General features: G+C 46.4%; 1 protein-coding gene and 1 pseudogene across 6 annotated transcripts; one reads left to right on the top strand and one right to left on the bottom strand.

Moving 5' to 3' along the window:
- The window catches only part of LOC119961691, a 23,362-nt pseudogene extending 615 nt beyond the window's left edge, over positions 1-22,747 (top strand).
- A 25,537-nt stretch (positions 22,748-48,284) lies between these two features.
- LOC119961692 (zinc finger protein 239-like) lies at positions 48,285-54,347 on the bottom strand. 6 transcript variants are annotated; one of them, XM_038788979.1, is made up of 3 exons: positions 54,270-54,330; positions 52,940-52,992; positions 48,285-48,489 (listed from the first exon to the last, which is right to left on the bottom strand). In XM_038788979.1, exons 1-3 carry the CDS (start codon positions 54,327-54,329, stop codon positions 48,351-48,353), a joined length of 252 nt encoding a protein of 83 aa, XP_038644907.1. In that variant the 5' UTR covers position 54,330; the 3' UTR covers positions 48,285-48,350. The 6 variants fall into 6 exon arrangements, with proteins under 6 accessions (XP_038644907.1, XP_038644908.1, XP_038644903.1 ...); XM_038788980.1 differs by lacking the exon at positions 48,285-48,489 and adding an exon at positions 48,734-48,962 and having other exon boundaries at positions 52,940-53,050; positions 54,270-54,347; XM_038788975.1 differs by lacking the exon at positions 48,285-48,489 and adding an exon at positions 49,515-50,984 and having other exon boundaries at positions 54,270-54,309.
- Between the last annotated feature and the right edge of the window lie 17,742 nt (positions 54,348-72,089).

Genomic DNA, 72,089 nt, shown 5'->3' with positions numbered 1-72,089 from the left:
TCTAAATAAATATATTCAGTGGATGTTCTGTTCACTCTTCGATTAAAAATAATCGGAAAATAGTAAATTGACTCGTGCTATTTAATTTATATAAATTCCGTGTGAAGGTCACTCTAGTTATGAAAGCCCGTTTGTGAAGAACCTAATGAAGTGAGAGTGAGTGGTGTTGATGGACCCAATCCACAAGTTCAATAAGATGAGGGGAATTGCAAGAAAATATAAGTTGAATTAAAAGAAATCATAAAAGTGCTCAAAACCCGCCGGAATTCCTGGAATATTCTCCGAGTTGTTGACCTCATTTAGACGGTGGAGTATCTTATACCTGATCAGCACCGTGTTCTGTACAGTGCAATTTGTGCTGATTTCCATTATTTAACAGTCCCTCTTATTGCTGCCAATGAGTGGAGAAATGACCAGTTCATGATCTGCTTCAGTGGAAGATTAAACATGTATTCTTGTGATATTGTGTAATATGCTGTCAAGTCCTGATATCCTGTGTTCCCAACACCAGTGAATGTTAGACAGCCGCTGGTCAGTAAAATTAGCGGCAATGATTTGGATGCTGAAGGATAACTTTGCTGATCGCCGTGTCCATTCTGATTCATTAACTTCTGTCAAAAGATGATGTGAATTTTATGTTTCTCTGTCAACTCACTGCTGAATTATCAGGCAAGCGGCTTCTTTTTTACCGCTAATGTTCACAGGACTGCCTGAGGCTCTGGGGCAGTTCCAGAAATTTAAGGAGAGACATTGTATAATGTGAGAGTTTCTTCTTGTCGACAGGCCCACATTGTACAGTGATGGCCATCCGCACTGCAAATGTAATCACGTCATTCATTCCCTCATTTAGTTACATTTCGTCTGATAAATTATACTTTATTGTTGTGATGGGATAGACAGACGATTTATTCCCTGATAATGTAATTTAATCTGTTTATGTTCATCCTTTTATATTGGAGTGCAGAAATAAAGAGACTTAATATATAATGGATTTAGATTTACTTATAGATGCTCAAATATAAATTTCGATTCGGACGAGGAGAGACATTACAATGAATCCAGTCAGACAAACAAATATCCCGATACACATAAATGTCTATTTTAATAATAACCTATAGTAAATCTCTGGGTCCTTTCAGTTGTTGGGGGGTGGGGGTGGGTGGTGGGGGGGGGGGGGGGGTGGTTGTGGAAGGTGGGACGTGGATCCAGGCGCCGCCTCCACCAGGGAATCAACAGGCGGCGCCTGGAAAGCCGCCCCCTTCTGCCGGGTATTTAAATGCCGCTCACTGGGACCCGAATCCAACAGTCCGGGAGCTGGTTTGTTCACTGAGTTCCTGACACAACCATTTCCCCCAAATGACCAGAAGGATGAGGTGGGGCCATTTCTCTCAGTTTGTTGCTGACTTTCTTATCCCGTGAGTAGTTTTTATTGTCCAAGTCTCTCACTGTTACTGTCTCAGTGTTAGTCTCTCTCTGGAATGTTCCAGAGTCACCAATCATTTCACCAGCATTAATCCTCGGGCTTTTTGATATATTTTTACAGGTGTCCAGTCGGATGTTGTGTTGACTCAGCCAGAGGCAGAGACCGGGCGTCCCGGAGGCTCCCTGACACTGACCTGTAAAACCAGCGGGTTCACTTTTGGCAGCACCTGGATGAGCTGGGTCCGCCAGGTTCCCGGGCAGGGGCTGGAGTGGCTGTTGAGCTACTACAGTTCATCCAGCAACAACTACGCCCCAGCCATTAAAGATCGATTCACTGCGTCCAAAGACACTTCGAACAACATCTTCTCTTTGGCCATGAGGAGCCTGAAGACCGAAGACACCGCCATCTATTACTGTGCAAGATACCACAGCGAGAGGAACCAGGTCTGGACCCGCACAAGAACAGCTCGAGAGGGAATTCAGCAACTTGCACCTTAACCTGAAGGTCAGCACTTGATCCAAATCTAATATTAATGTCAGTGGTCAGAACCGGAAAACGAACCGCGTCTGACACAACTGAGACAGACAAATGTTCGCAGTAAAACCTAACAAACCTACCGATACTGTCAATACAATGTGACTGTGTTTATATGTAATGTCTCAGTTTCAGCAATTACTGACCTGAATATGATACCGTGTTTTAATATGTCTATAATTTGGAGCAGAGCTTTGACCATTCTGTTTTGTAAACGATTGAATAAATTGTAAATTAGATCAGAAGTAAACGTGTATTTGAAGTGAATATTGAGCGGCAGGACTGAACAGAGAGTGAGTGCAGTTTTTGTGCGGGTGTCTGTCACTGTGACTACAGCAGTGGGTCACCGTGCTGTGCACAGCGACATCCTCATACAAAAACCTCAGTGATAGAGTTTGTTCAAATTGGTGATTAGCGCCACAATAGGATCGTCAATGTAAATGAGTTTTAAATAAAACAAAGTTTGGAAGTAATATTAGTTTGCAAAAAGGTATAAAAATCTTCCACTTTACTCACGTCGACCGACACGCTAAATCTGCCAGAGGGTTTAAAAGTGTTCCGATCCTATTTATAAATGTAATGACCAGGACAAGCTGAAATAACTCACCCATTCGCTCTTGGAAGAAACAGAGTTAGTTTTTGAGAGCGCAGTGAAATTAAATCTCTGTATTTTATAGTTAACAGTCTGCCGCAGTATTTGACACGCTGTGTCTCACTGTGATAACTGGGGCACAGCAGTTACTGTCAATACAAAAAGCCCCTGAGCACTAATTAACTGAGGCTGGCTCAGGGCTCGCGTTTATAATCCAACTTTATTCACAGTGAAGCATTATTTATTTCCAACACTAACAAAATAATAAGAATTAATGTGGAAAATTGGTGGTCGTTATTTAGTCACAGTTGGTGTTTTCAATAACATTTCCATGTCTGTGGAAATGTGAACATTCGGTCATTGATGAAGAGAGAACGGTAACCACAAATATTAATATAGTTTCCTGAAAATTAATCCTGAATTTTCTTTGCCGTTGGTTTGTGAATATTTAAAATAGTGGTGGATTTCTGTCTATTTTGTGCAGGTGCGGTTATTGAACGGAGCTGCCCAGGGAATGTGACACTGTGACTATCTAGACTACTGGGGACAAGGGACCATGGTGACGGTGACTGCAGGTAAGAACCATTCCAATATTTACCAACTGTGTTACTGTATTTGTTTTAAATTTTTCTGCATTTTCAAAATCCATTCGTTCACTGAAATGTGTTTTGGTGGATCATGTATTGAGATGTTGTTGCAATGTTTCATTTGATTCTGCTGAAAGGGGAATACAGAATCCCGCGGTTTCTTGACAGAAAGATGCTGCTGAGGGATTCAGTCCCTGTTTGCTGTGATTTGATGTTTATTTGCTGAGGATACTGTGTGGCTGGGTTACTTTAAATACAAAACGGCTGTTTTTACGATGTTTAATCTCGGTTCTATCTAATGTCTGCAGCTTGTACCGTCTTCCGCACAAGGTTTGAGATCGATCCCAACTATTGACTAAATGTGCTAAAGTTTCTGTATTATCTTATTGAACATGTTCTGCTTACTGAAAGTGCTGATGGTATTATTCAAGTTTTCTGTTTAGTTTACCTGTTCATTCATTTGATGACATGAGGGTTTGGTGCATTCTAAATTGAGATGTTCTTGCAATGTTACATTTGATTCTTTTGGAAGGTTTGTAGAATTGAGCTGCTTCTCCATGATGTTTCATTCCTTCAGCTGATGTGATTTGGTGTTTTCCTGCTGAGGAATGTTTTTGGGTGACTTTGTGTAGGAAGTTTGTGAAACGGTTTGGCGTGTCTGTATTGTTTCAACTCGGTGACACTGAGCGGTTACACGGTTTGTGATTGAATGCAAGAGTCTGCGTGTTTGAAATGCTTGTCGCAGGATTATCGGCAGAGAACAGGGAAGGCTGTTAGTGCATCGTGAAAAAAGTGAAAATTGCAGATTAAACTAAGCCACGTTTTACCGACAATCCTTTCCGAGCACAAGTGTTGCTGCAATCAGTTTGCCGTTTGTGCAAAGTTTAATCTCGGTGGCATCTGATGGTTGCAGCTTTTACCATCAACTGCAAACATTAAAAGCATTTAAATGTGTTTGAAAATTGACTCAATATGAAAAAATGTGGTAAAGTTTCAATATTTATTTGTTGTTAATATTCCAGCTCCTCGCAATGCTAGAAATCTGGAATAATCTGTTATTCCAGATTTCTGTTTAGTTAAATAATTCATACATTTGGCGATGAGCTGGTTTGCTGGATATTGATATTTTCTTGCAATGGTTAAGTTTGATCCTGTTCGATGTAGAGTTGAGTTGCTTCTCCATAAACGAGTTTCATTGATGTGATTTAGTGTTTTGTTCTGCTGAGGAGATTGTGTATCTGGGTGACCTTAAATGATTCAGATCTATCAAACGGTTTCAGCGTTTCTGCATTGTTTTTAACTCGGTGACACTGAGCGGTTACACGTTTTCTGGTTGAATGCAAACAGTCTCCGCGTTTGAAATGCTTTGAAGGGCGATTGTCGGGTGAAAACAGCCAGGCTTAAGAAAATAATCGAATAAGATATATTGATGCATTTTGTAATTTTAACTGATGCTTCCAGATTAAACGAAATAGTGACTGAAACGACCATGCAGAACATAGTAACATTTATATAATTCAAACAATTCCAATTGCGGTTATACAACTCCATATTAACCAAAGGTTATTATATATTAATATAATTCATCATTAATCACCTTTCACAATCCTGCTGTGTTCCGCACGAGGTTGCACTTGACCGGACAGGTTTCTAGGCTGGAAATACTTTGTAATTCCAGTTATTCTATTATTCTGTGCGCTGCAACCATATTATAACCTTCACTGTAATGCGTAGTTGGGATAGCGAGGTAATTATCATTAATCTAATCCTTAAATAGGTTTCTGAGATGTGGAAGTCGCTGCCAATCAAGGAATTGTTCCCATGATTTATTTGTATTGTAGGAAAGTTCAGATTGCCTATGGCAAGAGATTGAAAAGTAAAAGCTTGAATGTCAAACCGGTTTATTTATTTACAAAAGGTTAAAAGTAGCTTTGCATTTGATAATGACATCCTGTATCCCATAGCTGTGCTCTACACACGATAGAATTATAGGAAGAACAGATAGATGGAAAGGAAGAATGATTATATCTTAGCTTAGGCTTAAATTTTATTAAATGCTAAATTCAACAACAAATTGTCGACTCCACTTGCTCATAATGGGGAGTTTTGCAAATGATTGAATAAAACATACTGAGCTGTTCTCGTTATATTCATTACTTTCTGAGAATAGATGGAGTTTGTGATTTAGTCAATGTGTTCAGAAAGGCGCATATTTTACACATTTGTAGGTCGAATAGAGCAATTGGAGTTAAAGAAAATGTGAATATAGTCAATTAAATGTTAAGATGTTTCCATCGAGTAATTTGGAGTTTACTGTTCAACATTGTTTGATTGTCAGGTTGTTTTAATTAAACCCCAATTATTTCATAACGCTCTGGGTAAAACAATTTGGGGATTATTGAATGCTATTTTTATTATATTTATTATTATAGTACAGATAATCGAATAAAGAATTAGCTGACAATTAACAATAACTTACAGTACAATATCAGTGAGAATTAATTCAACATAAATGATCTCCTACAATTGAGTTGTATCCTGGCGTGCAATATCTCAAATGTTTTAGAGAATTTTAATAATATCTGAAATTAATTGATGAACCCATACATTTCATTATACTGCTGCGTGCAGCTCAATTATTTTACTGATTACATTCTTTTGCCCTGATTATTTTTCTGATTACATTTAATTGTGTTTTTAGATCATATCAGTGGGTAATGTGAATATTTCCTGGTTTGTTTAATTATTACCCTGTCACTGAGTCTCTGTTCCGTCATTAATCTAGCCTGAATCTGTAATATTTAATCTGCTCATTTTCAGCAAAACTACTTTTGCCCAATTATCGAGTTTGAGACAGACAGAGAGAAATAGTTAAAAACCGAATGCAGTTTTGAAATTAATGTCAGTTTAATTTCAAATAAGTCACTGAATTATTGTTGTCGGAAGTTGACCATTGATAAATTAGAATCAAACAGTTTCATGAAATTGACAGATTGAACAGATCTATCTGCTGGAACTCGATTGTTGTCATTTGTGTCTGTTCAGTTTCTGTGCGCGCGGTCACTGTGCTGGGACCAGGAATCTTCCTGACTGGTTGGAAATCTTCTCCTTCATTTCCAATATTTCAGGGAGTGCAATTTGATCATGTCCTTCAATAGAACTTGTATATGTGTGGAATGTGGAAATTGTACTTGATGTTTGACTAGGCGACTCAGAAAGGGGATTCCAAACCCAGATTGTGACAGTCAGAAAGAATTCAGCAACGCCAGACAGGCTGTAGAAGGAGATTTGGTTGATTTTTAAGCAGTGATATATTGGTCTTGGTAATTTTCGATTCGGCAATGCAGAGAGCGATTTACTGGGTTACATTCCGTCCTATGGCAGTCCTTGGTCTATTTAATGGGTCAGTGCAGCGGAGAAATCCGTTTGCATTTTATTATTAATCCTATCCTAGGATTCTGGAGGCGCTGGCAAGCCCAGGTTTTATTATATATGCCTAAGTGTCCCCTGGGAAAGTTTTGATGCGAAGCATCCTTGAATAGCTGCAGTCCATGTGGTGGAGGTATATCTGCAATATTGCTAGGGAGGGAGGTCCAGAATTGTGACTCGGCGACAGTGAAGGATTGGCGGTGTGTTCCCAAATCAGGATGGTGAGTGTCTTGGAAGGGAACTTGCAGGTTTTGGTGCACCCATACATCATCACAAACACATACACACTCTCACTCTCTCACACACACATTCTCTCTCATCCTCACACAAACTAATTCTCTCACACACATAATCATAATACTTCTTTCAAACATACACACTGTGCCTCACACACAATCACACACTCACGATCTCACTCTCAGACACACTGTGACGATCTCCCTCTCGCACACACATTCGCTCACACACTCTCACTGATACACCTTGCCTCTCTCACACACACACTCAGACACAGAGACCCTCCCTCTCCCTCACATTCATGCATAATCGCTCTTCAAACGTAGTATTTTTCTTTCAGGCTCTCTCTCATACACATTCCCTCTCATACACACATACACAATATCTCAGACGCACACAAACTCGGTAATACATTATTACTCTCTCGCTCTCACGCACTCTCACGCGTGCACCCTGGCACATGCCCTCTCTCTCTCTCTCATGGACACTGTCTCATTCTCTCTCTGACACACAATCTATCTCTTTCAGGCATGAAGTATCTAACACTCTCTCTCTCTCACATTCTCTCTCTCTCTGACACACACTCTCTCATACGCACATTATTTCTCTCACACACTCCCTCTCGATCACAGACACACTATCTCAGACACACAGATCTCTCTCTCCCATACACAGTCACGCATCCATAATCGCTCTTCAAACAGAATCATTCCTTCTTTCACACACACTATCTCTCTCCTTTCTCTCACACACTTCCACAGACACACACACGCACCCTGTCACACACATACATTCTCTCACCTGCTCTCTCATACACAAAGACACACATACTCACACAAGCACTTATTTCTCTCACACAGAAACACTGGTACATACATATCTCGTAAACACACTTTCTTTCACTCAAACACACACATGTTCTTTGGCACACTCTCACACGTTCTCTCATAAACACACAAACTCGTCCGCACAATCTGTCCTTCTCTGACACACCGTCTCTCCCTCACACAGACACAAACACTCGCACACAAATAGCATTTCGCAAGCACACACATTCTCTCACTCAAACACACACATGTTCTTTGGCATACTCTATCACACACAAACGCGCCCCCACATTCTGTCTCTCTCTGACACACGTGGTCTCTCTCATTGTTTAGGTACACACCCACATGCTCTCTAATCTCACACACTCAATCATACACACGCTATCCCGAACTCACGCACACAATCTGCCATTTCCACACACTCTCACACACGTTGCCTCTCTCACTCACACTCAAAATTTCACACACACATCCCCTCACACACTCACACAGAAACTCTCCCTTGCAAATTATTTTATTCTCCCTCTCACACCTATCTCACATACATACACGTACTCTGTCTCTCTCTCACTCACACACACACATAGGGACACACAGGGACACACACATATGTTCACACACACTTACACTCAGACGCGCAACACAGCAACACACACACGCAAGGAAACACACACACACACACTCAGGAGCACACATACACTCATCACACACACAGCAACACACAAACAGGAACAGACACACACGCTCACAGACACACATGAAAACCGAGGAATACGTACACAGGGATACAGAGGGATACACACACACACAGGAACAGACACACGCTCACACACACACACACACATGAGCACCTAGGAACCCGCACACAGGGACACACAAACGCAAGAACACACAGACAGCTGGGAGTGACTGTTCGTGACATCAAGGCAACAATTGAACCAATGTCGCATCAAGGACCCCGAACAAAACTGAAGGTTATGGCAATCGTGGGGTGGGGGGGGGGGGGGGGGATTCCCAGCTGGTTGGTGGCTTTCCTCGTGGAAAGGGAGATGATTTCGGCTTTTGGAGGTCGATCATCTCAGTTCCAGGACATCACTGCAGGGGTTCCTCAGCGTCGGCCCCACTATCTTTAGCTGCTTCAGCAATAACCTTCCAAAAGTCAGAAGTGGGGATTTTGGCTGATCATTGCAAATTGTTCAGCACAATTCACAACTCCGCAATCCCTGAAGCAGTCGATTGCTAAATGCAGCAAGATCTGGACTATCTACAGGCTTGGGCTGACAAGGGGAAAGTAACATTCGCACCAGACAAGTGCACGCAATGGACATCTCAAACAAGCGAAGATCGAACGATCACCTTATGCCATTCAATGGAATTACCATCGCTGAATCTCCTGCTGACCATTGACCAGAAACTGAACTGGACTCGCCATATACACTGTGTGGCTGTGACAACAGATCAGAGACTCGGAATTCTGCAACAAAAACACCTCCTGACGCCCCAAGCCTGTCCACCATCTGCAACACCAGGTTAAAGTCCAACAGGTTTGTTTGGAATCCCTAGCTTTCGGAGCGCAACTCCTTCATCAGGTAAGTCACCTGAGTAAGACTTCTTACTGTGCTCACCACAGTCCAACACCGGTATCTCCATATCATGGCCACCATCTGCAAGGCACGGTTCAAGAGTGTGATGGAATGCTCCCCACTTGCCTGAATGAATGCAGATCCAATGACACAAAAGTAGCCCGCTTAATTGGCACACCATCGACAACCACTCTCTTCCTCCACTACTGAGGAACACTGGCAGCAGTGTGTAACACGTACAACATGCTCTGCAGGAACTCGTCATAGCTCCTTAGGCAGCACCTTCAAAACCCACAACAGCTACCATGTGGACAAGGACAGCAGACACATGGGAACATCACCAGCTGGAATTTCTCCATCAAGCCTCTCACTATCGTGACCTCAAAATACCACATTGTTCCTTCACTCACACACACTCACTGACTCATCCACCCTCACTCACACACCCACCCTTCCTCACACTCACACACACTCACCCTCACACACGTATGCACACTGCCTCACTCACACTCCCTCACTCACACATCCTCACTCACACATCCTCACTCACACATCCTCACTCACACACACGCACTCACTCACGCACATCCTCACTCACACACCCTCACTCACACACACTCACTCACATGTACTCACCACCCTCCCTGAATCTCCGTTACTCACCTACTCTCCCTTTGCCCACCCTCACTCACTCACCCACCCTCACTCACACATCCTCACTCACACAGCATCACTCACCCACCCTCACTCACACACTCTCACACACCCTCACTCATTCACATACCCTCACCATCCACCCTCACTCACACGCCCTCACTCACCCACCCTCACTCTCACGGCCTCACTCTCACAGCCTCACTCACACACCCTCACTCACCCACCCTCACTCACACACCCTCACTCATACACCCTCTCACACCCTCACTCACCAACCGTCACTCACACACTCACTCACACACTCACTCACACACTCTCACTCTCACACCCTCACTCACCCACCCTCAGTCATCTGCCCTCATAAGAACATAAGAACATAAGAACTAGGAGCAGGATTAGGCCATCTGGCCCCTCTAGCCTACTCCGCCATTCAATGAGATCATGGCTGATCTTTTGTGGACTCAGCTCCACTTTCCGGCCCGAACACCATAACCCTTAATCCCTTTTTTCTTCAAAAAACTATCTATATTTACCTTAACAACATTTAATGAAGGAGCCTCAACTGCTTCACTGGGCAAGGAATTCCATAGATTCACAACCCTTTGGGTAAAGAAGTTCCTCCTAAACTCAGTCCTAAATCTACTTCCCCTTATTTTGAGGCTATGCCCCCTAGTTCAGCTTTCACCCGCCAGTGGAAACAACCTGCCCGCATCTATCCTATCTATTCCCTTCATAATTTTAAATGTTTCGATAAGATCCCCCTTATCCTTCAAAATTCCAATGAGTACGTCCCAGTCTACTCAACCTCTCCTCATAATCCAACCCCTTCAGCTCTGGGATTAACCTCGTGAATCTCCTCTGTACACCCTCCAGTGCCAGTACGTCCTTTCTCAAGTAAGGAGACCAAAACTGAACACAATACTCCAGGTGTGGCCTCACAAACACCCTATACAATTGCAGCATAGCCTCACTAGTCTTAAGCTCCATCCCTCTAGCAATGAAGGACAACATTCCATTTGCCTTCTTAATCACCTGTTGCACCTGTAAACCAACTTTCTGTGACTCATGCACTAGCACACCCAGGTATCTCTGCACAGCAGCATGCTTTAATATTTTATTGTTTAAATAATAATCCCGTTTGCTGTTATTCCTACCAAAATGGATAACCTCACATTTGTCAACATTGTATTCCATCTGCCAGACCCTAGCCCATTCACTTAACCTATCCAAATCCCTCTGCAGACTTCCAGTACCCTCTGCACTTTTCGCTTTACCATTCATCTTAGTGTCATCTGCAAACTTGGGCACATTGCCCTTGGTCCACAACTCCAAATCATCTATGTAAATTGTGAACAATTGTGGGCCCAACACGGATCCCTGAGGGATCCTCACTCGCACACACTCACTCACTCACTCACACACACACATTCGCTCACTCACTCACACACACTCACTCACTCACACACACTCGCTCACTCACTCACTCACACACACACACTCGCTCACTCACTCACACACACTCACTCACACACACTCGCTCACTCACTCACTCACACACACTCACTCACTCACACACACTCACTCACTCACTCACTCACACACACTCGCTCACTCACTCACTCACACACACTCACTCACACACACTCGCAAACTCACTCACCACTCACACCCTCACTCACTCAAACAATCTCACTCACCATCAGACACTCACATAATCCTCATTCACACACCCTCACTCACTAACACTCACTCACTATAACACCCTCACTCACCATCACTCACACTCATTGACTCACACTTGCTAGCCCAATTTAAATCACTCACTCTCATTCACCCGCACTCATTCACACACCCTCACTCCCCCTCACTCACCCACACTGATTAACTCACCCTCCCTCACTTAATCAGCCTCACACACCCACCCTCACGCATCCTCACTAACCTTCAGTCACGGAAGCTCACCCAGTCACCCTCACTCATTCACCCACAGTCACACACCTTCACACTAACCTCATCTCTCAGCCTCATTCATCCGCACTCAATCACCCATCCTCACTTACTCACGCTCAGTCACACACCCTCACACACTCACCCTCATTCATTTACCCTCGCTCACCCATGCTCACTAGCCCTCACTCACACTGCCCTAACTTCCTCACCCTCATTCACTCACACACCCACCCTTACTCACCTTCATTCAGTAACTTACACTCACTCAGACACCCACCCTCACTAACACACTCACTCATCTACTCTCCCTCTCCCATTCTCATTCACTCAACCTCACTGACGCCCTCAATCACTCAGCTCACTCACTCAATCTCTCCCTCACTCTCACTCACGCACCCACCCTCAGTAAATTAATCTAACTCAGCCCCACTTACTCAACATCATACCCATCATTACACACCCATCCTCTCGCATTCACTGACCCTCACTCACAGCCTCACACATACAGTCTCACTCACACAGCCTCACTCACACATCCTCACTCACATACACTCACTCACACACCCTCACACACCCATCCTCTCGCATTCACTGACCCTCACTCACAGCCTCACACACACAACCTCACTAACACACCCTCACTCATACAGTCTCACTCACACAGCCTCACTCACACACCCTCACTCACACAGCCTCACTCACACAGCCTCACTCACACAGCCTCACTCACACAGCCTCACTCACACACCCTCACTCACACACCCTCACTCACACAGCCTCACTCACACAGCCTCACTCACACAGCCTCACTCATACAGCCTCACTCCCACAGCCTCACTCACAAAGCCTCACTCACACACCCTCACTCACACAGCCTCACTCACACAGACTCACTCATACAGCCTCACTCACACAGTCTTACTCACACACCCTCACTCACACACGCTCACTCACACACCCTCACTCACACACCCTCACACACACCCTCACTCACACACCCTCACTCACACACCCTCACTCACACAGCCTCACTCATACAGCCTCACTCACACAGTCTCACTCACACACCCTCACTCACACAGCCTCACTCACCCACCCTCACTCCCACACCCTCACTCACCCCCACACCCTCACTCCCACACCCGAACTCCCACACCCTCACTCACACAGCCTCACTCACACCCCCTCACTCGCACACCCTCACTCATACACCTTCCTCACACAGCCTCACTCACACACCCTCACTCACACAGCCTCATTCACACACCCACCCTCACGCATCCTCACTAACCTTCAGTCACGGAAGCTCACCCAGTCACCCTCACTCATTCACCCACAGTCACACACCTTCACACTAACCTCATCTCTCAGCCTCATTCATCCGCACTCACTCAACAATCCTCACTTACTCATGCTCAGTCACACACCCTCACGCACTCACCCTCATTCATTTACCCTCGCTCACCCATGCTCACTAGCCCTCACTCACACTGCCCTAACTGCCTCACCCTCATTCACTCACACACCCACCCTTACTCACCTTCATTCAGTAACTTACACTCACTCAGACACCCACCCTCACTAACATACTCACTCATCCACTCTCCCTCTCCCATTCTCATTCACTCAACCTCACTGACGCCCTCAATCATTCAGCTCACTCACTCAATCTCTCCCTCTCACTCACGCACCCACCCTCAGTAAATTAATCTAACTCAGCCCCACTCACTCAACATCAAACCCATCATTACACACCCATCCTCTCGCATTCACTGACCCTCACTCACAGCCTCACACATACAGCCTTACTCACACAGCCTCACTCACACATCCTCACTCACATACACTCACTCACACACCCTCACACACCCATCCTCTCGCATTCACTGACCCTCACTCACAGCCTCACACACACAACCTCACTAACACACCCTCACTCATACAGTCTCACTCACACAGCCTCACTCACACACCCTCACTCACATATCCTCACTCACACACCCTCACTCACACAGCCTAACTCACACAGCCTCACTCACACACCCTCACTCACACAGCCTCACTCACACACCCTCACTCACACAGCCTCACTCACACACCCTCACTCACACAGCATCACTCACACACCCTCACTCACACACCCTCACTCACACAGCCTCACTCACACAGCCTCACTCACACAGCCTCACTCACACAGCCTCACTCACACAACCTCACTCACATACACTCACTCACACAGCCTCACTCACACAGCCTCACTCACACAGCCTCACACATACAGCTCACTCACACAGACTCACACATCCTCACTCACACACCCTCACTCACACACCCTCACTCACATACACTCACTCACACAGCCTCACACACCCATCCTCTCGCATTCACTGACCCTCACTCATAGCCTCACACACACAGCCTCACTAACACACCCTCACTCATACAGTCTCACTCACACAGTCTCACTCACACACCCTCACTCACATATCCTCACTCCCACACCCTCACTCACTCCCACACCCTAACTCCCACACCCTCACTCACACAGCCTCACTCACACACCCTCATTCACAAGGTGTCTCTCACCCACTATTTCCCATGCGCCTTCACTCACAATCTCACACATCCTCACTCACACATGTTCTCTCACACACCCTCACTCACAGACACAGCTTCACTCACACAGCCTCACTCACACACCCTCACTCACAGAGCCTCACTCACACAGCCTCACTCACACACCCTCACTCAGCCTCACTCACACACCCTCACTCACACACCCTCACACACACCCTCACTCACACAGCCTCACTCACACTACCTCACTCACCCACCCTCACTCACACAGCCTCACTCACACAGCCTCACTCACACACCCTCACTCAGCCTCACTCACACACCCTCACTCACACACCCTCACTCAGCCTCACTCACACACCCTCACTCACACACCCTCACTCACACACCCTCACTCACACAGCCTCACTCACGCACCCTCACTCACACACCCTCACTCACACACCCTCACTCACCCAGCCTCCCTCACACACCCTCACTCACACAGCCTCACTCACACACCCTCACTCAGCCTCACTCACACACCCTCACTCACACACCCTCACACACACCCTCACTCACACAGCCTCACTCACACAGCCTCACTCACAAACCCTCACTCAGCCTCACTCACACACCCTCACTCACACACCCTCACTCACACACCCTCACTCACACACCCTCACTCAGCCTCACTCACACACCCTCACTCACACACCCTCACTCACACACCCTCACTCAGCCTCACTCACACACCCTCACTCACACACCCTCACTCACACAGCCTCACTCACACACCCTCACTCACACACCCTCACTCACACACCCTCACTCACCCAGCCTCCCTCACACACCCTCACTCACACAGCCTCACTCACACACCCTCACTCACACACCCTCACTCACACAGCCTCACTCACACAGCCTCACTCACACACCCTCACTCACACAGCCTCACTCACACAGTCTCACTCACACCCCCTCACTCACACAGCCTCACTCACACATCCTCATTCACACAGCCTCCGCCACACACACTCACTCACACAGCTTCTCTCACACACCCTCACTCATACACCCTCACTCACACAGCTTCTCTCACACAGCCTCACTCACACAGCCTCACTCACATATCCTCACTCCCACACCCTCACTCACTCCCACACCCTCACTCACACTGCCTCACTCACACAGCCTCACTCACACAGCCTCATTCACAAGGCGTCTCTCACCCACTATTTCCCATGCGCCTTCACTCACAATCTCACACACCCTCACTCACACATGTTCTCTCACACACCCTCACTCACAGACACAGCTTCACTCACACAGCCTCACTCACACACCCTCACTCACACAGCCTCACTCACACAGCCTCACTCACACAGCCTAACTCCCACACCCTCACTCACACAGCCTCACTCACACAGCCTCACTCACACACCCTCATTCACAAGGCGTCTCTCACCCACTATTTCCCATGCACCTTCACTCACAATCTCACACATCCTCACTCACACATCCTCACTCACACATGTTCTCTCACCCAGCCTCACTCACACATCCTCACTCACACATGTTCTCTCACACAGCCTCACTCACACAGCCTCACTCACACAGCCTCACACACACCCTCACTCACACAGCCTCACTCACACAGCCTCACTCACACACCCTCACTCACACAGCCTCACTCACACACCCTCATTCACAAGGCGTCTCTCACCCACTATTTCCCATGCGCCTTCACTCACAATCTCACACACCCTCACTCACACATGTTCTCTCACACACCCTCACTCACAGACACAGCTTCACTCACACAGCCTCACTCACACACCCTCACTCACACAGCCTCACTCACACAGCCTCACTCACACAGCCTAACTCCCACACCCTCACTCACACAGCCTCACTCACACAGCCTCACTCACACACCCTCATTCACAAGGCGTCTCTCACCCACTATTTCCAATGCGCCTTCACTCACAATCTCACACATCCTCACTCACACATCCTCACTCACACATGTTCTCTCACCCAGCCTCACTCACACATCCTCACTCACACATGTTCTCTCACACAGCCTCACTCACACAGCCTCACCCACACAGCCTCACACACACCCTCACTCACACAGCCTCACTCACACAGCCTCACTCACACACCCTCACTCACACAGCCTCACTCACACACCCTCATTCACAAGGCGTCTCTCACCCACTATTTCCCATGCGACTTCACTCACAATCTCACACACCCTCACTCAGCCACCCTCACTTACACACACTCATGCACCCATCCTCTTTCACCCACTCTCACTCACCCTCACCCACTCTCATTCAGTTACCTTCACTCACCCACCCTCACGTACTCACACTCACTCACCCTCACTCACCCTCACTCACCTGCTAACTGTCAGGTACACTCCTGGATCACTCATCCACACTCACCCTCACTCATTCACCCTCATTCATTCACCCTCACCCATTCACCCTCACTCATTAAGCCTCACCCATTCACCCTCACTCATTCACCCTCACTCATTCACCCTCACTCATTCACCCTCATTAATCCACTCTCATTCATTCATCCTCACTCAATCACCCTCACTCATTCACACTCACTCATTCACCCTCACCCATTCACCCTCACTCATTCACCCTCACTCATTCACCCTCACGTATTCACCCTCACTCATTCACCCTCACTCATTCACCCTCACCCATTCACCCTCACTCATTCACCCTCACTTATTCACCCTCACTTATTTACTTTCACTCAGTCACCCTCACTCACCCACCCTCACTCAGTCACCTTCGCTCTCACATTCACTGCACATCTTCACTCACAAACCCACCCTCGCAGCCTCACTCGGCCAGCCTCATTTATTCTCCACCTCTCACTCACTGCCCCTCACCCATTCAGACCCATCCACCCTCAGTGACACACCCTCACCCATTTACCCTCACTCCATCAACCACCCATTCTCTCCCACTCATCCACATTCCAACCGTTACTCAGGTACTCACTCACCAGCACTCACTCTCCTACCCTCACTCACTCACCCGCACTCACTCTCCTACTCTCACTCAGTTACTCACTCATCGTACTCACTCTCCTACCCCCACTCAGTTACTCACTCAGAACGGGGAAAAGTGCAGCACACATGGGCAAAACACAAAGAGCAGGAAGACAATACCGAGTCGAGAGAAAGTGCAGAGATGCGGAGGAAAGCGCAGAGCGCCATGAAAAAGAGCAGAGAGCTAAAAGTAAGTGAAGGGACCAGGAGAAAGGTACAGAAATCCAGCGGGAACGGCAGAGAGATGGGGGGACGCACAGGGAGCGCGGGGCGGGGTGCGGGGGGATTGCAGACAGCCCGGTCTCAGTGACAGGCGGAATGTGAAATTAACTGCACAATCAACACAGGCAGGGGGATGGGGGAGGAGACTCGACAGACCGAATGGCCGCCTCCTGCTGTTAATGTGCAGGATCCTAAAATTAGAGAATGTTGCAACTACTCAAACGTAGAGTTTTATTGTAATTATATAAATGTGCATTCAGTTTACTGGATTGTGACGTACACAGCTCAGTTAGCTGGATTGTGACGTACACAGCTCAGTTAGCTGGATTGTGACGGACACAGCTCAGTTAGCTGGATTGTGACGTACACAGCTCAGTTAGATAGATTGTGACGTACACAGCTCAGTTAGCTGGATTGTGACGTACACAGCTCAGTTAGCTGGATTGTGACGTACACAGCGCAGTCAACTGGATTGTGACGTACACAGCTCAGCCAGCTGGATTGTGACATACACAACTCAGTCAGCTGGATTGTGACGTACACAGCTCAGTCAGCTGGACTATGACGTACACAGCTCATTTAGCTGGACTTTGACGTACAAAGCTCAGTTAGCTGGTTTGTGACGTACACAGCTCAGTTAGCTGGGCGGCTGGTTCGTGACGAAGAGCGATCCCAACAGCGCGGGTTCAATTGCTGCACCGGCTGAGGTTATTCATAAAGACCCCCATTCTCAACCTTGTCCCTGGCCTGAGGTATGGTGACCCTCAGGTTAAATCACCACCAGTCAGCTCTCAAAAGGAGAGGGCAGTCTCCGGGACTATGGGACATTACATTTTGTTTTACATGATGGCTGACATAATGGGGAAAATCATCCGCTCTTCGCTTTCAATCCAATGCAAATTACATCATTCAGATTACATCAAAATGTTGTTTTATGCCAGGTGATAGAGACGGAGAAAGATGTAAGTTTCTAATGAGGGGCAAACAGGTGTTGGTTCCCAAATGATAGAACTAATAGAAGCTGAAATGTGGATGTAGCATTTGTAGGAAAATATTGGAATAATCGCATAGTTCTCGTCAAATTTAGAAATGTTTGGTAACTGAATAAATACAATCCCAGAGTCTAACTTGTTGAATGGGTCATTCTTTCCCAGCGACACCGTCTCCGCCCACTCTCTACAGCCTGGTCTCCTCCTGTCAGCAACACAACACCGACGGCTCCGTGACCTTTGGCTGTTTGGCGATGGACTACTCCCCAGAAATCACCAGCCTTACCTGGAAGAAAGATGGGCAGCTGATCACCACTGGAGTTAAGAAATACCCGTCAGTGAGAAACAAGAAGGGAACCTACACCCTGAGCAGCCAGTTAACCATCACCGAGTCAGAGGGGGAATGCAGCAAAATCAGCTGTGAGGTTCGACACAGCGGCTCAGACAAGAGCATTGGAATGACATGTAAGTGTTGTGGAAATTGTGAGAAATAAGAAACCTATGATTACCTTGTATAGGGTCTTGGATATAACTCATTTGTAATACTCTGCATAGTCCTGATCCATGGGAAATCTTGCTTCCTATCTATTGGCCACAAAAATGTTAAAGTATATGGACTAATTTTGTTTGTTATCAATTTATTCTGTAAGAAATGTCTAACTTGTGTTTCTTGAAGGTCTACCTGACATCCATCCAAATGTTCTCCTCGCCGTGAGTTCCAATGAAGAAATCTCAAGCAAGAAATTTGCTACCATCGTCTGTTCAATTAACGATTTCCAGCCAAATTCAATCACGGTGAAGTGGCTGAAGAATGGACAAGCCATGGGTTCAGGAATTGTCACCTCTCCCGCCTGTGAAGTGAACGGGAACTTCTCGGCGAGCAGTCGACTGACAGTCTCTGCTGGGGAATGGTTCAGCAAAGCGGTCTATACCTGCCAGGTCACTCATCAAGAGGTCACCCAAAGTCACAACATCACCGCGTCTGGTAAGAGACACAAACAGAGGAAACAGTAAATCATCCTGCACTCTGATGTTAATCCAAATCAGGAATGTACTGAAGTTAGTGCAAAGCGCAGAATAACTTCTAATTTATTGTCATGTGGTTTGTGTTTCATTCTGATGGAAGAGCTGCATTAGGATTGCTCACCATTCAGGATTTGATCAGTATAGAAATAAATGTTTCCCTCTCACCTGAAGTAATTTAGGGAGTGAGGTGGATTTGATATCAGCTTTATCCTGAGACAGCTGATTAAATTGCTGAGGCAATGGCTGTCTGGAACCCTTTACTGAAACCAGCTCGGGACGAAGATTTTGGAAAGTTCATTCAAGATATTTATCAAGCAGCCTTCCATATTAGGGTTCTGAGATCAGGACTGGAATATTTGTATTGAGAATGCTGTAATACTGATTCATTAGAATGGTTTCGAGGCTGAGAATAGTTTTCACAAACCAAACTGGTTATCCATTGTGTATAGAAGATTTAAAGGCGATCATTAGAGGTTGTTATTTCGAAGTTGATTTATTCCCATTGAGTGAGTGAAGGCAGGGCAGCACGGTGGCCTAGTGGTTAGCACAACCGCCTCACGGCGCTGAGGTCCCAGGTTCGATCCCGGCTCTGGGTCACTGTCTGTGTGGAGTTTGCACATTCTCCCCGTGTCTGCGTGGGTTGCGCCCCCACAACCCAAAAAATGTGCAGAGTAGGTGGATTGGCCACGCTAAATTGCCCCTTAATTGGAAAAAATAATTGGCTAATCCAAATTTATAAAAAAAAAAGAGTGAGTGAAGGCTGAATCCTGCTGTCCTGATTCTGAAGATGAAACTTGGGTTGATTTCCACTTTTTTCATTCACAGATCCTTCCGTTTGCACTGATGCCTCAGTAACAATACTGCCACCACCAATAGAACAGGTCTTACTGGAGGCGACTGTAACCTTAACCTGTGTCATTTCGAATGCTCCTTATGGAGTCAACGTGTCCTGGAGTGAAGCGAAGAAGCCGCTGAAATCAGAGATTGCCGACCAGCCTGGGGCAGATACTGAGAGCGTGGTCAGCAAATTAAACATCTCCACACAAGCCTGGCTGAGTGGGGCTGTGTTTGACTGTGTGGCGAGCCATCAGGACCTGCCAACTCCTTTAAGAATTTCAACTCACAAAAAAATAGGTGAGCGGTGAGACTGAAGCAATAAGTGAGTCATTGTGTCTATTTCTAGTGTCAGTGCAGCGGTCAGTATTTAGCATTCAGTGTATTTATGGTCCATTCTGATTGGCAATTCCACTAACTGAATACACTGGGCATTTAGAGTTTAAGGGGGAAATTGATATGCAGATGAATGAACAATGAATTAAACCCAGTGATATTGGGTTTAGATGAAGCGAGACCATAGACCACAAGACTTATGAGCAGATGTAGGCCATTGGGCCCATCAACACCGGTCCAGCCTTCAGTAAGGTCATGACTGATCTGATGTGATAATCTTCATATGTGTCCCTCAACCTTGAACGTACTGACCGACCCAGAATCTGAGGTCGTCTTCATTCTTCTAAACTCCAATCAGTACAGCCCAGCCGACTTAACCTCTCCCCGTAAGAAAATCCCTCCATACTCGGGATCAACCTTGTGATCCTTCTCTGGACTGCCTTCAAAACCAATCTGTCTTCCTTAGATACGGGCACCAAAACTATTCAAAGTATATCAGGTGTTGTCTAACTAATTCCCCAGTTTTAGCTAGGCTTCCCCATTGTTATATTCTATTCCCTTTAAAATAAAGATCAGCATTCAATTTGCCTCCATATTACCTGCAGAACTTGCTTTTTGTGGTTTCTGCACGAGGGCCCCCAATTCCCCCGTTACTTCAGCTTTCTTCAGTCTTTCTCTATATAAATAATAATTATTTATGTTCTTCCTCCTACCAAAGTGTCGAGCCTCACATTCTCTGTCCCTCTGTGGATTTCCTGTAATCCTCACCACTTGCCTTTTTACCTATTTTTTGTCATCTGCAAACATGGGAATAGTACATTAATTTATCAAACACCGTTTTGAAATTCATGTATGTTACATCTATTGCCCCACCCCCTCCCCCTCCCTCTCTCGCCTTCTCGTCATCACCTCAAATAAGGGCACTAAATTTGTCAGGCATGATTTACCCTTCCCGAAGCCGTGCTGACTCTGTTTGATTATATTGAGTATTTCTAAATGCTCAGCTATTGGATCTGTTATAATGGACTCGAACCGTTTTCCACTGACAGATGTTAAGGTCCCTGGCCAATAGTTACCTGTGTTTGACTCCCTCCCCTTTTGAATAAGGATGTTACATTGGCAGTTGTCCAATCTTCTTGGGGTAAGGTGGGAGGAGCCTGGTGTGGAGTTTAGACACCAGCACAGAACAGTTGGGCCGAATGGCCTGTTTCCCTGCTGTTCACTTTCTGAAACTTTCGAATCCAATATCCGTAAATTCTCAGGGAAAAGGATTGTGTCCACCTCTGCTCCGAGCTGGGAACCCGGACAGACCCCAAAGTGGAAAATGGAAACCTTTAAAATCCAACACAAAACACATTTCTCTCACATCTAACCGGCGGTTCCATTGTCTCCGGAATTCCCCATTTTATTGACATTTATTGTACATTTTCTGCAGATCCCAATCCGCGGGAACCGTCCGTCTCTGTCCTCCTGCCCTCGGCTGAAGACGTCTCCGCTCAGAGATTCGTCTCCCTCAGCTGCTTAGTGAGAGGTTTCTCCCCCCGAGAGATCTTCGTCAAGTGGACCGTCAATGACAAGCCGGTGAATCCCGGGAACTACAAGAACACCGAGGTGATGGCGGAGAACGGCAATAGCTCCTTCTTCATGTACAGCCTGTTATCCATTGCAGCGGAGGAGTGGGCCAGCGGCGCTTCTTACTCCTGTGTGGTGGGACATGAAGCCATCCCCTTGAAGATCATCAACAGAACGGTTGATAAATCCAGCGGTAAACCCAGTTTTGTGAACATTTCCCTCGCTCTGATGGACACCGTTAATTCATGTCAATGAGAATCGATTGGTTATATTTCGAACTAAAATAAAAATAATAAAAACGTTTCCTCTAATTGTGATTTAAACATACAGCCACTTGATTAATGGTGTTTCCACTTTACTGATGTTAGATCTGAAAATGAAATGAAAATCACTTATTGTCACAAGTAGGCTTCAGTCAAGTTATTGTGAAAAGCCCCTCAGCGCCACATTCCGGCACCTGTTCGGGGAGGCTGGTACGGGAATTGAACCGTGCTGCTGGCCTGTCTTGGTCTGCTTTAAAATCCAGCGATTTTAAACCAGTCTCTGGTCAATGAGACCCGGATTTCTACAGGTCTCAGCCCCAAGTCTGATACAACCAGAGCTCTCAGCTCAGAAACACCCTGGGTTAGAGACAGAGTAAAACTCATTAATTCCAGGAATCAGCAAAATATCTTCATTGACTTTCCTCCAGATGAGGAGAAATCGGACAATTTCCCATTTCAGACAAACAAACCCATCACATTTAGATCTCGGTGTTCCTGCTTCTCTCATTGTCCATCCCTTTAAAATTAATGTCAGCTTTAAGTTGCTGCATGAGACCCACTGGGAACTGATTTGAGGGTCACACAGAAACATGGACCAACAATCTCCAGTCAAAGAGAGGGGAAAGTGAAATTGTTAATCCACTGTACCCCCACCTCCCCAACAGAGAGAGCGGGAGGGGTATTAGTTATTCCACTGTCTCCCCACCCACCCACCCACTTCCCACACAGAGAGAGGGGGAAGGGCATTAGTTAATCCACTGTACCCCCACTTCCCCAATAGAGGGAGGGGGAGGGGTATTAGTTAATCCACTGTACCCCCACTTCCCCAATAGAGAGAGGGTCTTTAGTTAATTCACTGTACCCCCACTTCCCCAACATAGAGAGTGGGAGGAGCTTTAGTTAATCCACTGTACCCCCAATTCGCCAACAAAGAGAGGAGAGGGGGGCATTAGTTAATCCACTGTACCCCACCTCACCAACAGAGAGAGTGGGAGGGGCTTTAGTTAATACACTGTACCCCCACTTCACCAACAAAGAGAGGGGCATTAGTTAATCCATTGTCTCCCCACGTCCCCAACAAAGAGAGGGGTTGGGGCATTACTTAACACACTGTACCCCCACTTCCCCAGCAAAGCGAGGGGAGGAGCATTAGTTAACACACTGTGCCCCCACTTCCCCAGCAAAGCGAGGGGAGGAGCATTAGTTAACACATTGTGCCCCCACTTCCCCAACAAAGAGACGGTGGTGGGCTGAGTTAATCCACTGTACATCCGCTTCCAACAATGAGGGGGTGTACATTAGTTAATCCACTGGACACCCGCTTCCAACAATGAGTGGAAGGACAGTATTTAATCCACTGCCTCCCCACTTCCCCAACAAAGAGAGCAAAGGGGCAATACTAACACATTTTACCTCCACTTTCCCAACCAGAAGAGGAGGAAGGTGATGAGTGAACTCTCTGTATCTCCACCTCCAGCAGGGAGAACCCAAAGGCAATTTGCTGACCTGACCAGAGAGAGGGAGATTATTAACTCAATATCTTCCCAGTCCCCAAGCAGGGAGTTTGGAAGTAAACGGTTGTCTGGACTAAGAACTCAGTTACTGACATTACAAGACGCCATGTAGTTTACAGGCTGATACATGATAAAGATGCTCTTAAAACATCTATTTATGCAACATAATTTTTTTAGCACCCTTGTTCCTCTTATCCGTATGCTAAAACCGATTCCCCATAATCCAAATCCAGACTGGTGATTGAATTCTCTCTGGGTTTTCACTGTTCTCTCCCGAGGAGCCTCCTTGTATTTTTGCATTAGGTCACCTGATGTCAGCTTGCAACTCACGGAAAACACATTTATAAGCAGAAAGTTCAACATATTCTACATCGGTATCAATAATACCCACAACTGGCAAAGCTACAGGCAGCTGATACAAATACACAGACAGATAAACAGACACAGACACTACACACAAATGCACACAGACCCAGAAACACACACACGCTCACAAGTAGACACAAACACACACATGGACACACACATAGAAACACATGCACAAATATACACCCAGGCACAACGGACCACACATATTTTGACACAAAAACACACGCAAATGTGCACAAAAATTCACAAGCATGCACATAAACACAAAAAGCACATGTTTAGAAACACACAGACTCAGGTGCACATCCACACATACAAACACAATTCCACACACACAAGTGGGTACACGCATGTACACAGACATGTACAACCACATGTCCACACAGATACACAGACATATACAACCAGACAAGCAGGCTGACAGAAGAACATGAAACAGAAATGTAACCAATAACATGTAAATTAGCAGAATTTCACGATGACAGAAATATTTCCATTCAAACAGAGACAATAATCCACACTAACGGACACACGTAGATACATATTAGCTGACTCGTACACACGCTAACACGAACACATATGAATACACATAGAGTCATCAACACACATCAATAGATAGTTATAATCAAACATCAACGCATAAATAGCACCTCTGCCGCATAGCGCCATAATCCCGGGTTCAATTCCAGCCTTGGGTGATTGTCTGTGTGGAGTTCCCACGTTCTGCCGGGTCTGTTTCTGTTTCCTCCGCGTGCTCTAGTTTCCTCCCACAGTCCAAAGATGTGCAGGTTCGGTGGATTGGCCAGGCTCTATTACCCCTTAGTGCCCACAACGTTAGGTGGGGTTACCAGGTTCTGGGGACAGGGCAGGGGCATGCGTCCAGGCAGAGTGCTCTTTCGGAGGGTCGGTGCAGACACAAATTATATTTAATGATGATTCTATGAAGAAATACAGGCATCAACAAACACACACACACAAACGCATCCAGACACAAACATTAAGACACTGACATGCATGTTGAACGTACAAAGACACATTAACACTTTCATTACTGGACAGGGAAGTATGAACTTATATTGACATAGGCATTAATATATAAACATAGACTTCAACACACAAACACACACAATAAAACACTCATAAATACACATTAACAGAAGATAAACAAAGTTCACACAGGCGCTGACACACAAATACACAGATCAATACTCCTTGACACATGAACACACACAATGACACTTATAAAGACATCGGGACACACAAATGAAGAGTAAAGAAACACGAATTTCGCATCCACACAGACACAAAAGCTAAAGAACAAACACAAACGTCAGGCAAGGGCGGCACGGTGGCATAGTGGTTAGCACTGCTGCCTCACGCCACCATGGACCTGGGGTTGATCCCGCTCCTGGGTCTGTGTCCCTGTGGACTTTCCCCATGACCCGTGGGTCTCACGCCAACAACCCAAAGATGTGCAGGGTAGGTGGATTGGCCATGTTAAATTGCCCCTTAATTGGAAGAAAAAAGTTACAGAGATCGATTTCCGAGTGTCATGAACTCAACAGTAGATATGCAATGACAAATATGTTAAAGAATGAATTAGCAGAGGGAGAAAATGAAACGAGAATATTAAAAAACATATGCTGGATTAATAAACAAACTAATTATATTTGGCTCGATCCTCGTAGATACCACAGACAACACCTGGACTGAAGAAAATGAGGATGATAACGGGAACATCTGGACAACCGCTTCCACATTCATCACCCTGTTCTTCCTGAGCATTTCCTACAGCGCTGCAGTCACTCTGGTGAAGGTGAGAAGATTCAATCCACTCACACTTCAAACTGACAGAGGCCGTTTAAAACATCTCTAAATGTTTGATTGATTAAAAACTCTAACATCAATGTCCCAGATCATAAACATCTGCTTCATCATTTCTCTCTCTTTTACAGATCAAATGATCGGTTGACGTTCGGACGCTGTAGATTTCCCTCAGCTGTTTATTATGATCTGTGTGTGACAGAAATACAATATCTCCTCTTGGTGACTCTAACAGTAATTCTCTCCGTTTATTATTCTGCATCTGTAACTGAGACAATCATGGACAGTATTTCTGCTTTTCAGTTTAAAATGTACGCGATAATTTTGGCTGTAATGTAATTGTAGTTAATAATTTCTCTCAATGTCATGTCTAAATAAGTAACTTACCTCGTACCTTATTTACAACAGTTGCCTTCTCTTTATATTGAGCTCCTGTTCTCTCTTGTGTCTGTTACAGTTGTACATACATTTGGCAGCTCAGAGGGCATGTGTTCTGTTCTCACTGTGACCCTCAATCGTAATGTTCCCTTTTGTAAACATCAAAATAAACTTTTGTGCTATATTTTCTCTGAAATTTTAATAAATATTGAATGAAAAATGAAGAAAACAAGTCTAATCTGAACTCCTTTCTCTCAGGTCCATCGGCAGCGCTCCATTTCCCCGATTACACAGTTGTCTCCCCTTTCCCAGACAGATATTTCTCACCAGTCCTGTCTGGGGTGTGTCTGAACTCAAGGCCCCTCAGTGAAAGAGCCGCTGCGCCACCAAGCGGCCCATCCGGGTTACGACACCTTCACCTTTGCCTTTTTATGGTCAACTCCAGAGACAGAATGATTGCACAGCTGAAGAATTCCACAGATTCACTACCCTCTGATGGAAGAAATGTCTCCTCATCTGTTTCCTAAATTTGAGACCTCTTACTCTGAGATTATGCCCTCTGGTCCCAGACTCTCCCACAAGAGGAAACGATGATTTTTCAGGCTGTGTAACTGGTTAAAGCTCTTTCCACAGTCAGTTCACTGGAACTCTCTCACTCAGGTTTGTGTGGGTCTCGGGGCTTTTCCAGTCACACTGATGTTTGAAATCTCTTCCCACAGTCAGAACAGACAAACACATTGACAGTTTGTGATATGTAGGTCCTAATGAATTGAGTCAGATCTTAATGTTATATTTGGTTCGAGTTGCCCAGCTGCCAAACCTCCCGTTCTAATGCCTGAAAAATAAGTTTTGAACCAGAATATTGTTCCCAGTGTCTCTGAAACATTCTGTCCGCTGAGGTATCCACTGGGTGTGGAAGGTGTCACGCATTCCGGTGGATACCACATGCTCCCTCTGCAAGACCACTGGGAATAGACAAGACCACAGAACAGAAGTCGGCAGCGAGAGTAACCGCCCACCCCCTCCATAATAATAATAATAATCTTTATTGTCACAAGTAGGCTTACATTAACAATGCAATGAAGTTACTGTGAAATACCCCTCGTCACCACACTCCGGCGCATGGTTGGGTACACAGAGGGAGCATTCAGAATGTTCAATTCACAGCACGTCTTTCGGGACTTGTGGGAGCAAACCGGAGCACCCGGAGGAAACCCACGGGGAGAACGTGCAGACTCCACACAGACAGTGACCCAAGCTGGGCATCGAATCTGGGACCCTGAAACTGTGAAGCAACAGTGCTATCCTACCCCACCCAGCTACAACGCACTGTTTTAATCAGACTCAAAGTAGATTCACGCTCAGCACAAGGATATTAGATAGTATACTGTCAGATCCACAAACTCTGCCAAAGTGGCTGCAACTTAACAGGTTACTGTGGACATTAAACTGTGGGCAATATTCGATGCTGTGACCAATATTTAGTTAAACACGGACCTGAATAAGGAAACTTTGCAGCCACCTGTGAAGTTTAAATGTGTCGTTGTGTCAGGATGAACCAGCATTTGAGGAATATGAAATCTCGGGACTGTTGGTCTCCAAGTGCCGTATTGAACACAGGAGAATGACCTTGAATTGGGACAGAGATAAGCGTGAGTGAGCATCGTAAACTGCTATTGTATCGGGGTGTTCTGGGCCCCAGAGTTTTAACCCTGCAGTTAATTGTCAGGGACGCAGTATAATAAGCTCTGAACAAAGCAAATGTGTGTGTGAGAAGCACCAGGAACCAGCTGAACCAGCAGAGCTGAAAGTCTCCCAGTGCAGCGGACTGACCTTATTCCAGCTTCCAAGCCCACCTCAGACCCAACCTCCTGGCTCTTCATCTACAAGAACGTTTGAGGACTTTGGGTCTGTACTCGTTGGGGTTTAGATGAATGATAGGGGATCTTATTGAAACTTACAAGAAACTGCGAGGCCTGGATAGAGTGGACATGAAGAGGATGTTTCCACTTGCAGCAAAAACTAGAACCAGAGGACACCATCTCAGACTAAAGGGATGATCCTTTAAAACAGATGAGGAGGAATTTCTTCAGCCAGAGGATGGTGAATCTGTGGAACACTTTGCCGCAGAAGGCTGTGGAGGCCAATTCACTGAGTGTCTTTAAGACAGAGATAGGTGGGTTCTTTATTAATAAGGGGATCACGTGTTATGGGGAGAAGGCAGGGGAGTGGGGATGAAAAAATATCAACCACGATTGAATGGCGGAGCAGACTCGATGGGCCAAATGGCCTCATTCTGCTCCTATGTCTTATGGTCTTATAAGAAGCTTCAGAGACTCATGAGAATTATTTGTTTTTAAAAACGCTTCACTCCAACTAAAGAATCGGCTCAATAAGAAGACATCAGACCTGCAGCGATATAAAGATTGCAGTCTACATTCCATTTTCATCATCACAGCTTCAACTTGATCTGTATCTAATTTCTGTCTATGTCAGTGAGTGAAAGAGCCGAGAGACTTAGATGCTCAAACATCCAGGGGAAGATTGTAAAAAATAAATAACCTTTATTCCTTTAAAAATCACCAGTAAGCCTGCTGCTGACCTGTATTTTAAATAAAGAAATATCACGCTGAGGGTCAGGAAATATCACACAAACATCCTGATAATGGACGGGAAAGGTCCACGAAATGTAATCAACCGTTGTATAACCCCCTTCAGGTAGCTATATAGAGGCTGCAGCCTCTCACACTAAATGTATACGTGATCCACAGACACCTCCAGGCTACAAACAGCAGCTTCAGCCTGGGAGTGTGTGATACATTTAAAAAACCTGTTACAATATAAGCGTCCTTGGGGCACTAGGACCCGGCTGGGAACAGAAACCTTCAGGTCCCGCCCACCAGCTGTTGCTGCCCAAGACGCCAGCGCATGCGCTCTGCTTCCCCAAGATGGCGGCTGTGAACCAGGGCCTGGTCCTGGGAGAGAGAGAGATGACCTGAGGATCGCCACACCTCAGGCAAGGCGCCAGGTTGGGAAGGCGGTGCTTTCAGGAATAACTGGGAAGGTGATGTTTGGTCAGTTGCTGCAGTCTGTGTAGTGAAGGTGCTGTCACAGTTGTGAGAGGTAAGGAAGTATAGGATTATCACCCAGCAATGATGAATTCAGGGGAATGTAAATCCAGCTCAGGCTGCTTTCAGATTGGAAAGGGAGCTAAGGTGTGTCCTTAGAGCTGGTGAATTTTGTGGCTTTGGCAGTTTCTCTGTAAAGTCCTTCTCATTCATTCCCCCTCTTTACAGCACAGATAGAGGCTCTTTGGCCCATTCATAATAATCTTTATTAGTATCACAAGTAGGCTTACATTAACACTGCAATGAAGTTACGATGAAAATCCCCCAGTCGTTACACTCCGGCGCCTGTTCGGGTACACAGAGGGAGAATTCAGAATGTCCAATTCACCTAACAAGCTCATCTTTCGGGACTTGTGGGTGGAAACCGGAGCACCCGGAAAAACCCCACGCAGACACAGAGAGAACATACAGACTCCCCACAGACAGTGAACCAAGCGCAAAATCGAACCCAGGTCCCTGGTGCTGTGAAGCAACAGTGCTACCCGCTGTGCTACCGTGCCACCCATAAGATTATTAGATTACCAGGTCTGGATGAATTGTGTCCCAGGATGCTGTGGGACGTGAGGGAGAGATTGCAGTGGCTCTGACCCAAAGTTTTAACCACAAATTAGGCCTGTATTTGCTAGAATTTGGACATTTAAGGTGTGATCTAATTGAAGTATTTAAGATATTAACAGGGAAAGACAGGGTCGATAAAGATCACCTATTTCCACTGGTTGGAGATGCTAAAACTAGGGATCATTGTCTAAAAATCAGGGCTGGACCATTCAGGAGAGATGTTAGGAAGAACTTCTTCACACACAGGGTGGGAAAGGGTTGGAACTCTCTCCCACAAACAGCAGGTGAAGCTGAAACAGTTGTTAAGTTTAAATCTGAGTTTTGTTGAGCAAAGGTATTAATGGATATGGGGTTAGGTCACAGATCAGTCTGATCCCACTAAATGGCAGGACAGACTCGAGGGGCTGAATGGCTTATTCCTGTCCCTATGTGTATTTCTGTGATTCTGAAATTCAGACAACACCATGACAGGGAAAGAGTCTGGATTAGAACCTGAGTTAGTCCGAGCTGCAAACCATCCCTCCAGATCCTGGCCCTTCATGGATTTAATGAAGGTCAAGGCAATAGTTGGATTATTGAAAGACTTGACGGAGTTGTTGGATACCATTTTCCGGGTCTCAGGATAAAGCCTGACATAATTCACTCCCCGCAGCCTTGAGCTGCCTTTGAACTTCATCGAAGCCTCGATGTTTTGTTTGTGTTGCTGCCGAAAAGTCCTTGAAGAAGTAAATCCTCACTCCTTCCTAGAGCTAGGTGCTACCTCGCTGTTCCCTCTCCAGGACATACTTTCAAGTTGTGGAAGCGAATTATTACAGGCCTGGGATGAAAACTATCCCTCGGACTCAAAGACCAATGCACGTTTCTAATTTGAAACGCCCAGGCTTTACATCCAGCTTGAGAAAATGTGGCAGTCGGTCCTTGAAGAACCTAACGGGAGTCTTACCCTCCACACTAAATGGACAGAAAATAACATCATTTATGGGCAGCACGGTAGCACAGTGGTTAGCACAGTTGCTTCAATGCTCCAGGGTCCCAGGTTTGATTCCTGGCTTGGGTCACTGTCTCTCTGGAATCTGCACGTTCTCCCCGTGTCTGCGTAGGTTTACTCCGGGTACTCCGGTTTCCTCCCAGAGATCAAAGATGTGCAGGTTAGGTAGATTGGCCATGATAAGTTTCCCTTAGTGCCCAAATAAAAGGTTAGGTGGGGTCACTGTGATACGGGGATGGGTTATGGGCTTGGGTGGTGTGCTGTTTCCAAGGCGTAGACTCAATGGGCCGTGATCTCCTGCACTGTAATTCTATGATGACCATCCGACAGGCCAACGGCTCGGATGTTCTTTCTCCGACCCTCGGTCTTCCAAGTCCTCCAGCACCTCCTTGGCTGGTTTTCAAAGGATTGAATACGGAGGCATCTTGCTGAATGTTCAGGATTCTCTCCACCGGATCATCGAGCCTCTTCATGGTGTTTTGCAACTGGGCCGCATGAGTTCACAGATATTGAGTCAGCACACTCAGCCTCTGGTCAAAACCACGGATAATGTCGGCAGACATCATTTTCGCCACCTCTCAGAGAGCCCCGGAGAGCGGGGGGTCGAGAGACCTCCTGAGAGTCAGGCAGCCATGTTGAAAAGGCGGCTCCACCCCCGCTGAATCCACCTGCGCTGTTTATCGATGATTTCTTCACTTTTTCCAGCATAATCCTACCACACCAAACCCCGAGTCTTCCAGGGACACGATAACAAATATTAATGCAAGGATTAGGTAGATGAGTGCCAGGCAATCAGGATGACTGTCAGATTATAGTTTAGTGGCACCAGAACCTGTGGTAAGGCAGCTACTCCCCCACCCATATCACATGCCTGACACCCCCCCCCCCCCCCCCCCAACCCCAACCCCCACAGCCACAGACAGATTTCTGATTGAGGTTGTGGAGGGTTATGGGGAACTGGCAGGTAAATGGAGAGAAAGCTGAGATGAGATGGGATTTCTTTACTCGAGGATGTGGTGAAGGTTTTGGAATTCTCTACCTCCGAGGATTCTAGAGCTTCAGTCATCGAGTATTTTCAAGCCACAGACTGATAGGTTTCTAGATATTCAAGAGGTCAAGGGACATGAAGCTAGCGTGGGAAAATGGTGATGAGGTAGATCGGCCAATGATCTCATTGAATGGTTCAGGTTTGATGGGCCGAATGGCTGACTGCAGCTCATATTTGTTCTGATCTCCTGGACAGGAAGCTGTGAGTTTGGATCTGTCAATCAACATTAATCAGCACCTTCAGGAGAATTGGGAGGGTGAATATTAGATACAGCAGAGTGAGAATGGAGGGAGAGTGTGTGGGATGGAAATTTGCAGCTTTCGGGGAATAAGAGAGAGAAAAAAATGTGACATAGAAACTAGAATTGTCTGTTTCTACCCTGTACTGACAGTGTTGAATTTTGTAAATTGTTTTTACAGGATATTAGACAAGGAGGAATTACAGACAGAAATCTCAAAAGACACGTCTCGACATGATAGTCACTCGATTCCTTAGAACCTGAATATCATCGGCCTTTGAATCAAGAAATGAAATGTTTACCGGAACTGTCAGCTAAAGATTTCAAACATCAGTGTGACTGGAAAAGCACCGAGACCCACACAACACACACCCGAGTGAGAGTGTTCCAATGAACTGACTGTGGAAACATCAGTGTGACTGGAAAAGCACCGAGACCCACACAACACACACCCAAGTGAGAGAGTTCCAGTGAACTGACTGTGGAAAGAGCTTTAACCAGTTACACAGCCTAAAAAAACATCACACTACTCACAGCGTGTAAAGACCGTACCCGTGTTGTGTGTGTGGATGAGGCTTCAACTGATCATCCAGCCTAGAGAGACACGAGGAGACCCAAAACATGGAGAAACCGTGGAAATGTGAGGACTGTGGGAAGGGATTCCAAGCCCCATCTCAGGTGGAGATTCATATACGCAGTCACACTGGGGAGAGGCCGTTCACCTGCTCTCGGTGTGAGAAGGGATTCACTCAGTTATCCAGCCTGCAGACACACCAGCGAGTTCACACTGGGGAGAGGCCATTCACCTGCTCCCAGTGTGGGAAGGGATTCGGTGATTCATCCGGCCTGTGGAAGCATCAGCGAGTTCACACTGGGGAGAGGGTGTTCACCTGCTCCCAGTGTGGGAAGGGGTTCACTCAGTTATCCAACCTGCAGTCACACCAGCGAGTTCACACTGGGGAGAGACCGTTCACCTGCTCTCAATGTGGGAAGGGATTCAGTAATTTATTCAACCTGCAGACACATCAGCGAGTTCATACTGGGGAGAGGCCATTCACCTGCTCTCAGTGTGGGAAAGGATTTACTCACATTTCCCACCTGCGGAGCCACCAGCGAGTTCACACTGGGGAGAGGCCATTCACCTGCTCCAAGTGTGGGAAAGGATTTACTCAGTTATCCACCCTGCAGACACACCAGCGAGTTCACTCTGGGGAGAGGCCTTTCACCTGCTCTCAGTGTGGGAAGGGATTCAGTCAGTTAACTCACCTGCAGACACACCAGCGAGTTCACACTGGGGAGAGGCCATTCACCTGCTCTCAGTGTGGGAAAGGATTTACTCAGTTATCCACCCTGCGGAGACATCAGCGAGTTCACACTGGGGAGAGACCGTTCACCTCTCCATGTTAGACGGGATTGCATGTTGCACCACACCTGCTGTGACACCAACAATTTCACAATTGATTACAGGGGTTGGATTCTGCTGTTACTGTTTCTGCTCTACACCCAGGACTGCATTTTGTTCATTCTGACAGGTGGTCAGTGGGGATGGTTGGAGGGTTTCTTTCTGCTGGACTGGCCGGTCTCAGTTGGCTGGACGGCTGGTTCGTGATGCAGAGCGAGGCCAACAGTGAGGATTCAACTCCCGTACTGGCTGAGTTTATTCACGAAGGCCCCCCCCCTTCTCAACCAGGCCCCTCGCCTGAGGTGTGCTGACCCTCGGGTTAAATTACCCCCAGTCAGCTCTCTCTCTGTCAAAGGGGAGAGCAGCCTATGGTCCTCTGGGATTTTTGCAACTTTTATTTCACACATATACAACAAATATAGATTCCTTTAAGGAACAAAAATCTAACAGGAAAAATGATGTAACCATGGCTAACAAGAAAAGTTAAAAGATTCCGTGACATCCATTAAAATTCAGCAAGAAACTGATGAGAGCAAACTGGGGAGAAACATAAAAACTGACTGGAAAAGCTTTGACAGGAATGTGAAAAAGAAAAGATTAGCAAAGACCAATGTGGGTCCATTCCAGGCAGAGACAGGAGAGTTTATAATGGGGAGTAAGGAAATGGCAGAGAAACTAAACAATGTGTGTCTGTCTTCACGGAGGAAGATACAGAAATTGTCCCCAAAACACCAGAGAACCAAGGAACTGGCAGAGATTAGTATTGGTGAAAAAGTAGTACTGGAGAAATTAATGGGGCTGGAAGTGAATAAATCCCCAAAAGCTGATGATCTGCATCCCAGAGTGTTGAACGAGGTGGCTGTAGAGATCTCTATTCCTCATTCTAAATTCTCCTGACTCCATCTGTAACAGACAAAACTTTTGACTGAGCCAAACGTTTCCTTTTTACGTAGCCATAGAAACTTTTGCAGTCCATTTTTATGTATTTTGCTCGTTCACATTCTATTCTATTCTCCCTTTTTTTCCTCGGTGTCTTGGTCGAAGAACGGACATAAATCCTCGGGAATGAATCATCACTTTGGACAGGTTCTGAGACAATTAAGTTTCGACTTATAGGGCAGAGTAACTCTAATCGTGGAGTGTGACTTTAGATTGTGCAAAAGGGCAAAGTTCTAGTTTATAGTTTAATATGTAGGTTTCCGAGTTAAAGTAGCTTCTCGTTTGTTTGTTGCATTAAAATCATAAGATTTGAAGTCCCGCTGTGTGATCCTTTAATTTGTTGACTGGGAATTTGATTTTTTTGAAGACATTGCTGACCTTTATGGAGATCCTAATCCACAAGTTTTGACTTCCTATTTGAGCCTCGGGCACCTTTCTGTCTCTATTGCTCGTGTCACTGACAGCCAGGTGATGGAGCTGAGGGCTGAATTTAGCTGAGAATAACGGCCTGTCCCCAGTTGGGAAACTGCCATGGGCGTCGCTAATAGAGACAGGAAGGTGCTGGAGGACTGACTGGGAACTGGACATCCAACCAATCAGGGTTCAGGGGCGAGGGGGGGTGACCAGGGCTGATGGTGATGTGACCCCCAGGGTTCAGCGCCCCCCCCGTGTCCAAGGTGGGCAGTCACGGGAACAGGGTACAGAGGAGCCGAGGGGAAACCATTTGGGACCCAGAACATTGTGAACATCCTGTTACTCTGGTTGTCTTTGATCCTCAAGTAATTATCTGTTAGTTTTTTTAAACCATGTTCTATTTCATCAATAAACTTGTGACAGGAAAATATTTGACTTTGTTGGACTTTTCCTGATTAATTTGTTCACTTTCAGGAAAGTGGGTGAGAGGTTGACAGGCTCTTTAACAGAAAGTGAGTCGCTCTAAGGTAATTGGCAAAGGAGCCAGAGGGGTAGAGGAGATTTGATTTTTCTTTTAACACAGTGTTTGAAAATGGGGTTCAGGGAGTCAATCGTGATTGACTAATTTATCAAGGTTCTCTGAGGAGGTAACAAGGGATGTCAATAAAGGGGAACCTGTAGATGTGCATTATCTGGATTTCCAGAAAGGATTTCCCAAGGTGCCACATCAAAGGTTAATACACAAAATATGAGCTCATGGTGTGGAATCAACATATCAGCATGGATAGAGGACTGGTTAGCGAACAGGAAGCAGCCAGTCGGAATAAATGGGTCATTTCGGGGTGGGTAAGATGTGACAAGTGGAATGTCACCCAGATCAGTGCTGGGCTCGGAACCATTTACAATCTGTATGTGTTGGATGATGGGATTGAATGTCTGGCGGCTAAGTTTTCTGATGCCTCAAGACGGGTAGGACAGTAATTTCTGAAGTGGAATTAAGGATTCTGCAAAGGACTACAAATAGGTTAAGTGAGTGGGCAAAAAAACCTGATCTACTTGCCACTTAGTAGCTTCGATCCTGGGTCCCGCGTTGCTAAGTAAGTAAAGTAGACTTTGTAATATTCACTGTTTCAGGTTACAACTTTTGAGTTATTTTATTATTTTTTCTTTTAAAAGATAAAATCACTGTTTTTACATAAAGGTAAAAAATATATTTTCTTTGGATCCTCCTGGTCAGTTGTTAGACCTTCAGGTCTGCCTTGACAATCTTTCTTCTTTAACTTTCGGTTTTCTCCTGATGGATTCGCTGTTCTGCTCGGTTTCTGTGTTCTATCCGTCCCATGTACATAGGGCAGCTATGAGAGCTGACTCTACTGGCTGCTGAATTATTAGGGTTTGTATAGCCCTTTGCTCAGCCTTAGTTTCTATATGACCGTTATTGAAATGTAACTGTCCCTTGCCGACTGTAGCTAATGCGGGCTCCCAGTCTTTGAAACATCTTATTCTGCTTGACAGGTAATACATTTGTTTTTTGGTTTTTAAAAATATTTTATTAAGGTATTTGAAAATGTTTAAAACAGTAACATAAACAATGACATTAACATGGCAAAATAAACAATCCCCCCCCCTCCCCAGCCCAATCTTCACGCACCTCAACCATACAACAACAATCCTCCGTCCGTCCCGTCCCCGCCCCCCCCTTGGAATACTGCATCTGCTGACATTTAAATTTTCCCCGAGAAAGTCAATGAACGGCTGCCACTGCCGGGAGAACCCCAACATTGACCCTCTTAAGGTAAACTTTATTTTCTCGAGACTGAGAAACCCAGCCATGTCACTAACCCAGGTCTCTACATGTGGGGGCTTCGAGTCCCTCCACATTAACAAGATCCGTCACCGGGCTACCAGGGAGGCAAAGGCCGAGACGTCGGCCTCTTATGCCCCCTGAACTCCCGGATCTTCCGACACTCCAAAGATTGCTACCTCCGGACTGGGCACCACCTGTCTTTTTAGTACCATGGACATTGCCTCAGCAAAATCCTGCCAAAACCCTCTAAGCTTCGGGCATGCCCAAAACATATAGACATGATTGGCTGGGCTTCCTGCGCACCTCACACACCTATCCTCTACCTCGAAAAACATACTCATCTTAGCTGCTGTCATGTGCTCCCGGTGGACTACCTTAAATTGTATCAGGCGAAGCCTGGCGCACGATGAGGAGGTATTAACCCTGCTTGGGGCAGCCGCCCATATCCCCACCTCTATCTCTTCTCCTACCTCGTCCTCCCACTTGCCCTTGCGTTCCTCCACCGGAGTTTCCTCCGCCTCCGGAAGCTCCTGGTAAATATCCGATACCTTCCCATCTCCCTCCCAGGTACTGGAAACTACTCTATCCTGTATCCCCTGTGGCGGCAGCAACGGAACGGCCAGCACCTGTTTTCTCAGGAAGTCCCGCACCTGCAAATACCTAAAACCGTTCCCTGCTGGCAATTTAAATTTATCCTCCAAAGATTTCAAGCTGGGAAAGCTCCCGTCTATAAATAGATCTCCCATCCTTCCAATTGCTGCCCTCTGCCAACTCCGGAACCCGCCATCGAGCCGAACCAGTACAAACCGCTGCCAACTTCGGAACCCGCCATCGAGCCGAACCAGTACAAACCTCTGCCAACTCCGGAACCCGCCATCGAGCCGAACCGGTACAAACCTGTGGTTATTACAAATCGGGGTCCAAATCGATGCTCCCTCCACTCTTATATCTCCTCCATTGTCACCAGATCCTCAGAACTGCCACTACCACAGGACTTGTGGAGTATCGGGCCGGCAAAAACGGCAGAGATGCCCTTACCAATGCTCCCAAACTGATGTCTTTACATGACGCCGCCTCCATCCTCTCCCATGCCGACCCCTCCCCCACTACCCATTTCCAAATTGTGGGTAAATTAGCTGCCCAGGAGTAATTGCAGAGGCTCGGCAGCGCCAACCCACCCTCCCCCCGACTGCGTTCCAGCAACACTTTCTTCACTCGCGGGGTTTTACCCGCCACACAAAGCCCAAAATAATCTTACTCACCCGCTTGAAAAAGGCCTTAGGGATGAAGATGGGGAGGCACTAAAAGACAACAGAAATCTGGGGAGGACCGTCATTTTCATGGTCTGTACCCACCCGATGATAGCGGGAGCATGTCCCATCTCTTAAAGTCCCCTTCTGTTTGTTCTACCAACTGGGATAGGTTTAACCTGTGTTGTACCTCTCATTTCCAGGCCACCTGGATTCCCAGATATCAAAAGCACTTCCCTGCCATTCTAAGCAGCAGGTCTCTCAGTCCCCTATCCTCTTGCCTGGATTACAAACAACTCGCTTTTCCAAATGTTCAATTTTATGCTCCGACAAATTGCTAAATTCCCCCAAAATTTGCATTACTTCCCCCCCATCCCCTCCAACGGGTCCAAAATATACAAGAGCAGGTCATCTGGACAGAGCAAGACTCTATGCTCCACCCCCCCCCTCCCCCGAACCAGCCCTTTCCAGTTCCTCGAGGCTCTTAACGCCATGGCCAATAGCTCTGTGGCCAGAGCAAACAGTAACGGGGAGAGGGGGCAGCCTTGTCTCGTCCCTCAGTGTCGTTCAAAATATCCCAACCTCAGCCGGTTCATACGCACTCTCGCTACTGGTGCCTGATAGAGCAGCTGCACCCAGTCAATAAAGCCCTCACCGACCCCAAACCTTCCCAGCGCCTCCCACAGGTAATTCCACTCCACCCAATCAAAAGCCTTCTCCGCATTCATCGCTACCACCACCTCCGCCTCCTCTCCTTCTGAGGGCATCATAATAACATTTAGAAGCCTGTGAACATTGGCCTTGCGTTGCCTGCCCTTAACAAATCATGTCTAGTCTTCCCCTATCACCCCCGGGACACAGTCCTCTATCCTTGTGGCCAGTATCTTAGCCAGCAGTTTGGCATCCACATTCAGAAGAGAAATCAGCCTGTATGATCTGCACTGGTCCGGCTCCTTCTCCCATTTCAGGATCAGGGAAATCATGGCCTGCGACATTGTTGGGGGGGAGGACACCCTTCTCTCTTGCTTTGTTAAATGTCCTCACCAGCAGTGGACTCAATATCTCTGAAAATATCTTATAGAATTCCACCGGGTAGCCGTCCGGCCCCGGGGTCTTGCCCGACTGCATGCCCTCCAGCCCCTTGATTATTTCCTCAATCTCAATTGGGGCTCCCAGCCCCTCCACCAGGTCCTCCTTCACCCTCGGGAACCTCAACTGATCCAGAAATTGCCACATTCCCTCCACCCCAGCCGGGGGCTCCAACTCATATAATTGACTGTAAAAGTCCTGGAACACCTCGTTCATCCCCGCTGGGTCAAGGACAGTATTATAGTCTCTCCTCTTTACGTTACCTATCTCCTTAGCCGCCTCTCTTTTCCTGAGCTGGTACGCCACATTCTGCTTGCCTTTTCCCCGTACTCATAAATCGTCTCCCTTGCCTTCCTCAACTGTTCCACTGCTTTCCCTGTGGTCAACAGCCCAAACGCCACCTGTAACCTCCGCCGCTCCCTCCGTCCGGGGCCACCGAGAATCCCCTGTATACCTGGAGTATCTCCTCCACTAATCTATCCCTCTCAGCCCGTCCTGCCTTTTCTCTGTGGGCCCGTATCGAGATTAATTTCCCTCTGACTACTGCCTTCAAAGCTTCCCAGACCATCGCTGCAGAGATCTCCCCCGTGTCATTTGTTTCCAGGTAGTTCTGGATGGACTTGTTAAGCCGCCCACAGATCGCTTCGTCCGCTAGCAACCCCACGTCCAGTCTCAATAGCGGGTGTTGCCCTCTCTCCACACTAACCCATAGATCCACCTAGTGTGGGGCCTGATCCGACACTGCAATTGCCGAATACTCAATATCCTTTGGTATTAGCGCCCTGCTCAGAACAAAAAAAATCGATGTGAGAGTATACCTTGTGGACATGTGAAAAAAAGGAAAACTCCTTGATCCTCGGCCGTGCAAACCTCCAGGGGTCTACTCTCTCCATCTGTTCCATGAAATCCTTCAATTTCTTTGCCGCAGCCGACCTCCTCCCTGTCCTGGATTTTGACTGTTCCAATTCCGGATCAATGACTGTGTTGAAGTCCCCTTCCATGATCAGGTTATGTGACTAACTCTGGGATCTTACCTAACACCCGCCTCATAAATTCCACGTCGTCCCAATTCGGAGCATATATGTTCACAAGTACCACTCGCATCCCCCCCCCCCCCCCCCCCCCCCCCCCCCCCAGCTTCCCATTTACCATTATGTACCTACCCCTCTTGTCTGACGATTCTTCCTGCCTCGAATGCCATTCGTTTGCTGATCTAGATCGCTACCCCCCTGGTCTTTGAGTCCACTCCTGAGTGGAACAATTGGCTAACCCACTCCTTCCTCAATCTCGTCTAGTCTGTAACCTTCAAGTGTGTTCCTTGTAGCATTGCCACGTCCACATTCAGTCCCCCCCCCCAAATGCGTGAACACATGAGCCCTCTTCACCTGCCCATTCAGTCCTCTCACGTTCCATGTAATCAGCCTGGATGGGGGGGGGGGTCTTCCAACCCCCCCCCCCACCCCCAACCCTGCCGACTAGCCATCACCCTTTTTAGGCCAGCCTCGAGCTCACGCCCTCCGCTTCCTCAAGTCCCCACTCGGGCTGTCGGCGTTCCCGACCTCCCATTTGCCTTCTAGTAACAGTTCCTCCCGTCAGCAAAGCAGCTCCCCGCCTCCCTCCCACCCCCCCCCCCCCCTCCCCAGCAACAACACTAGAAACCCAATCCCCCAAGTCAAGCTTCTGCTTAACACCTGCTCACCCCCCCACTGCGCTTCCAAGAGTCAGCTGACTCATGCTGACTCGATAGCTCCCGCCCCTGGCACCAAGCAGTCTGTTTCCCTATTGTACTCTGCTCTCTCCCCCACATATGAATAAACATTTTAAAAGCATCACGTTCCGCAGTAAACAAGCAACAGAGAAATCAGTGAAGAAAACGGTCACTTTAGAAAAATAGTCACCCAAAAAGCAGAACTAAATTGAAAGCCCATCACCCCCACTCCAACAGGGTCCCTGCAAGACAGATCAACCTTTAACCATCCACACAGCCCATTATTTCACATGGAGATACTTAAATTTATACAATCCAGCACCACAAATTGCTGCCACAGTTCTTCTCCAAGGCTTAAGTGTCTTTTAATTCGCCTCCAGCTTCATTTCTTTAATAAAGGTCCATGCTTCGTCTGTGTTTCAAAGTAGAAGTCCTGTTCCTCATATGTGACCCACAGACGGGCTGGGTACAGCATCCCTAACTTCACCCCGTTCTTAAAGAGGGTCGTTTTTGCCCAATTGAACCCAGCTCGCCTCTTGACCAAATCTGCTCCCAGATCCTGACAGATGCGCAACTCACAGTTCTGCCAGTTGCTGCTCCGTTCTTTCTTGGCCCATCACAAAACGTGTTCCTGGACCATGAAACAGTGAAAACGTACCACCATGGCCCTCGACGGTTCGTTTGCTCTGGGCTTCCTCGCGAGGGCTCTGTGTGCTTTGTCCAGTTCCAGGGGCCGAGGGAACACCCCAGCCCCTATCAACTTCTCCAACGTGTCCGTCACATAGACCCTCGTACCCGATCCCTCACTGCCTTCAGGGAGGCCAACAATTCTGAGATTCTGCCTCCTGGACCTATTCTCCAGGTCCTCCAGCTTCTCCTTCATTCTTTTCTGGCAGTCGTTCATCATCCCCACCTTGCTTTCCAGCACGGTTATATACTCATCGTGCTCAGACAACGTTTCTTCGACCTCCTGGATCGCTCCCCATGGGTTTCCTGATTCTGAACCACTTGATCAATCGAAGCCTTAATCGGGTCCAGCATGTCCTTCTTTAACTTGGTGGAGCAATCTTCGAAAAACTTCACCAGCTGCTCCGTCGACCACTGTGCCGTCTCCCACGGCCCTTGCTCTCCGCCATGCTGTCCCGTGTTACCAGCTCTGCTTGCTTCTCCCTTATGGGTCCTTGTCGTCTCACACGGCCACTTCTGGTCCAATTCTCCATACACCGTAGGGGGTTTCTCCTTACTGCCTCACTCTTCACTGATTTATCCCATAAAATCCAAAAATAATGGGAGAAAATGGCCAAACGTCCACTACAGGCAGGAGCTATCAAATGTGCGACCTACTCCTCCATGGCCGCCCCCGGAAGTGTAATGCATTTGTTTGGCAGGTGCTAAATTTGTCTGTCTCGAGTGATGTTTTTTCAGTCTCAATACTGGGTAAGAACTCGTGTTCATCGAAGCAGTTCGCCTCTGCACTTTTAAGGGTCAGCTGGTGTCAGCGGCAGGTTGCCCCCTGTAACTCTAACCTTATCCGGCTTGGCTATTTGCTAAAAAGTTTTAACGTCAAAAATGTGAAAGTTATGGTATAAACGTACCACCTTGTGCGTTTCTTTATCTGGAAAGCAGTTGTCTCATTTTTAACTGGCGTCAGCAAGGTTTCATGCCTCACATTTATTCCCTAATTTAAACTTAAGATCCTGGCTGTTCCTTTTTTAACTGTTCAGTAAAATAATGCACTTCTAAGGAATTGTGAATTACTGTTCCTTTTTATATAACTTAAGAATTTAAATTGATCAAATGTCTTTTTAACTTGGAAAAACAGGATGTGTTGTCCCTAGCTGTGATCTTTAATGCCTGTGAAGTTCTCTGTATTTCAGACAAGCTGCTGCTGTTATCCCATTGTGGGTCTTATCCCTTACTTTTTTTAAATCTCAAGTTATTCTAGATTTCCATAGTTCAAATTACATATTTTGCCAATTTAATTTACAGGGTACTTTATAAAGGATGTAACACAACCCCCCTCTCCCACCCTCCCAGGCAGTGCATTCCAGACCGTCACCATCCTCTGGGTAAAAAAGCTTTTCCTCAAATACACCCTAAACCTCCTGCCCCTCATCTTGAACGTATGACTTCTCGTAACTGACCCTTCAACTGAGGGGAACAGCTATTCCCTATCCACTCTGTCCATGCCCCTCATAAACTTGTGCACTCGATCAGGTTGCCTCTCAGTCGTCTCTGCTCCAGCGAAAACAATCCAAGCCGATCCAACCTCTCTTCCTAACTCACATGTTCCATCCCAGGCAACATCTTGTGAATCACCTCTGCACCCCCTCCAATACAATCACATCCTTCCTATAATGTGGCGACCAGAATTGCACACAGTACTCCAGCTGTGGCCTCACCAAAGTTCTATACAACTCCAACATGGCCTCCCTGCTTTTGTAATCTACGCCTCGACTGATAAAAGCAAGTGTCCCATCTGCCATTATCACCAGCCTATTAACCTGCCCTTCAGCCTTCGGTGATATCTAAACAAACACGTCAAAGTCCCTTTGTATCTCGGAACTTCCCAGTGTCAGGCCATTCACTGAATACTTCCTTGTCATATTACTCCTTCCAATGTATATTCCAGGTTAAATTCCATCTGCCAATTTTTACCATTTTGACCATCCCATCTATATCTTCCTATAACCCAACACACTCAACCTCACTGTTAACCACCTGGCTAATCTTTGTGTCATCCAAACGTACGGATCCTAAACTCTCCCACCACATAGTCACCTCTGTCATTTATATACATGACAGACCCATCACAGATTCCTGTGGTACACCACTGGACACCTGCCAGAGGGGAAACATCCTCTCTTCACCTGTCAAGATGACACCAAATCTATCTAATAATTTTTATTAGTGTCACATGTAGACTTACATTAACACTGCAATGAAGTCCCTGTGAAAATCCCCTAGTCGCCACATTCCGGCACCTGTTCAGGTACACTGAGGGAGAATTCAGAATGTCCAATTCACCAAACAAGCACATCTTTCAGGATTTGTGGGAGGAAACTAGAGTAGCCGGAGGAAACCCACGCAGACACGGGGAGAACGTGCAGACTCCACACAGACAGTGACCCAAGCCGGGAATCGAACCCAAGTCCCTGGAGCAACAGTGCTAACTACTGTGTCACCGTGCTGCCCCACGGGTTTCCTCCCACAGTCCAAAGATGGGCAAATTACGTGGATCGATCAAGCTAAATTGCCCCTTAGCAGGTTTGGGGGGGTTCAGGGCTAGAGTGGGCCTAAGTATGCTGCTGTTTCAGAGTCGGTGCAGACTCGATGGGCCAAATGGCCTCCTTCTGCACTGCAGGTATTATATGACTTCGAAGGTAAAATAAAAGTGGGATGATTTTTGTAACTGTTGATGAAACCAGATCTACTGTAATGTGTACAGATTTGGCCTCCATATTGAAGAAAAGATAGAAATGCGTTAGAAAAGTGGGACAGGCTGGACCTGAAGCCACCAGAGTTTAGAGGTTCGAGAGGTAAACTGACAGAATATGTAACGGTCCTGAGAGGACTTGACGGAGTGGATGTTGAAGGATGTTTTCCCTGTGGGAGAGACCAGAACTAAAGGACAGAGTTTAATAATAAGGGGCCTCCCATTTGGAATGGAGATGAGGAGAATGTTTTTGTCTCAGAAGGTCATGAATTTATGGAACTCTCTTCCCAGAGAGCAGAGATATTGAATATATTTAAGGAAGAGGTTGATAGATTCTTGATGAGCAAGAGGGTGAAATGTAATTGGGGTAGGTGGGAATGTGGTGTTGTGGCCACAATCAGATCAGCCATGGTCTTACTGAATGGTGCAGCAAGCTCGAGGGGTCGAATAACCAATTCCCTTTCCCTGATCCGCCCGACTGCCACTTGCAAGATGATGGCCAGTGAGCCCGCTCCCCCTGGGCCTGTCACCGCGGTAAACACGGGGCCTGCGGCCTCTTATTCAGGGCCTCAAGACTATCCCAGAAGTTGATAAAGTTCCCAGTGCAGCCACGGTTTCCATTCCTACCCTGTGCTCACAATCTCTTCCCGAACCGTCCGCTCCTCCTGTCTCACCATGACTGACACTGAGCACGCTCAGAGCACACACCCACACTGCACCTGTGCACTGGTCTCCTACACTCACTGATAGGGGACTTTCCGCAGAGCGGGGGGTCTGGGTAAGTGTCTCGCCATTGAGAGCTTCAACCATTGTCTGAGCATCCTAGGAGAGATCGAGTCCAAAGGCGAATACCTGGGTCCTCCCCAATGCAAATTCTGTGTCATTCACCCCCCTCTCCCTCACCAATTTCAGGTTGGAAAAGGGTAAACAAATTCTGATAAACAAGGATCAGTGCAATTGTTGCCAGAAGCAAAACTATCAAATTTGTACGGATAATAGCAAAGCTGAGGTTTGAAGTTATTGTGGAAGATTGAACAGGTTTGGGATTCCTTCTTCGGAAAAGAGGCTTTGAGGGAATCTGATAGAGGTTTTTAAAATTATTAATGGGATTGGGTAGCTGTGAAGCCAATATTTCCACTTGGGGGTAAATCAAAAACTAGTGCCAGATAGACAAATTAGCAAGTAATAAATCCAAGATGGAAAGAAGGAAAAATGCCTTTACTCAAGAGAGCTGTTAGAATGTGAAATTCAACACCACAGGAAGTGGTTTAGGTGAAATCATTTAAATGTTTTCAAAAGGAAATTAGATGATTACATGAGAGAAAAGAAAATAGAAAGGTAAGTTGAAAGGCTGAGATGAGGGAGATGGATTGGAAAGAGATTTGAGAACTATAATCACCAGTCCAGATTAGTGAAACCAAATGGTCTATTTCTAGACTCAATATTCTCTGTTTAGCTCAGTTGGTTAGACGGCTGGTTCATGATAGAGCAAGGACAACAGCATGGGTTCAATTCCCATATCAGCTGAGGATATTCACAAAGGCCTTCTCAACCTTACTCCTTGCCTGAGATGTGGCAATCCTCAGGTTAAATCTCCACCAGTCAGCTCTCCTCCTCAAAGGGGAATTCTATTTAATTCAATGCAATCTCTTCCCAGCTCCTGATCAGCATGTTCCCCATCCACCACTCTGGTGCGGCCGCACCTGGAGTACTGCGTGCAGTTCTGGTCACCACATTATAGGAAGGATGTGGAAGCTTTGGAGAGGGTTCAGAGGAGATTTACTAGGATGTTGCCTGGTATGGAGGGAAGGTCTTACGAGGAAAGGCTCAGGGAATTGAGGTTGTTTTCGTTAAGAGAGGAGAAGGCTGAGAGGTGACTTAATAGAGACATATAAGATAGTCAGAGGGTTAGATAGGGTGGACAGTGAGAGTCTTTTTCCTCGGATGGTGATGACCAACACGAGGGGACATAGCTTTACATTGAGGGGTGATAGATATAGGACAGATGTCAGAGGCAGTTTCTTTACTCAGAGAGTAGTAGGGGTGTGGAACGCCCTGCCTGCAATAGTAGTAGACTCGCCAACTTTAAGGGCATTTAAGTGGTCACTGGATAGACATATGGATGAAAATGGAATAGTGTAGGTCAGATAGGCTTCAGATGGTTTCACAGGTCGGCGCAACATCGAGGGCCGAAGGGCCCGTACTGCGCCGTAGTGTTCTATGTTCTATTGTACTGAACATGCCAAGGAATCACACTGGGCTCCTCTGGTCATTAATGGGACACATTCTATCCATATGGAAAATTATGGATTGTAACATTGTCATTGAAAGCTTGATTAGCGAGCAAGAATTTTGTCAATACACTGAGATTGGTTTGAATGTTTCTGTGATCTAATCCTAATCTCAGAAAACTAGCTATGCAGGTAATAAGGAAGGCCAATGGAATTTTGTCCTTTATAGCTAAAGAGTATAAAAGTAGGGACGTGTTGCTGCAACTGTACAAGGCATTGGTGAGACACACGTGAAGTCCTGTGTACAGGTTGGTGCCCTTATTTGAGGAGGGATGTAGTTGCATTAGAGGAAGTTCAGAGGAGGTTCACTAGATTGATTCCCGATATGAGTTTGTTTTATGACCAGAGATTGAGCAGCTTAGGTCTATACTCTGTCCAGTTTGGAAGAATGAGAGGAGATCTAATTGAGGTATACAAGATGAAAAATGTATTGACAAAGTAGAATCTTGTGGGGCAATCTAGAACTAGAGGTCATAGTTTGAGGATAAGGGGGAGCAGATTTAAAACAAAGATGAGGAGATATTATTTCTCTCAAAGGGCCGTGAATCTGCAGAATTCACTACCCAGGAGTGAAGTGGATCCGGGACTTTGAGTAAATTTAAAGAGAAAATAGACAGGTTTTTAAATACGTAATGAAATGAAATGAAAATCACTTATTGTCACGAGTAGGCTTCAATGAAGTTACTGTGAAAAGCCCCTAGTCGCCACATTCCGGCGCCTGTCCGGGGAGGCTGGTACGGGAATCGAACCGGGCTGCTGGCCTGCTTTAAAAGCCAGCGATTTAGCCTTGTGAGCTAAACCAGCCCCTATGGGTCAAAGGGTTGTGGAGAATGGGCAGGAAAGATGAGTGGAGTCCGAGAGGAGATCAGCCATGATCATATCGAATGGCGTAGTCGGCTCGAGGGGCTGAATTGCCTACTCCTGCTCTTACTTCTTATGCAGAGATGGATTAATTCTGTGTTCTGTAAAGTGTGGCCCAGGAGGTGGATTATTACTCAGACCCATGAACTCCACCCCCGTGCTACACCCAGCACCTCCCCACTCCATAAACATCTGTTCGTCTCACTGACACCATTCTCCTCCCTGCCCGCAGTCTGAACCAGACCAATTGCAAACTTCATTTCTTCTTTAACCTTGAGCTGAGCTACTGACTCCATATCCTTTCCATCACTGAGATGACCTCTTTTCACATCTGTAAGACAATTAGCTCCATCCTGCATCAGCCGATTTACTGCCGAAATTCCCGTCTCTTTGTTACTTCCAGGTTCAGCTATTCCAATGCCCTCCTGACTGATTCCCATCTTCCATTCTCCATTAAGTTGCGCTCCGCCAGAACTCTCTGGGTGATTGTCAGTTTAGTGGGAAAGAGTGAATCGAATGGACGGTGGGTCTCAGAGACACGATGAGGTCTGGGGGGGACATGGAGAGAAACAAAAGAAAGACGACAGTTTAGGGCCAGGGCTGAGCAGATCTTCAGAGCAATTTTGAACTGCTGGGCTAGTGGAAGGGAGGGAAGCAGCAGAGACAGCTGATCAGATTGTCTCAATCTTAGTGACAAAGAAGCTCCATCAGCTCCTCACACCTGCTGTGGATGAAGGAGAGGATAAAGGAACTAACTTGTATTAGAGATATTAAAATGATTGACACTGGCTATTCAAGACAAAGCTGATTTATTTGATTTTTATCCAGAATATTAACACAATGATTGGGATCGAGTTTATTAACATCAATAGAAACAGATTCCAAAGGTACGTTTTGAGACAAATGACAGAGAAATATCGGGAACGGCAATGTAACAAAACGAGTGTATTTAATAAAAGCAAAATACTGCGGATGCTGGAAATCGGAAATGAAAACAGAAAACCAGCAGGTTTGGCAGCATCTGTAGAGAGAGAAATGGTTGAACAGACCAGATAAGGATGACAGATTTAGAATCACAGAATGACTACAGTGCAAAAAGAGGCCATTCAGCCCATCGAGTCTGCAAGCACCCTCTGAAAGAGCAAACTACTGAGGTCCACTCACCCACCCTATCCCCATAACCCCACACGCCGATCGTGGCCAATCCACCTAACCTGCACGTGGTTTGACTGTTGGAGGGAACCAGTGCACCCGGAGGAAACCCACGCAGACATAGGGAGAACGTGCAAACTACCCACAGACATTTATCCAAGACCGGAATTGAATCAGGTCCTGGCACTGTGAGGCAGCAGAGCTAACTACTGTGCCACCATGCAACCCTCCTCAAAGTCAGCAATGAACCAAAGACCCAATTTATGGGCTGACACTGGGAAGGGGATCAGAGTGAAGGTGTAGCTGACACTGGGATTAGGGAAAGGGATCAGAGTGAAGGTGTATCTGACACTGGGATTAGGGAAGGGGATCAGAGTGAAGGTGTAGCTGACACTGGGATTAGGGAAGGGGATCAGAGTGAAGGTGTAGCTGACACTGGGATTAGGGAAGGGGATCAGAGTGAAGGTGTAAAGATTATGGGTGAAGATTTGGAGAAAGTGAGTAGCTTCTAGTATGTGAGAAAAGATGGAAGTTTGGAAATGAAGAATCAGATCAGTTCTGGTTGGAGCAATTGGAAGAAGTGCGACGGAATGTTATGTGACAGAAAATTGTCATTGAAACTGAAAAGGAAGAATCAATAAGACAACTGTGAGACTGGCCTTGTTATATCATGCAGGAACTTGGATTACATCAAGAAGAGAGGAACAATAACTGGTTGAAGACTGTAGCCGAGAAGGGATTGAAATGGTCTGGATATCTACTGTGGAGAGAGAAGGAGGAAATGTGAGGCAAATGATGGACATGGGACTGTCAGGAGGAAGAAGAGAAATGTTGAAGATCAGATGGAAAGGTGCGGCGTACTCAGAAATACAGGGGGATTGGGAGAGGAATGTGTGATTGACAGGAGAGGGGGAAAGAGGAAGAAGAACAAAAACAGATCCCAGTAAACATGGTTCAGTCCTGGATCTGTGTAACAGCAAAATCAAATCACAGTAGTTACTTGTGAACCTGCTGGTGTCTCAGCAGATTGGGTAACTCAATGAATCCTTTCCCACAATCAGAGCAGGTGAATGACCTCTCTCCAGTGTGAATCTGCTGGTGCCTCAGCAGGTTGGCTGACTGAGTGAATCCCTTCCCACACTCAGGGCAGGTGAATGGCCTCTCTCCAGTGTGCAAGCGCTTGTGTTTCAAAAGGGTGGATAAATCAATGAATCCCTTCCCACACACGGAGCAGGTGAATGGTCTCTCCCCAGTGTGAACACGTTGGTGTACAGTCAGGTTTGTTGATCGTCTGAACCCAGTCCCACAGCGAGAGCACCTGAATGGTCTCTCATCACTGTGAACACGTTGATGGGACATCAATTGTCCAGAACTTTTATAGCACTTCCCGCAGTCTGAGCATTTAAAAGGCCTCTCGTCAGTGTGACCCTGCTGGTGTACTCGCAAGTTTGATGATCGAGTGAATCCCTTCCCACACTCTGAGCAGATGAAAGGTCTCTCCCCAGTGTGAGTGAGTTTGTGTAAACGCAGGCTGCTGGACTGAGTGAATGCCTTTCCACACTTGGAGCAGATGAACGGTCTTTCCCCAGTGTGAACTCGCTGGTGATTCTGTAGGGCGGATGAATGAGTGAATCCTTTCCCACAGTCCCCACATTTCAACAACTTCTCCTTGTTGTGACTGCACTTGTGTCTCGAGAGGCTTGATGATTGGCTGAAGCCTCGCCCACACACAGAACACTTGTACGGTTTCTCTTCACTGTGAACGGTGCTCTTTTCTTCCATGTTTAAAATCCGATCATATTCAGGTTATAATAAAATAGGCAACTCCGTCTGATCCTGATGTGATGTTTGGTTTTCGTTTTCTGACTGCAAACTCTCCCCTTGTAACAGCCTGTGAAATTGATTTAAAACATTAAATAGGGAGTGAGAGAGAACCCACAAGAACACAAAGGCAGGTTGTGAAATTGAGCTGAATCAATCTGGTCATTTGTGGGTCCGGCACTGGGAAAAAGTGACCATGAAAACTGCTGGATTGTCATAAAAACCCAACTGGTTCAGTGATGTCCTCAGCGAAGGGAACCTGCCACCCGGGCAGAGACTGTACAAGAGTTTGGACACTAGGGGTGAAGAGAGATAGAGAGTGATATATAGAGAGAGATTCATACATGAAGATATACATAATATACAGTGATCCTGATACCAATTTCACTCTCTAAACCACTGACTCCATCCCTCTCTCCAGCAACTGTCTGAAGCTGAACCAGCTTCACAACACGGTTGCCATCTTTGACCCCAAACTGGGCTTCCGACCATGTATCTCTGGGAGTGACCATCCCTCTCTCTAAAATCTCCTCCAGTCACACAACTCTGCGAGATATCTGTGCACATCTCATTGCAGCATCATGAGCATTCCACATTTCAATCACACCAGCACTGCTGGCTGTTGTTTCAGTTCCCTGGGCCTCAGGAATTTCCTCCTTAAATCTCTCCATTTCGGAACCTCATTGAAAATCCTGAAAATCTTCTTTGACTAAGCTTTCGGTCACCGGCTCTAATATCCCGTCATGTGGCTCAGTGTCAAATGCTGCTTTCTGCCATTTCTGTGAAATGTCTTTGAAAATGTTAATATGTTAAACGTATATAACTACAAATCATTGACACTGACTTGGGCATTTTTGGCATTGCTGCATTATGGCTGGGTATAAATCCTGTAACTCCTTATCTAATAACATTGTTTGAGTCCTTTCACAACACGGACTGCGGTGGTGAAGAAAGCAAAACATCATCTTCTCCACAGATAACTGGGGATTGGAAATATTTGCTGCTGGTCTTGTTGGTGACACCCAAATCCCAAGAATAAATTTGACAAAATATGTACATAAAAATAGATCAAAATCACCTCCAGAAAAACTTGTTTCTAAATGTCAGTTTAGCAACCCAATCTCCCTTGGAATCTACTCCCTTGACAATTTTTAATCTGAAATCATTGCTCCAAACTGGGGTCAAATTCCTCAGGGTAAAACCCAGAAGCTTCTCCTCCATCTCCACTCTAGCCAAACTGAAACAACAAAACAAATGCACGGTAGCATTGTGGATAACACAATCGCTTCACAGCTCCAGGGTCCCAGGTTTGATTCCCGGCTTGGGTCACTGTCTGTGCGGAGTCTGCACGTCCTCCCCGTGTGTGCGTGGGTTTCCTCCGGGTGCTCTGGGTTCCTCCCACAGTCCAAAGATGTGCGGGTTAGGTGGATTGGCCATGCTAAATTGCCCGTAGTGTCCTAAAAAGTAAGGTTAGGGGGGGTTGTTGGGTTACGGGTATAGGGTGGATACGTGGGTTTGAGTAAGGTGATCATGGCTCGGCACAACATCGAGGGCCGAAGGGCCTGTTCTGTGCTGTACTGTTCTATGTTCTATGTACAAGACCCTGGAAAGAAAACACGCTGCAGGGATAGGAGGAAAGAGCAGAGGAGCGGGAGGGGCTGATTAGTTCTTGCAAAAAGCATAGGCATGATGGGCTGAATGGCCTTCACCTGTACTGTAATGTTTAAATGATTCTGTGGAAAAAGGAGCTCTCCTGGAGCCTAGAGACCAACGTTCACAAGCAATATCCACCCACATCACAGTAAAATACCAAACATGGTTAAAATAAACTCACTATTAGAGGAAGAAGTTAAACAATGGTAGAGATGTGTTCAGGGAGAGCAAAGCTGAAACAGAGCAATGGGTGAACATGGATTCAGATCCACAGTAAAGGAGCCAAACCTGCCCCAGAGCCCTGGAACTAGAGCACAGATAACAAAGCACAACACTGAAAACTCTAAATTATGAATGCTCAATAATACTCACCTCTGGAACAATTTCACCATTTTCAAATTTAAAACCTCCTGCTGGACCTGCAGCTGGAAAGATATCAGAAGCACTGGAATTAGAGGAAATCACAATCTTCAAAGCTCCTAACTATAAAAAGAGATTATAATTGTCATTTGTGGTTAGAAATTAAGAGATACACATTTTTTCTGACTTCAGATTGCTATGTGAAAATCCTCCTCTTCTAACCCCCTGTAAAACAAGTTTCCAAAATCCATCAGTCAATCCAGTATATAAATTCATAACATTCCCTCCTCCTGTATCCTAGCATTGGATTACGTAAACTGGGATCTGCTGACGTTGGAAGCAGGTTGGGCAAGATTCGCTGAGTTGATTCCTCACATGAAGGGATTTGTTTTATGAGGAAAAGTTGGGCAGGTTACACATATACTCATTGCCATTTAGATAAATGAGACGTTATCTTACTGAAGCATATATAAGATTCTGAGGGAGGTTGGCAGGGTAAGTCCTGAAAAGATGTTTCCTCTCAATAGTGAATCAAGAATTGCAGGGACAGTTTGATGAGGAGCAATTAATTATTTCAGAGGAGCAGTAGCCGGTGGAATTCTCTCCCCCAGCGAGCAGAGGAGACTGGGCCATTGAGTATATTAAAGGTTGTGTTCTGTACATTTTTACCTACAAGGCAGACAAAATGTTAGGGAGGATGGGGGCAGGGGAAAATGGAGTTAAGAGAATGATCAGATGAGCCATGAGTTTACTGAATGGCAGAGCAGCCTTGATTGTCCAAGTGGCCTCTTTCTGCTTCAAATTCTGATCTTATCCTTCTGTTATCGGGATGGCCGCACATGTGCCCTACAGAACTTCCCTCCTCTAAAGATAGCGGCCTTTAACCTGTACCTTTCTCAATGAGACAAACATTTCTCTCCTGGTCACTGGAACCCTAAAGCTCTGCCAGACCAAAGATGTGCAGTTTAACAGGGTTGGCCATGCTAAATTTGCTCTTAGTGTCCAAATGATTAAGTGGGGTTATGGGTATAGGGTGTGGGGGTAGGTAGGCTGTTCTTTCCCAGGGTGGGTGCAGACTGGACGGGCCGAATGGCTCCTTTTGCCGGGATTCTGATTCTCTCCATTGGCAGCAGGATGTCCGCGCATGCGCTCTGCTACCCGCTGGATGACGATGGCGGCGGCGGAACTGGGCCTGATCCCCGATAAAAGCTCCACAGCTGCAAACATGCGACCTGCCGGATCCTATTCCGGTCTTGGGACCTGCACCCGGTGTTTATAAAACCTCCGCTTCCGCCCCACCCGCGGTACCCGGCTCCATTCCTCTCTCCGCCCCGACTCACACCTGCAGAAAAATAAACCGTTCCCGCACTGGCAGGGCTCCCAGAAAAGTGATACTGCGCATGCTCCAGGTACAGCAATGCGCCTGCGCACTGGCTCCTGTTGCGGGACTAGGGCACATTCAGAGTCGCGGGAAATGTTGGGTACTCATAGAGTCATAGAATTTACAGTGCAGACTCGGCCCATCGAGTCTACTAACCGCACCATTGAAAGCTCAAACATTTAATACAACAAAAACTTTGTTACCAATTGAGATAAAATAGTTTAAAAATCTCAAATTGTGAATTGGTGATCTGCTATGTTCCATATGGGGCTGAATTTCCCCTTGGTGTCCAAAAGATTAGGTGGTGGTGCGGAGATAGGGTGGAGTCGTCAGCTTTGACAAAGAGTCATCGGACTCTAAATGTTAGCTCTTTTCTCTCCCTACAGATGCTGCCAGACGTGCTGAGATTTTCCAGCAGTTTCCCTTTCGCGTGAGCTTAAGTTGGGTGTGTGGAAAGAGTCCAACGGCCAGTGCAGACTCCCTGGGATGAATAGTCTCCATCTGAACTGTAAATTCTATGATTTCTGAAAGTTCTCTTTTGCATCCAAGAAGAGCAGAGGTTTTAAGGCTGTTATGTGTTTCCCTCTCTCTCTCCTCTACTGATGGTGCTGACTCTTGCTAGCTCCAATCACACAGTCAGTGATTCCTCTCTCTGTCTATGATACTGAATATTCACTTGTAGAATGATATCGTACAGATGGAAACTATTTGGCCCATCATGTCTGTTCTAGATCTTTGAAAGGTCACAAGAATAAGAGTAGGCCATTCATCCCCTCACGCCTGTCCCCCCATTTAATGAGATCACGGTTGATCTGTGGCCTAATTCCATACACCTGCCTTTTGTTAATATCCCTGAATATCTTTGCTTAACAAAAATCTATCTATCTCAGATTTAAAATTAACAACTGTTCTAGCTTCAACTGCTTTTTGTGCGACAGAGTTCCAAACCTCTACCAACCTAATTTAATTTAATAATCTTTATTGTCACAAGTAGGCTTACATTAACACTATCATGAAGTTATTGTGAAAAGCCCCGAGTCGTCACATTCCGGCGCCTGTTTGGGTAAACAGAGGGAGAATTCAGAATGTCCAAATGACCTAACAGCACGTCTTTTGGGACTTGTGGGAGGAAACCGGAGCACCAGGAAGAAACCCATGCGAACAGAGGGAGAATGTGCAGACTCCACATAGACAGTAACCCAAGCCCGGGAATCGAACCCAAGACCCTGGAGCTGTGAAGCAACAGTGCTACCCACTGTGCTACCATGAACCTTTAAGTGAAGAGGTGTTTCCAAACACCTCTCCTGAACTGTCTCACCCGAATCGTTAGACTCTGCCCCTAGTTTTCTAATTGCCCAGCAGTATAATTATTTTATTTTTATCTACTCGGTCTTTCCCTATTAGTATCTTGAATACTTCGATCAGATCACCCCTTAACTTTCTAAATTCATGTAAAATAGGCCTAATTTGTGTAATCTCTCCTGTAACTTAACCTCTGTAGTCCAGTTATCATTATTGTAAACATATGTTGCAATCCCTTCAACGCTAATATATCCTTCCTGAGGTGTGGTGCCCAGAACTGCTCACAGTATTCCAAGTGGGGTCTAAACAGGGTGTTGTATAGTTGCATCATAAGCTCTGTGTCTCTGTACTGCAATCCTCTAGATATAAAGGCTAGCATTCCATTAGCCTTTTGATCATTTTCTACATTTGTTCATAGCATTTTAAGGATCTGTGCACCTTAACCCCAAGTCTATTTGGACACAAATTGTATGTAATCTCTATCCATTTAGAAAGTACTCTGCTCTATCCTTTTCGGTCCAAAATGGGTAACCTGAAACTTGCTGACATTAAATTCAATCTGCCACACTTTTGCACATTTCCCAAGTCTGTCACTATCTCCTTGCAATTTTATGCAATCATCTGGACTGTCGACAATGTCACCTAACTTTGTACCACCAGTAAATTTGGATTCATCTTTCTATGCCATCATTCAAGTCATTAATGAATAGTGTGAATAATTGAGGCCCCTCACAGATCCCTGTGGTACACCACGAGTCACATCATACCAATTAGAATACTTACCAATTATCCTCACCCTCGTTCGCCTGTCAGCTAAACAATTTCCTAACCATGTCAATAATTTGCCCTCAACTTCATGGACTTCCACGTTTTTTAAATGTATTTTATTACAAACATGTATCAAAACAGTTTACAGCGAACAAACACTCCTTAAACATACTTCCCAACAATCAACTGTACAGTCTGTACAGATTTTTCCGCTTTTTCACCCCCACTCCCCTGCAACAAACAGCCCCTCAAACACGGTCACAAACATTCCTCAGCTGTCTTTTAACCCCCCCTAAAGAGCCCCTTAACTCATTCTTTATCTTCTCTTCTCTAATCACAGGAAGTCGTACAGGTCACCCAACCAAGACACTACCCCCGGGCCTTCCACTTTAGTTGACAGTCTCTCATGTGGAACTTTGTCAAATGCCTTCTGGAAGTTCATATAGATAAAATCCATAGACATTCTACTGTCCACTACCTTCGTCACATCTTCAAAAAATTCAATAACATTTCTTAAAAATTAACTTACAGGATGTGATAGTGATCACAATTCGATTACGTTTACTTTAGTGATGGAAAGGGATACGTATATACCACAGGGCAAGAGTTATATCTGGGGGACAGGCAATTATGATGCGATGAGGTAAGTCTTAGGATGCATCGGATGGGGAGGGAAACGGCAGGGGATGGGCACAATTGAAATGTGGAGCTTGTTCAAGGAACAGGTAGTGCATGTCTTTGATAAGTATGTGCCTGTCAGGCAGGGAGGAAGTGGTCGAGCGAGGGAACCATGGTTTACAAAAGTAGTTGAAACACTTGTCAAGAGGAAGAAGGAAGCTTATGTAAAGATGAGACGTGAAGGTTCAGTTAGGGCGCTCGAGAGTTACAAGTTAGCTAGGAAGGCTCTAAAGAGAGAGCTTAGAAGAGCCAGATGGGGACATGAAAAGTCTTTGGCAGGTAGGATCAAGGATAACCCTAAAGCTTTCTATTGATATTTCAGGAATAAAAGGACAACTAGGGTAAGAGTAGGGCCAGTCAAGGACAGTAGTGGGAAGTTGTGCGTGGAGTCCGAGGAGATAGGAGAGGTGCTAAATGAATATTTTGCGTCAGTATTCAGACAGGAAAAAGTCAATGTTGTCGAGGAGAATACTGAGATACAGGCTACTAGACTAGAAGGGCTTGAGGTTCATAATGAGGAGGTGTTAGCAATTCTAGAAAGTGTGAAAATAGATAAGTCCCCTGAGCCGGATGGGATTTATCCTAGGATTCTCTGGGAATCTAGGGAGGAGATTGCTGAGCCTTTGGCTTTGATCTTTAAGTCATCTTTGTCTACAGGAATAGTGCCAGAAGACTAAAGGATAGCAAATGTTGTGTCCTTGTTCAAGAAGGGGAGTAGAGACAACCCCGGTAACTATAGACCAGGGAGCCTTACTTCTGTTGTGGGAAAAGTCTTGGAAAGGTTTATAAGAGATAGGATGTATAATCATCTGGAAAGGAATAATTTGATTAGAGATACTCAACACGGTTTTGTGAAGGTAGGTCGTGCCTCACAAACCTCATGGAATTCTTCGAGAAGGTGACCAAACAGGTGGATGAGGGTAAAGCAGTTGATGTGGTGTATATGGATTTCAGTAAAGCTTTTGATAAGGTTCCCCACGGTAGGCTATTGCAGAAAATACAGAGGCATGAGATTCAGGGTGATTTAGCAGTTTGGATCAGAAATTGGCTAGCTGGAAGAAGACAAAGGGTGGTGGTTGATGGGAAATGTTCACACTGGATTCCAGTTACTAGTGGTGTACCACAAGGATCTGTTTTGGGGCCACTGCTGTTTGTCATTTTTATAAATGACCTGGAGGAGGGCGTAGAAGGATGGGTGAGTAAATTTGCAGATGACACTAAAGTCGGTGGAGTTGTGGACAGTGCGGAAGGATGTTACAAGTTACAGAGGGATGTAGATAAGTTACAGAGCTGGGCTGAGAGGTGGCAAATGGAGTTTAATGCAGAAAAGTGAGAGGTGATTCATTTTGGAAGGAATAACAGGAAGACAGAGTACTGGGCTAATGGTAAGATTCTTGGTAGTGTGGATGAGCAGAGATCTCGGTGTCCATGTACAAAGATCCCTGAAAGTTGCCACCCAGGTTGAGGGGGTTGTTAAGAAGGCGTACAGTGTGTTAGCTTTTATTGGTAGAGGGATTGAGTTTCGGAGCCATGAGGTCATGTTGCAGCTGTACAAAACTCTGGTGCGGCCGTATTTGGATATTGCGTGCAATTCTGGTCGCCACATTATAAGAAGGATGAGGAAGCATTGGAAAGGCTGCAGAGAAGATTTACCAGAATGTTGCCTGGTATGGAGGGAAGATCTTATGAGGGAAGGCTGAGGGACTTGACGGTTTTCTTTAGAGAAGAAGGTTAAGAGGTGACTTAATTGAGGCATACAAGATGATCAGAGGATGAGATAGTGTGGACAGTGAGAGCCTTTTTCCTCGGATGGTGATGTCTAGCACGAGGGGACTTAGCTTTAAATTGAGGAAAGATAGATATAGGACAGATGTCAGAGGTAGGTTCTTTACTCAGGGTGTGGAATGCCAACACTAAGGGCATTCAAATGGTCATTGGATAGACATATGGATGATAAGAGAATAGTGTAGATGGGCTTTAGAGGGTTTTACAGGTCGGCACAACATGGAGGGCCGAAGGGCCTGTACTGCGCTGTAATGTTCTATGTTCTATGTGGGTGTCACTGGTTAGGCATTTATTGTACATCCCTAGTTGCCTTTCAGAAGGTGATGGAGCTGCCTTCTTGAACTGCTGCAGTAACTGAAGTGTAGGTACACCCATAGTGCTGTTAGAGTGGAGTTCCAGGATTTCGGCCCAGCGACTGTGAAGGAAAGGCAATATATTTCCAAGTCGGGGTGGCAAGTGACTTGGAGGGAGCCTCCAGGTGGTGGAGTTCCCAGGTATCTGCTGCTCTTATCCTTCTGGATGGTAGTGGTTGTGGCTCTGGAAGGTGCTGCCAAAGGAACCTTAGCGAGTTATTGCAGTGCATCTTGTAGATAGTACATACTGCTGCCACTGTTCGTCGGTGATGGAGGGGTTGAATGTTAGTGGAAGGGGGAGCAATCAAGCGGGTTGCTTTGTCCTGGATGGTGTTTAAGTTTTTTAGTGTTGTTGGAGCTTCACTCATCCAGGCAAGTGGAGAGTATTCCATTACACTCCTGACTTGTGACTTGTAGATGGTGGGCAGGCCTTGAGGGGTGTGGTGTGAGGGGGAGGGGAGGGGGGTGGTCAGGAGGTGAGTTACTTCATAGGATTTGTAGCCTTTGATCTGCTCTGGTAGCCACAGTATTAATATGGCTAGTCCAGTTCAGTTTCTGATCAATAGTAAACCACATGATGTTGATTTTGGAGGATTCAGTGATGGTAATGCCATTGAATATCAAGGGGTGATGGATAGATCCTCTCTTGTAGGAGATGGTCATTGCCTGGCACTTGTGTGATGTGAATGTATCTTGCCACTTCTCAGGCCAAGCCTTGATATTGCCCAGGTCTTGCTGCATTTGAACATGGACTGCTTCATTATCTGAGAAGTCACAAATGGTGCTGAACATTGTCCAGTCTTCTGCGAGCATCCCACATCTGACCTTATGATGGAAGGGAGGTCAATGATGAAGCAGCTGCAGATGGTTGGGCCGAGGACACTACCCTGAGGAACCCTTGAGCGGAGATGATTGACCTCCAACCACCATAACCATCTTCCGTTGTACCGGGTATGACTCCAACCAGCGGCGAGTATTCCCCCGATTCCCATTCACTCCAGTTCTGCTCAGGCTCCTTGCTGTCAAGGGCAGTCACTCTCATCTCAACTCTGGCATTCAGCTCTTTTTTCGTGTTTGAATCAAGGCTGTAATGAGGTCAGGAGCCAATTTACCTTGATGGAACTCAAACTGAGTGTTCATGTGCAGGCATGACTTTCCCTTCATGAATCCATGCTGGGTCCCCTGATTGACCAAAGCTTTTCGAGCTGTTCAGCTACCCATTCCTGATTATAGACCAGCAATTTCCCCACCACAGATATTCGGCTAACCCATCTGTAATTCCCTGTTTCCCCCATTCACCCTTCTTAAAAGTGGAGTGACATGTGCAATTTTCCAATCCAGAGGGACTATTCGTGAATCGAGGGAACTCTGGAACATTATAGTTCGGGTATCTTCAATGTGCTCCCCTACTTTCTTTAACACCCTCGGATGGAACCCGTCAGGTCCTGGGGATTTGTCACTCTTTAGTGCCATTAATTTCCTAGTTACTGATGCTATACTTACGTTAATTGTATGAAATCCCTGTTCTCTATCAACTAGTCATTTTTATGGGACTTCCGGAAAAGTATCCTCCTTTTCAACTGTAAACACCGAGACAAACTAATTGTTCAACATGTCTGCCATTTCCCCATGATCACTGACAATATCCCCATTTTCAGCTTTTAGTGGGACTACATTACTCTTGTCCACCCGCTTTTCCTTCATATAACTATAAAAAGTCTTCTTTTTGATTTTGATGTGCCTTACAAGTTTCCTTTCATAATCCCTTTTAGCCCTTATAATCTGCTTTGTGACCCTTTGCTGGTCTTTGTATCTCTCCCATTTGTCCGGATCTGTGCAAGTTTTGCATTTTTGTAAGCCCTCACTTTTACTTTTATGCTGTCCCAAACTTCTTCAGTTGTCCAGGACTGTTTTTTTGTGTGAAGTGGAGCCTTTTCCTCTGAGGGGTACACACTTGCTCTGTATCTCATTAAATGTTTATTTAAATATTCTCCACAGATCTTCAGTTGTTTGACCCATTAACAGATGTTCCTGGTTTACCGTGGACGGTCTCTGTTTCGTTCCATTAAAATCAGCCTTACCCAAGTCTAAAATTCGAGTATATGATTTGTGTTTTTCACTTTGAAACCCAACATTGTATTCAGTCATGTTGTGATCACTATTTGATAAATGTTCCCGCACAGTTAGTCTACTAATTAAATATGATTCATTACTCAGAACTAAATCTAATATAGCCTGTCCCCTTGTTACATCTGGAACATATTACTGCAGGAAACTATCCCGGACACATTCCAGAAATTTACCACCTTTCTGACAGCTGCTTGTCTGCCTCTCCCAATCTGTGTGTAAGTTAAAATCCCCCATTAATACTACTCTGCCTTTGTTACACACATGCCTAATTTCTGCATTTACACAATCTAACACTCGGAACTGCCAACAGGGCATCGATGCACAACACCCATTACAGTTTTAGATATTTTTCTGTTCTTCAGTTCCACCAATATGCTCTCCACTGGATTCTTTCCCTCCATTTATCCTCCCTCACCATAGAGGAGACAGTATATCTAATCAGTAAGACTACTCCGCCCTCTCTGCCATCTTCCCCGTCCCTCCTGCAAACTTTATAATCAGCTTTATTTAGTTCCCAGTCCCGACCATCCTGCAGCCATGTCTCTGTAATACTTATTGCATCATAATCTTTAATTAGAATTTGCACCTGCAGCTTGTAGCCACCGAAGTTTGCCATTCCCTCAATACAAAATGGAGGAACGCAAAGCTTGCAGGGTAAAATGGACAAAGTTTGCAGCACAAGCAGGCTGCACCAAGCCAATGTGTATTCTGTCTGCTAAGAGAGCAGACAGCACCGAAACGAACATTCCACATACTAATGAAGCAATCTCCGGGATAGTTAGCATAGTAATGGAACGATCCCAGGGACAAAGGGCACAAATAGGGAAGTGATTGCAACATTGTATGGGAAGCCAGACACCCCGGCACCAGCGGGGTTCGAAGACAAAGCACCTGAAGGCCCGCCCAGTAGTCGAGGGACAGCCTTAGTATTGGGGGGATTCAAACAAATCGATTGGGAAGAGACCCAATCGATCCCCAGCAGATAGAGGGTCCGCCCAAAAGGGCGCGAAGCCCTGGGATCTATAAAAGACAGGTCCCAAACTCAGTTCGTTCTTCTTGACCAGCCCTCCTCTCTTGACCAGCCCTCTCGATCAGCCTTTACCGAAGAAGACCTTGACCGAGAGAGAGGAGAGGTTCGGACAGCAGCCGCCAGCAAGTAAGTGTCTCACAACGATCGCTACCAGAGATAGACACTCCTGACCCCTTTTAACCCGTACCAACCTGAAGTCTGCGGGCCCAGTGCAGAGCAAGAGGCCCTTGTCCCCTGATCCGGCAGTTCCTTATTCAGATAAATATCGGTCTATTTAGTGGTAGGAATAGTTTAGTCACTTTAGCGTGTGAATGAGTAGTTTATAATTGTATTATAATAAACTCATTTGTTTGAACTTACTAATTGGTGTATGGTTTTATTGCTTTGAACTTGACCTTGAAACTTGTGGCGGTATCTTAACAATACCTGGCGACTACAAAGCTAAGTAACGAAACAGAGCCAAATTGAGTGTAAAGCACACTCACCCAGAATGAGCAACAAGCTCATCTAGTTTATTCCTTACGCTCCGTGCATTAGTTTGTCTATCTCTTACTTCAGCGAGACCCCAACATGCCCCTCAGACTGTTGCTTTATTCACTTGTTTATTATTTACCTCTTTTGGTTTAACCAGTATACTCACCGTAGTTATTTTTTTAATATTTAGAGTACACAATTATTTTTCCAATTAAGGGACAATTTAGCATGGCCAATCCACGTACGTACCCTGCATATCTTTTGGGATTGGTCGAGTGAGACCCACGCAGATATAAGGAGAATGTGCAAACTCCACACGGACAGTGACCCGCGGCCGGGATCGAACCCGGGTCCCCTGCACCATGAGAGAGCAGTGCTAACCACTGTGCCACCTTTATACTTATTGGCATTTTGCCATTGGCTGCACTTCCTGAACTTCGGTTCCGGACTATTTCTTTACTCTCTATCCTGCTACTTTGTTTTTGGAACTGTATTGACTTCCCACTCCCCAGAGTCTACCAAATATGTTCAGGCCAGACTGAAGGGTCATGGTGTTGTGATCTCACTTAAAGAGTGTGGAGCAGTCGCAGCATCTGGGTTACAATGAACATTCATCTTCTGGAAGCCCTTGTGTGGCCGGTGACAATGTGCGGCTGTGAAAGCTGCAGCATCAAGAAGCCGGACGAGGCTCCAATAAAAGTGTTTGAATTGAAAGGACTCAGACGGGTATTCTGTGTGTCATGGACGGCAAAGTGGATGAATGAGTGGGAGCTGGAGAAAGCTGGTGTTCAGAGGAACCTGTTTGAGGCAGTGATATCAAGGAAGCTCACGTACTTTGGACATGTGTTGTGAATAGGAAGGGAGTGTTTGGAAAAAGAGGTAATGCCAGGCACCTAGAAACTGTGCACAAGGAAAGCCCAAGGTGGCCTAGGTGGATAGTATCAGAATGTGGACTGGCCTCTCATTGGGACAAGCAGTGAGAGCAGTGGAGAAATCAGTGAGAAAGACTGTCTAGACAGCGGCCAACACTCGGAATGAGGGCGGATGAAAGACAAGACAGGACACCTTTTGCGGTAGGCGAAAGACTATTTACTAAACAGGATAAAATTAATGTACTATATCTGCATTTGCAGATCATTGCAGTGGAAATGTGCTCTTGCTCAAAGAGAATCAGTCCACTGGAGTGAAAATTGGAAGACCGACCAGTCGAGAGGGAAACCCTGACCTTCCTGTACCAAATGTCAGGAACTGTCAGTCCTGGATGTGATTAACAGCAGAATCTGTGGCACCCAGAACGGTACACAATATTCCAACTGTGGTCCAGCTAGTGTCTCATATAAGTTCAGCATAACCAGCTTGCTACTGTACTCCATGCCCTTATTATAGAATATTATAATAACCTTTAATAATTTTTATTGACACAAGTAGGCTTACATTAACACTGCAACGAAGTTACTGTGAAAAGTTCGTAGTCATCACATTCTGGCACCTGTTCGGGTTCACGGAAGGAGAATTCAGAATGTGCAATTCACCTAACAAACACGTCTTTCGGGAATTGTGGGAGGAAACTGGAGCACCCGGAGGGAAGTCATGCAGACACAGGTAGAGCGTGCCGACTCCACACAGACAGTGACCCAGCTGGGAATCGAACCTGGAGCTGTGAAGCTACCGTGCTCACCCATATGCCTTAACTGTTCTCTTCACCTATCCTACCACCTTTAATGACTTCTGCACATATACACATAGGTACCTCTGCTCCTGTACCCCACGATGACACAGTGATTGCTTCACAGCAAAAGGGACACGGGTTTGATTCCGGTGAAACCTCCCGGCTGAGTCCTGCATCGGCACTGCGCATGCTCCACATCACCATGCCCGGGGAGTGATTGACGGCAGCCCTGGACCAATAGAAAGAAACTGGCGGGGCTGGAGGACCCAGCTGCTCCTCCAGCCAATCAGGTGAATCAGGGACGTGACTGAGCCCCAATCACCATCCTTTATTGGAGCATGCGCAGTGCCGATGATAGATCAGGATTTCGGCTGTCGGGTGGAAGTTCTCAACCGGTCAATTTCAGCTCGGGTGAGTGAAAAGGGAGGGATGGAGCTGGTGGATGGGTCGGGAGGTTTCATAAACACTCCGTGTAGGCCCCAAATTCGGATTACGAAGCTCGGATATGGGAGTTGAATTGGTGATCGCTGCTCAGGCTTTTTCCCGAGACAGGCCCGGGTGGCCGGGCGCATGCGGAGGGAGCGAGAGGAACGGCTTTGCTCCGCCTCCCATTCACTCTGATTGGCTGGAGGACAAGCCGCCCTTGTTCGGTCCTCCAGCTCCGCTCCCTCTTTCTATTGGTCCGAACCTGCCGTCAATCAGTCCCTGGGCATTGTGACACTGTGATGTGGAGATGCCGGCGTTGGACTGGGGTGAACTCAGTAAGAAGCCTGACACCAGGTTAAAGTTCAATAGGTGTGTTTCAAATCACTAGCTTTTGGAGCACTGCTCCTTCCTCAGGTGAATGAAGAGGTATGTTCCAGAAATATATACATAAGGAAAGTCAAAGATGCCAGGCAATGCTTTGAATGCGAGCATTTGCAGGTAATTAAGTCTTGACAGATCCAGAGATAGGGGGAATCCAGGTTAAAGAAGTATGAATTGTCTCAAGCCTGGACAGTTGGTAGCATTTCGCAAGCCCAGGCCAGATGGTGGAGGGGTGAATCCAAGGTCCCAGTTGAGGCCGTACTCATGTGTGCGGGACTTGGATATAAGTCTGCTCGGCAATTCTGCGTTGTCGCGCATCCTAAAGGCTGCCTTAGAACGCTTACCCGGAGATCAGAGGCTGAATGCCCTTGACTGCTGAAGTGTTCTCCGACTGGAAGGGAACTGCCTGGGAAGGAAACCCTGGCAGGTGGGCGGGGAGGATTCACAAACCCCCAATAAGCCCCCGAAGCGTGGTACATTCGCTAGACCATGCAGACGCTGCAACAGCGGATGAACGGGCGTCCCGCGACAATGAATTGGGTACACTCAATTTATTTTTTTAAAGTAAAATTTCAATGAATTCAAATTTTACCTTCTGCCTTGGTGAGATTCATACCTGGGTGCCTGGAAGATCATTGGGACAGTACAAAATATCTTTGTGACTCTGGAATATGATTTGGACAGTAAAACTATTAATTTTGGGTCACTAGATCAGTAAAAAATATTTTGAACATTTCTCTTCAGCGGATATAAAAATATTGAAAAGGGGATAAAGGTTGTTTGGCTGTTAGTCAATCTTTTTTACTTTTTAAAAAATAAATTTAGAATTCCCAATTCATTTTTTCAAATGAAAGGGCAATTTAGCGTAGCCAATCCACCTAACCACATCTTTGGGTTGTGGGGGTGAAATGTGCAAACTCCACACGGTCAGTGACCCGGAGCCGGGATCAAACCTGTGACGTCAGCGCCGTGAGACAGCAATGCTAACCACTGCACCACCGTGCTGCCCAAGTCAAACATTTTCCTGGTAGGTCAGGAGTCCTTTTGCTTCCCAATTGGCCAAGGAAGGCAGTGTGTCACAAGGATGGATGTGTTGACCGATTAATGGCTGGAGGAAATTAAATGAAAATGAAAATCGCTTATTGTCACAAGTAGGCTTCAATGAAGTTACTGTGAAAAGCCCCTAGTCGCCACATTCCGGCGCCTGTTCAGGGAGGCTGGTATGGGAATTGAACCGTGCTGCTGGCCTTCCTTGGTCTGCTTTAAAAGCCAGCGATTTAGACCAGTGTGCTAAACCGCCACCCAGGATGGTGACAGGTCATGTGATCAAACCTCCAGGAACACGTTTAATCAAAGTTGGCGAGGAGAAAATGTTGTGAATTTCTATCCTAAACTGACAGTGAGGTTTCTGTAAATTGACAGGATACTGGAAGTGGAGGTTTAACAGACGGGAAACTCAAACCAAACGTCACATCGCGATCTGACAGAGTCACTCGATTCATCAGAACCTGAATTTCTGCAGCATCTGTGTGTGGAAGGTAAAAGGTTTGTCTGTTCTGTCTGTGAGGGAAGATTTCAGGTCTCAGTGTGACTGGAAAAGCCCCGAGATTCACAAACCCTGGTTAGACCAAACCTGGAGAACAGTTCTGGGCAACAAATCTGAGGAAGGAAAGAATGGCCTCTGAGGGAGTGTAGCTCAGATTTACCCGAGTGATATCTGAACCCCCCGGGGATAAATTACAAAGCGAGATTACACAAAAATGTCAGAGTCAGCTGGCAGCACGGTGGCGCAGTGAGTAGCACTGCTGCCTCACGGCGCCGAGGTCCCTGGTAGCCCTGCTGCCTCACAGCGCCGAGGTCGCAGGTTCGATCCCGGCTCTGGGTCGCTGTCCATGTGCAGTTTGCACATTGTTTGCGTGTGTTTCGCCCTCACAGCCCAAAGATGTGCAGGGTAGGTGGATTGGGAAAAATGAATTGGGTACTCTAAATTTATTTTAAAAATTTAGAAAAACAAAAAATGTTAGTCATTATGAGCAGAGAAGGGCATTCAGTCCATTGAGTCCATGCTAGCTCTCTAATCTGCACGGTGGTTAGCACTGTTGTTTCACAGCACCAGGGACCCGGGTTCGATTCCCGGCTTGGGTCACTGTTTGTGCGGAGTCCGCACGTTCTCCCCGTGGCTGTGTGGGTTTCCTCCAGGTGCTCCGGTTTCCTCCCACAAGTGAATTGGACATTCTGAATTCTCCCTCTGTGTACCCGAACAGGCGCCGGAGTGTGACGACTTGGGGATTTTCACAGTAACTCCATTGCAGTGTTAATATAAGCCTACTTGTGACATTAATAAAGATTATTATTATCTGGAGCAATCCAGTCAGAGTCATTCTCCTGCTCTGTCTCTGTATCCAAACAGCTTTATTTCTCTCAGGTTTCTATCCAATTAAAAAAAAATCATTTATTGTGTCTGTTTCCAAACTCTGTCATAGGCAGCAAGTTTAAGGTCATTGCCACTGGCTGTGTAAAAACATTCTTCCTCATACTTCCTGGACCATTTACATGCATAGATATGCAGCAACATAGAAAATAGGAGCAGGAGGAGACCATTTGGCCCTTCGAGCCTGCTCCACCATTCATTACAATCAGAGCTAATCAATAGCCTAATCCCGCTTTCCCCCCATATCCTTTGATCCCCTTCACCCTCAGTGCTGTATCTAACTATTTCCTGTAAACATGCAATGTTTTGGCCCTCATTAGTTCCTGTGCCGACGAATTCCACAGGCTCACCACTCTCTGGATGAAGAAATTTCTCCTCGGGCAGCAGGGTAGCATGGTGGTTAGCATAAATGCTTCACAGCTCCAGGGTCCCAGGTTCGATTCCCGGCTGGGTCACTGTCTGTGTGGAGTCTGCACGTCCTCCCCCTGTGTGCGTGGGTTTCCTCCGGGTGCTCCGGTTTCCCCCCACAGTCCAAAGATGTGCGGGTTAGGTGGATTGGCCATGCTAAATTGCCCGTAGTGTCCTAATAAAAGTAAGGTTAAGGGGGGGGGGGTTGTTAGGTTACGGGTATAGGGTGGATACGTGGGTTTGAGTGGGGTGATCATGGCTCGGCACAACATTGAGGGCAGAAGGGCCTGTTCTGTGCTGTACTGTTCTATGTTCTATCTCTGTCCTAAATGGTCTACCCCAGGGGTGGGCAAACTTTTCCGTGCAAGGGCCGCATTCAGAAATTCACAATTCACAAAGGGCCGCATAGTATATTAAGTAAAATAATTACTTCACCCGGTTATGATTCTGGGCGCCTCATATAGAACATAGAACAGTACAGCACAGAACAGGCCCTTCGGCCCTCGACGTTGTGCCAAGCAATGATCACCCTACTCAAGTCAACGTATCCACCCTATGCCAGTAAGTAATCCAACAGCCCCCCCACCCATTAACCTTTAAAAAAAAAAATTTTAAAAAAAAAAAAAAAAATTTTTTTAGAAAATTTTTTTTTTTTTTTTTTTTTAATGACTTGGTGGGCCGCAGAAATACCTTTGGCGGGCCGCATGCGGCCCGCGGGCCGTAGTTTGCCCACCCCTGGTCTACCCTGTATCCTCAGACTGTGACCCCTATTTCTGGACACACCCACTATCGGGAACATCCTTCCTGAATCTACTCTGTCTTGCCTTGTTTTTTTTTAACCTAAATTTAGAGTGTCCAATTCTTTTTTTGCAATTAGGGGGCAACTTTAGCGTGGGGTGAGACCCACGCAAACACAGGGAGACTGTGCAAACTCCACACAGACAGTGACCTGGGGCCGGGATCGAACCCGGGCTCTCGGCGACATGAGGCAGCAGTTCTAACGACTGCGCCACCCACTTTTTATACGTTCCTGTGAGATCCCCCCTCGTTTTTCTGAACTCCAGCGAATATAATCCGAACCGATTCAACCTAACCTGCACATCTTTGAACTGTGGGAGGAAACCGGAGCACCCGGAGGAAACCCACATAGACACGGGGAGGAAGTGCAAACTCCACACAGTCAGGGTGGGAATTGGACCTGGGTCCCTGGTGCTGTGAGGCAGCAGTGCTAACCACTATGCTACCCACTGTCTTGCAACCCTCAAGAGAAAAACAAATCCTTATCCCCATCTGAAATGGGTGACCCCTCATTTTGCAACAGTGAGCCCCTTGTTCCAGATTCTCCCACATCAGGAAACATCCTCTCCACATCAACCTGTCAAGACCCCTCAGGATCTTATATCCAGGTTTTACCCAAAACTTTAAATCTGTGTCTCGGCTGCTTGTACGATCTTTGCCCACCTGATCGAAATCTGACAATCTTGTGTCCCTCAATCAAATCTCCCCTCAACCTCCTCTGCTGGATCCATTCTGGTAAATCCCCTCTGCACCTTCTCCAAGAACCTTCACATCCTTCCTGAAGAGTGGTGACCAGAGCTTTATAAAGATTCATAGAATAGAATTAGAACCATAGAATTCTTAAGTGCAAAATTGGGGCCATTCGGCCCATCTGGTCTGCACCTATTCTCTGAAAGGACACCATGCCTAGGCCCACACTCCTACCATGTCTCTCTAACCCTATAGCCCCACCGAACCTGCACATCCCTGGACACTAAGGGGCAATTTATCAAGGCCAATCCACTGAACTTGCCCTTCTTCAGACTGTTGGAGAAAACCTGAGCACTGGGTGGAAACCCACGCAGAGACGGGGAGAAAGTGCAAACTCCACACAGTCACCACGGAATTGAACCCGAGTCCCTGGCGCTGTGAGGCAGCAGTGCTAATCACCGTGCCACCAGAAGCATAGTTTTGGTATCAATATTACGGTTTATGAAGCTCAAGATCGAATTTGATTTTCCAACTACCCGATTAATATGTCTTGTAGCTGTATAAAATCCCTCTTCACCTCTTTCTCTCTCCTCAAAAAGAGGCCAGTTGGGTTTTTATGACAATCCAGCAGTTTTCATGGTCACTTTTTCCCAGTGCCGTCCCCACAAATGACCAGATTCATTCAGCTCAATTTCACAACCTGCCTTTGTGTTTCTGTGGGTTCTCTCTCACTCCCTGTTTTCTGTTTTGAATCCATTTCACAGGGTGGTCGAAGGGGATGTTTCAAAGTCTGGAGAATGAAAATGAAAATCGCTTATTGTCGCGATGAAGTTACTGTGAAAAGCCCCTAGTCGCCACATTCTGGCGCCTGTTCGGGAAGGCAAACCAAGCATCACATCAGGATCTGACAGAGTCCTCAATTTATCATATCCTGAACATCATCGAAATATCACTGAACATGGAAAGAGAAAGCATCGTTCACAGTGCGGGGAAACCGTACACGTGTTGTGTGTGTGGACGAGGATTCATTCAATCATCAGACCTCACAAGCCACAAATGCAGTCACACCGAGGAGAAACCGTGGAAATGTGTGGACTGTGGGAAGGCATTCACTGTCCCATCCAAGCTGGAAACCCATCGACGCAGTCACACTGGGGAGAGACCGTTCACCTGCTCCAAGTGTGAGAAGGGATTTACTAAGTCATCCCACCTGCTGAATCATCAGCGAGTTCACACTGATGAGAGACCGTTTCAATGTCCAGATTGCGGGAAGTGCTATAAAAGTTCTGCAGAACTGATGCGCCATCAACGTGTTCACACTGATGAGAGACCGTTTAGATGCTCTCACTGTGGGACTGGGTTCAGACGATCATCTGACCTCACTGTACATCAGCGAAGTCACACTGGGGAGAGGCCATTCACCTGCTCCAAGTGTGGGAAGGGATTTACTATTTCAGCCCGCCTGCTGAATCACCAGCGAGTTCACACCGATGAGAGACCGTTTCAATGTCCAGACTGCGGGAAGTGCTATAAAAGTTCTGGGAATCTGATGAGCCATCAACGTGTTCACACTGAAGAGAAGCCGTTTAGGTGCTCTCACTGCGGGACTGGGTTCAGACGATCATTTCACCTCACTGCACACCAGCAAATTCACACCGGGGAGAGACCGTTTACCTGCTCTAAGTGTGGGAAGGGATTCACTCAGTCATCCGCTCTCTCCACACACCAGCGCATTCACACTGGGGCGAGACCATTCGCCTGCTCCGAGTGTGGGAAGGGATTCACTCAGTCATCCACCCTGCAGAACCACTATCGAATTCACACTGGGGAGAGACCATTCACCTGCTCAGAATGTGGGAAGGGATTCACTCAGTTATCCCACCTGCTGAGACACCAGCGAGGCCACAAGTAACCACAGTGATTGGGTTTTGCTGTTCCTCACTATCAGGACTGAACCATGTTAATTTGGGTCTCTTTCTGCTGATAACAAACTCCAGCCCATTTACAGGGGCTAATATTCTGACTAAAAGTCAAATAAATTAAATCTGTGTGAAATACGCAGTGTGTTGAAACTTTTTAATTACACTGACACAAGTTAGTTCCTTTTGAAGTTCTCTCGCTCTCCCCTGTATCTTCCATCCACATCTCCAACAAGAAGTGTGAGGAGCTTGTGGAGCCTCTTTGTGACTGAGATTCAGTCAATCCGATCAGCTGCCTCTGCTGCTTCCCTCCCTTCCACGAGCCCACCGGACCAAACTGTCTCTAAAAGTCATCCTTTCCCGAGCCCTGAACCCACATCTTTCTCTAGTTTCTCTCCCATCTCCCCTCATGCCCTCTCAGAGCTCAACTTGTCCATGAAATGAAAAAATTAAATGAAAATCGCTTATTGTCACGAGTAGGCTTCAAATGAAGTTACTGTGAAAAGCCCGTAGTCGCCACATTCCGGCACCTGTTCGGG

This window comes from Scyliorhinus canicula, unplaced genomic scaffold (assembly GCF_902713615.1).
Source record: "Scyliorhinus canicula unplaced genomic scaffold, sScyCan1.1, whole genome shotgun sequence".
Classification (NCBI taxonomy): domain Eukaryota; kingdom Metazoa; phylum Chordata; class Chondrichthyes; order Carcharhiniformes; family Scyliorhinidae; genus Scyliorhinus; species Scyliorhinus canicula.
This window is presented reverse-complemented; position numbering and strand designations above follow the sequence as displayed.

What these genes read in the sequence shown, in the direction of transcription:
- LOC119961692 (XM_038788975.1), bottom strand. Translation starts at nt 50,875, where the DNA reads ATGGAAGAAAAGAGCACCGTTCACAGTGAAGAGAAACCGTACAAGTGT.